General features: G+C 50.3%; 3 protein-coding genes, 1 long non-coding RNA gene and 1 pseudogene across 12 annotated transcripts; 2 read left to right on the top strand and 3 right to left on the bottom strand.

Moving 5' to 3' along the window:
- Positions 1 to 11465: 11465 nt before the first annotated feature.
- On the bottom strand, positions 11466 to 25203 carry FAM229A (family with sequence similarity 229 member A). Of its 5 annotated transcripts, none has more exons than XM_019014604.4 (6): positions 24842 to 25063; positions 21692 to 21764; positions 15111 to 15205; positions 14618 to 14872; positions 14213 to 14328; positions 11466 to 11673 (listed from the first exon to the last, which is right to left on the bottom strand). In XM_019014604.4, the coding sequence occupies exons 3-5, from the start codon at positions 15158 to 15160 to the stop codon at positions 14250 to 14252; spliced, it is 384 nt and encodes a 127-aa protein (XP_018870149.1). In that variant the 5' UTR covers positions 15161 to 15205; positions 21692 to 21764; positions 24842 to 25063; the 3' UTR covers positions 11466 to 11673; positions 14213 to 14249. The 5 variants fall into 5 exon arrangements, with proteins under 5 accessions (XP_018870149.1, XP_018870156.1, XP_055247050.1 ...); XM_019014611.4 differs by having other exon boundaries at positions 14244 to 14328; XM_055391075.2 differs by lacking the exon at positions 11466 to 11673 and adding an exon at positions 11784 to 11831.
- Positions 14594 to 24440, top strand: LOC129534359 (uncharacterized). Of its 2 annotated transcripts, none has more exons than XR_010131754.1 (3): positions 14594 to 14663; positions 15718 to 15808; positions 16468 to 24440. It is a non-coding gene; the product is annotated as an uncharacterized lncRNA (long non-coding RNA). The 2 variants fall into 2 exon arrangements; XR_008680924.2 differs by lacking the exon at positions 14594 to 14663 and adding an exon at positions 14870 to 15136.
- A 610-nt stretch (positions 25204 to 25813) lies between the features above and the next one.
- On the top strand, positions 25814 to 27419 carry TSSK3 (testis specific serine kinase 3). Its single transcript, XM_004025376.4, has 2 exons — positions 25814 to 25958; positions 26702 to 27419. Exons 1-2 carry the CDS (start codon positions 25814 to 25816, stop codon positions 27361 to 27363), a joined length of 807 nt encoding a protein of 268 aa, XP_004025425.2. The 3' UTR covers positions 27364 to 27419.
- A 794-nt stretch (positions 27420 to 28213) lies between these two features.
- Positions 28214 to 57598, bottom strand: BSDC1 (BSD domain containing 1). Of its 4 annotated transcripts, none has more exons than XM_019014634.4 (11): positions 57527 to 57598; positions 57203 to 57263; positions 49907 to 50023; positions 46963 to 47181; positions 44362 to 44416; positions 41874 to 41989; positions 41365 to 41433; positions 41120 to 41198; positions 39373 to 39852; positions 31581 to 31684; positions 28214 to 29753 (listed from the first exon to the last, which is right to left on the bottom strand). In XM_019014634.4, the coding sequence occupies exons 1-11, from the start codon at positions 57535 to 57537 to the stop codon at positions 29721 to 29723; spliced, it is 1344 nt and encodes a 447-aa protein (XP_018870179.1). In that variant the 5' UTR covers positions 57538 to 57598; the 3' UTR covers positions 28214 to 29720. The 4 variants fall into 4 exon arrangements, with proteins under 4 accessions (XP_018870179.1, XP_018870185.1, XP_018870170.1 ...); XM_019014640.3 differs by having other exon boundaries at positions 46963 to 47130; positions 57527 to 57584; XM_019014625.3 differs by lacking the exon at positions 28214 to 29753 and having other exon boundaries at positions 31154 to 31684; positions 57527 to 57572.
- Positions 57599 to 65222: 7624 nt separating this feature from the next.
- LOC134758511 (glyceraldehyde-3-phosphate dehydrogenase-like) lies at positions 65223 to 66178 on the bottom strand (annotated as a pseudogene).
- Between the last annotated feature and the right edge of the window lie 744 nt (positions 66179 to 66922).

Genomic DNA, 66922 nt, shown 5'->3' with positions numbered 1-66922 from the left:
TTTACCTCCACACACAACTCTGCTCCCCTACATCAGGGTGCCCCAGGCCGGCAGAGGAACCCCAGCTGGGGACTCAACAAACCTCAAAACACCCCAGTTTCTGAAGGGGACGGATAGGATGCTACCAAGGGTCCCTCCAAGGGACAGCCCCTTGAGGACAGCCCTCAAAGCTGCCCAGCCCAGCTTCCCACCCTGCCTGAGAGCAAGGGAGCCCGGAGGTGCTCCGGGCTGGAGACTCCCTAGCTCTGGTCCTCTGCCACCTCTCCTTCTGCTGGCCTGGATAGGCTGCTGGGAACCCCAGAGTCCTGGCCGGCCCCAGATGTCTGTGTCCGGCTGCCAGCCCTCAGCCCCCAGGAGGAAAGGGATGGGGGCTGGAAGGAAGCAAAGTGTTGCAAATGCAAGGCTGTGTCCCAGCCAGCTCAGCAAGTCCCTCCCCTCCCTCCTACGGTGAAGCCTCCTGGGAGGCCTGAGGCTGTGAAGTGTGGAGACACCCCAGGGCCTGAGAAATTGGGAACTCCCCAGAGATCTGACCACAGAGGGGCGGGGAGGGCTGAGGTGGCTTCTACATTCTGCACTCACTCCTGTATCCTCCATCCCCACCCCCACCCTGAGACTACAGAATACCCTCAGCTATCTCAGCTTCACTTGCCCCCCACCCCTGCCGCATTTCACAGACTGGGACCCTGAGGTTCAGGAAGAGAAAGTGACATGCCCAAGGGCACACAGCAGCTACCAGTAGCTGAGGGTGAGAAAAGGCTTGGAGAGGTTTGATAACATGGGCCAAGGGCTGTAAGGAATCCCCTGGCAGAATTTTCTGTTGAGATCTGGGGCTGCCTGGTCAGAGTGGGAGGCAAGGGCTAGCTTTGGGACGGGGAGAGGCACTGTGCCCCCACTGCAGCTCACTGAAAGTACCGTGACTTCTCCACAGCTTGCCACTAAGGGAATTATGTCATGACCTGCTCTCTGTCTCAGCCACAATAGGGAACCCACAATGCTGCCAGGCGCTGCTCGCACCAGTTGGCTGGGCTCAGAGGGACGGAGGGTGTGTGAGTCTTGCACGGGTTGGGGTCAGAAGTTAAGAGCAGAACCTAAGGCTTCTGATCCCCAGGCACTGCCTGGCGGGGATGAGAGGCAAATCTTCCCAAGGATCCCAGGAGGAGCATCGAAGAGCATCAGGGTGAAAGACCCCGAGTCCCCAGAGCCCCAGAGGGAGCCTGGTCCCCAGGGGATGCCCTGCATCCCCACCAGACATCCCAGGAGGCTGGGGAGGGGGCGCCTGGGAGCCTGATCCCTCAGCAAATCCAGGTCCCAGCAGCATCTGACTTCTGGAAGAGGCAAGAGGTTTAGGATGCTTCAGGGTGGGGGTGGGAGGTTACAGCAGCCCCACGGCCTCCTGGGTCCACACTGCAGCTCCTTCCTCCCCAGCTGCTGCCAACCCAGACAATGCGCCCATTGTTCTGCGTCTCCGGGAGCCTGTGTGCAACTGCGTGTATCTGTTTCTCTCTGTGTGTGACTGTGTGTATTGCTCTGTGTCTGTGTGTGTGAGACTTTCTGGCTGTGTGTGTGTGTGTGTGCGTGCATGTGCCCAGGTGTGCACGTTTGTGGTTGCGTGCGTCTGGATCTTTGTTTGGCCCTGTATATTCAAGGGTGAAGGAGAGAGCCTAGTGATCCTGGTAACTGAGACTTGCTGGGTTTGTGCCTGCCCTTCCTTGAGACTGTTGGTGACTGTGTCTGACTGGGTGTGAAACTGAGTGTGTGGCTGTATGAGAGAATATCGATGGGCCGGGCGTGGTGGCTGTCGCCTGTCATCCCGGTGCTTTGGGAGGCTGGGGCGGGAAGATTGCTTAAGCCCAGAGATCGGGAATATCTGAATGTGTGGAGCAAAGAGCGGCTCCTTTATGTCTGGGTGAGTGTTCCTGTGGCGGGGGGGAGCTGTGTGTGCCTCAGTGTGTCACTGAGGCTGTGGCTGTGGTGGTCAGAACCTTTGAGATGTGGGCGTTTGCCAGGATGGAGTGACAGGGAAAGGAGGAATGAGAAGGACAGGATGATGCTGGGATGGATGGGGGAATGGAAGGTGCAGAGACCAGAGACCCCACGTTCATACAACTCCTCATCTGTCCCAGTTCTCCTAGTAAGGGCTCTGGCCCTGGCCCTGGCCTGAGATGCTCCCGGCCCCACCATGAATCAGGCACGGACAGCAGGGGATGAATTTCCCTGGAGAGATGAAGGGCAGGGGTGAAGATGGGAGGGGGCAGCAGAAACCAATGCCCCATGAAGGAGGTTGGGGGACATTTTAAGGCCTGTCAGGCCCCGGAGCCTTGTGTTGAGGACTGGATTAGATGCCAGGGGAGGTGTGAATGGGCAATATGTAGTCAGAGATGGAGGCGTGGGCCTTCCTAGCGGAGGGACTGGCATATGTAAAGGCCTTGAGATGGGAAGACACATCATCAGAGGTCCCAACGGAGGCCCTAGGGAACGGTGACTTGGCACAGCCCCAGTCCCCATCTTCTTCTGGGGAGCATCAGCTGGACCTGGAGACCTCGGTTCTTGCCCCAGGTTGGGCACTTCTTGCTGTCACCATCAGCCAGTCCTCTCTCCTCTTTGGCCTCAGTTGGCTCATCTGTACAGTGAGAGGTTGGGCTCTGTGATTCATAGTTGCAGATACTGACTGGAGTTCCTCTTTCTGCTCACACTTGGACGTCTAAGAGTAAGTAGTGAGTCAGGCAGGGTCCCAGCCCTCAGGGGTTTCCCATGAGGGGAGGGAGAAAAGAGACAGGCCATATCTTAGGGAGAAGAAAGCCAGACCTAGCATTAGATGAAGGACCTGTGGGCTGCCTGGAGGAAGAAGAACATGGAGAAGAGCTCAGAGCAGGACAAAGTGGGAACAGGAATGGTAGGTGTGAGGGTGCAGAGGGAGGCAGAGGCCTTTTCTGGAGCAAGGTTTGGGAGGTGGGATCTCTAGGATTTGGTAACTGGCTGCGTGCAGGGACCAGATACTGATGCTGCCCACCTTTCTGTTTGGGGTGACAGTGGGTGAAGTGGACCTGTCAACTGAGATAGGCCATCAAAGGGAAAAAGAACATGGGAGGGAGTTGCTGAATCTAGCCCTGTTGCGTTTGCGATGTCCAAGGAAGATTCAGGGGGATGCGCAGAAGGCAGCCTGAAGTCTGTATACTTCACATAGACATGCGATCACATTTCCTGAGCCAAAGGCTGTTCCTAAAGGCTGGCTAGTGACTTTACAGGGAAAACGGACAGAAGGTTTTAAGTCAGGACTGACGCCTGGAAATCTAGGCCTCTGTTGCCAATAAGAGGGTAACGGCAGCCGAGTCGTGCATCGGACGCCCAGGAGGTGCCTGGGTGGCAGGAGCACTGCATTGGTGGGCAGCAGCAGGAGAGGGCTCTGGGAAGAAGCCAGCAGCTGACTAGGGGCAGGAGAAAGCGCAGAGTGCAGACCAATGGGAAGAATCTTTAAAAGGCAGAAAGGGGGCAGGGCGCATCCCAGCACTTTGGGAGGCCGAGGTGGGCAGGTTGCTTGAGGCCAGGAGTTCGAGACCAGCCTGCCCAAAACGGTGAAATCCCACCTCTATCAAAAAGTACAAAAATTAGCTGAGTGTGGTGGCGCATGCCTGTAGTCCTAGCTACTCGGGAGGCTGAGGCTGGAGAATCGCTTGAAACCGGGAGGCAGAGGTTGCAGTGAGCAGAGATTGCGCCATTGCACTCTAGCCTGGGTGACAGAATGAGAATCTGTCTTAAAAAAGAAAAATAGGCAAAAGGCAGGAATAGGGGCAGGGTGCGGTGGCTCACACCTGTAATTCCAGCACTTTGGGAGGCTGAGGCAGAAGGATTGCTTGAGCCCAGAAGTCTTAAGACTAGCCTGGGTTGTAACATAGCAAGGCCCCATCTCTACAAAAAATAAGATAGGCCGGGTACAGTGGCTCATGTCTGTAATCCCAGCACTTTGGGAGGCCGAGGCAGGCGGATCACTTGAGGCCAGGAGTTCAAGACCAGCCATGGCCAACATGGTAAATCCCCATCTCTACTAAAAATACAAAAATTAGCCGGGTGTGGTGGTGTGTGCTTGTAGTCCCAGCTACTTGGGAGGCTGGGGGATGGCGGGGTGGTGGGGGTTGCAGTGAGCCGAGGTTGCACCACTGCACTCCAGTGTGGGCAACAGAGTGAGACTGTCTCAAAAATAAGTAAGTAAATAAATAAATAAATGTTTTTAAAGGCAGGAAGAACAGAGAGTAATCACCGTCATTGCTGCCGGCGTTGGTTGCGTGCCTGTTGTATGGCAAGCCTTGTGCCGCCTGCTTTCCATATGTTCCCTCTGGCCCTGTGAGATGTGTACCACCATTGTCCCCATTTCCAGAGGAGGAAACAAGGCCAGGACTGGGGGAAGGTGGTTTTCAAGAGCTCTGAGGCGTGTGTGGTGCTAGGGTCAGCTGGAGGCATCCAGAGAGGGTTCTGAGCTCCAGGCTGAGAGGAGCTGCCAGAGGTGCTGGCAAGGAGAGCTGAGGCAGCTGCAGGGCCTGCCCCAGGGTCTGGACGCTGCAGAACCAGCGCTGCTTCTCATGCGCCTGGGCTCCCTGGCTCCCGGCTTGGTTGTCAGCAAGACCCAGGTATGCTGCGTCCCTGCCAGTGACAGGCCTTGAACCCTGCTCTGGATACGGGGGCACCTCAGGGGCCCTTCACTGGGACCTGCCATCCAGACAGTGACCAAATCATAAGGACAGGGGTTCGAAAGTTCCCTTTCAGAATGTTAGGCCACCCAGACCTTTCATTTCTCCCTTCCCCTCCCCCTTCCCCTGGTTGTGTGTGTGTGCACTTGTGCACAGGTGCACACGCATGTGTATGTGTGGTGGTTGCATAGACTGGATGAGGCCCAGCCACTATCTGATAGAGCTGTCTCTCGGGGGCTCAGTTTCCCCAATAGCAAAGAAGCCTGTAATTCCAGCTCGCCTGCTGACCTCCCCCAGGCTTGATGAGGTCACCAGAAATTCAACCCAGTTTATCTGGGCTGCCCGGAGCCTACCCTCTCCCACTTCTCACCTCTTCCTGACTTTCAGTTTCTTTACAGATCCTGGGTACCTTTGGGAAAGGAGTGGCCAAACCAGTGGAATGCGGGTTGCTTACAACTTTCCAACCAAAATCCCCACTTAGGGGAAGTCCCTTCAAAAGAGAAACTGGGCCGGGCATGGTGGCTCATGCTTGCAATCCCAGCATTTTGGGAGGCTGAGGCAGGCGGATCACCTGAGGTCAGGAGCTTGAGACCGGCCTGGCCAACATGGTGAAACCTCGTCTCTGCTAAAAATACAAAATTAGCTGGGCATGGTGGCATGTTCCTGTAATCCCAGCTACTCGGGAGGCTAAGGCAGGAGAATTGCTTGAACCCGGGAGGCGGAGGCTGCAGTGAGCCAAGATCACTCCATTGCACTCCAGCCTGGGTGACAAGAGCAAAACTCTGTCTCAAAACAACAACAACAAAAAGAGAAACTGAAACTCCCTCCTAGCTAGTCCCCAATCCCACCCCTTTCTACATCACTCCAACCCCACCCCACCACCTCTCCTATTCCGCCTCTTCCCCCAGATGATCCGAGCCCACGCTACTGCTGCCTTCCAGCTTTGCAGCCCTAGACAGGTCCCTTCCCCTTGCTAGCCCCACTCGCCCACTCTAAAATGAAGACACTGGGAACCCCTTCAGGTGGTTGTGAGGATTGGGTGAGGTGTCGTTGTGTTGAGGTGGTGTTCGTGGTGAAGAGGTGGCTCCATCACCACTGTGTGACTTTAGGGCCTCTCTGAGTGAGCCTCAGTATCCTCATCTATAAAATGGGAATGATAATAGTACTCATTCCGTGGGGTTATTGTGAAATAAATGAGTTGGAAGCATCAAGGAAAGCCCTTAAAACAGAGCATCCTGGCTGAGCGCGGTCACTCAACGCCTGTAATCCCAGCACTTTGGGAGGCCGAGACAGACGGATCACCTGAAGTCAAGAGACCAAGACCATCCTGTCCAACATGGTGAAACCCCATCTCTACTAAAAATACAAAAACTAGCTGGGCGTGGTGGCGTATACCTGTAATCCCAGCTACTTCGGAGGCTGAGGCAGGAGAATCGCTTGAACCCGGAAGGCAGAGGTTGCAGTCAGCTGAGATCACGCCACTGTACTCCAGCCTGGTGACAGAGGGAGAGTCTGTCTCAAAAAACAAAACAAAACATACACACACACAGACACACACACACACACACACACACCCCAAAAAACCCGTGCATTTGAGGTGCAGACCACACTGGAGGATTTCAATAATGTTCCTCAGGGCTGTTACATAAAATTCTGGGGCAGGCGCCAGACACAAACTTGGTGCTCAACAGTTTCCCATTCTTATCCTCTCTCTCTCTCCTCTCTTTCTGCCCTGGGGAGGGGAGCTGGGAGCCTAGGATTGCCCTGGGTCAGCCCTGTGGCCCCTTCATCATCTTTCGTCTGGGGCAGGTAGTGAAGGCACTGACTGGGCTGTTCCAAGGATGGGAATTGTTCAGGGGGGAGTTTATTTGGCTTCAATAAATTTCCTTATTTCCTTCCTTCTCTTCTTCTCTTTTTCTTTCTTTTTCTTTTCTTTCTTTCTTTTTTTTTTTTTTTTTTTTTTTTAACAGGGTCTTGCTCTGTCACCCAGGCTGGAGTGCAATGGTGCAATCATAGCTCATTGCAGCCTCGACCTCCCTGGGCTCAGGTGATCCTCTCACCTCAGCCTCCCAAGTAGCTGGGACTACAGGTGCACACCATCATGGCCAGCTTTTTTTTTTTTTTTTTTTTTTTCCACAGAGACAATGTCTCGCCATGTTGCCCAAGCTGGCCTTAGAACTCCTGGACTTAAGTGATCCTCCCACTTTGGCCTCCCAAAGTGTTGGGATTACAGGCGTGAGCCACTGGCCTCAATTAATTTCTTATATGAGAAAGGAATGTGCCTCTTCCTCAGAATCCTGAAGATTCTCTCCCTTTCCTCTTGCAACCCATAAGTGTCCTCCTGGGACCTTTTAGTGCCTTTTTCCAGAAAAATATACTCTGGAGTGGCCCCCCCCACCCGCACCCAAACACATACTTCATCTTTCTGTCCCCTCCCAGCCCCTCCTTAAATTCCCCTTCTCTTCTTTTTTTTTTTTTTTTGAGACAGAGTCTCGCTCTGTCGCCCAGGCTGGAGTGCAATGGCGTGATCTCAGCTCACTGCAACCTCCGCCTCCCGGGTTCAAGTGATTCTCCAGCCTCAGCTTCCCAAGTAGCTGGGATTACAGGTGCCTGCCACCACGCTCAGCTAATTTTTGTATTTTTAGTAGAGACAGGGTTTCACCATGCTGGCCTGGCTGGTCTCGAACTCCTGACCTCAGGCTATCTGCCTGCCTCAGCCTCCCAAAGTGCTGGGATTACAGGCATGAGCCACTGCACCAGGCCTAAATTCCCCTTCTCTTCTGCTTGTTCAGGGAGGTCTCATATCCCTAGTGACCCTTCCCTAGTGCCTCACCTCTCACCACTGTTGCATTGGGGAATACACATACTTTTGGGGGGACACATTCAAGCCATAGCACTCCAGTTGGCCTGCTGAGCTTCAACTCGACTGGCTTCTCAGTTCCTCTGAGTGCTGAGCTCCGTCCTGCCTCAGGGCCTTTGAACATGCTGTTTCCTCTGCCCAGCATTCCTCTCTACTTGCTAAATTTCTACTCTTCTCTTTTTTTTTTTTTTTTTTTTTTTTGAGACGGAGTCTCACTCTGTCGCCCAGGCTAGAGTGCAGTGGCACAATCTCGGCTCACTGCAACCTCCACCTCCCGAGTTCAAGCAATTCTCCTGCCTCAACCTCCCGAGTAGCTGGGATTACAGGTGCCCACCACTATGCCCAGCCAATTTTTGTATTTTTAGTAGAGATGGGGTTTCACCATGTTGGCCAGGCTGGTCTCAAACTGCTGACCTCAAATGATCTGCCCGCCTCGGCCTCCCAAAGTGCTGGGATTACAGGGGTGAACCACTGCACCCGGCCTACTCTTCTTTTAAAACCCAGATCAAGCCACTCCTGAGGAGCTTTCCAGAGTCCCCAGGAGGAAGGACTGGCTCTTCCCACCATAGACTCCATCGCTCTGAGCTTTGGGCTCGGCACCTCTCACACCTTACTTACCTCCTCCACTGCCCAAGCCAGGAACCTGGACTGATCTCAGCTCATTGCTCCTCTCCATGCCCATCACCCTGTGGAAGACCCTTCATTCACCTGGGCTGGGCTACGTCATCAGCTTCTCACTGACCTCTCTGCCAACCAGTTCTGCCCCTCCAGACATTCTCCACTGTCTCAGGGTCACTTTCTAATAGAGGGTGCTCAGCAGCTATTTGTTGACAGACAAAGTAAATGAGGGGAGGAATGAACGAAGGCGTGACAGAAGTGTAAAAACAAATGTGCTCCCCTTGGATTTTAACCTTTCAGTGGCTCCCTATTGCTCTCAGGACCAAGCCCGAGCCTTACATTTAAGGTATTTGCTATCGGAGCCCCACAACACACTCTGGGCTTCTGGTCAAGCCATAACCTTGCTCTCCTTCCTGCCTTTGCACAGGCAGTCCCCTCTGCCTGGCTGTCTTTCCCTGCTATTGCAGTAATCGAGGTCAGAGATGATGGGGCCTGAACTCAAGTGGAAGGGAGAGTTGGCCAGCACCCACGTGTCTTGAGCTCATGGTTCTCCCTGCTCTCAGTGCCGGGGCTTAAGAGGGTAGCCTTGGAGTTGAAGTTCCAGGTGCCTGTTAGAATCCCCATGGAGCCATCAGGCTGGCAGTTAATGGATATATGAGTCTGGACTACAGAGGAGAAGCTCCATCTCCAGGTAATAGTTCAGGGGTGATCCCAAATTTGAAGCCAAAGGGCTCAATGGGATCCACTAGAGAGAAAGAGTGGCTCAAGAAGGGAAGGCAGAGCCAGGCTTGGTGCGGTGGCTCATGCCTGTAATCCCAGCACTTTGGGAGGCTGAGGCGGGAGGATTGCTTGAGCCCAGGAGTTCGAGACCAGCCTGGGCAACGTAGTGAGACCCCCATCTCTAAAAGAAAAAAAAAAAAGAAGGCAGAAGACATTTAGACTCCCATCAGGGGATCAGCTGATGGCCAGTGAGCCAGGAGCAGGGGTGTCCTCAAGGCTGGGGGAAGAAACAGCTTCCGGAAGGAGTGAGTGATCCACCATGTTAAATGCCACTGAAAGGCAGAGGAAAGGAGAGGGAAGGAGCACGGGGGACGTTCAGGAGCAGCAGCCACAGGACTCAGGGAAGGACTCAACGTGGGAGTGGGGAGATCGGAGGGCTGAGAGGGACCGAAGGTCTGGCTTGGGAAAATGGGCAGAAGGGCGTGTCAAGCACCACGGAGGAAGCTGGGGAAGAGCAGCGGTGTGTACATAGAAAAAGAGGGGTCGGTTTGGGCCAGGCTAAACCAAGGTGGCTTTGGGATGTCATTAGATCTATGGCCTGGAGAGAAATCTGTGTTGGAGAGAGAGAAAAAATGAGACCATCGACCACCCCTCTCTCTCTCTTTTCTCTCTCCTATATCTATGAGCTCATCTATATGCTACTCTGAAGTCTCTATCTCCAGCCTAGATCTTTGTCCAGAACTCCCGGTGACCTTGGAGGTCACCCTGGATGTCCCATAGGGACCTGTAAAACAGACAAACAGGCCCCAGTGGACACAGATCAGAGAGGACAGAGTTGGAGGCAGGAAACCCGGGGATAAGTCAATTGGACTCGTCCAGACAAAGGCAATGGTGGCCTGAACTAGGCGAGGGAACAGGGTAGAGGAGGAGAGGATGAAGTCTAGAGACATTCCGGGAGCAGAGAGCCCCAGAGATGGGGACTAGGTTCTGCGCGAACGGAGAGGGGCTGGAGGAGGGAGGGACGTGGCTGCTGCTCTGGAGAGCTGGGTATGGGGCTGCCCTGAGCTGGCCTTATTTGAGGTGGAGCCCACCTGGCTGCCAGTCTCACCTGTTTCTTTGACTGAGAGCCCCGTAAAGGGCAGGGGATGGATCATAGGGTTTTTTTGTTTCTTTTGTTTTGTTTTGACAGAGTTTTGCTCTTGTTGCCCAGGCTGGATTGCAGTAGTGTGATCTCGGCTCACTGCAACCTCCGCCTCCTGGGTTCAAGTGATTCTGCCTCAGCCTCCCAAGTAGCTGGGATTACAGGTGCCCAACACCACTAATTTTTGTATTTTTAGTAAAGACAGGGTTTTGCCATATTGGCCAGACTGGTCTCAAACTCCTGACCTCAGGCGATCTGCCTGCCTCAGCCTCGCAAAGTGCTGGGATTATAGGCGTCAGCCACCGTGCCTGGCCCATAGGGGGGTCTTATGTGCGTGAGGGAGGGGGGCTCCTGTTGAGCAGTGAGTGGATGAGTCAGGGCAGCTCTTTCCTCTAGCCATCAGCAACCTCTGCCAGACCTTTGCACGGAGGCTTGGGGGAAACCCCTCGAGGCCACAGTCCTGGACAGGACCTGGGAGAGTGGGTAAGAGAGGGTACAAGGACAGGTGCCTGAGGCCTCAGACCTAGCTGACGACCAGGGACCAATCGCCAGACCGCACCCCTCCCCTGCTTTATTTATTTATTTATTTATTTATTTATTTATTTATTTATTATTATTTTTTGAGACAGAGTCTCACTCTGTTGCCCAGGCTGGAATGCAGTGGCGTGATCTTGGCTCACTATAAGCTCCACCTCCTGGGTTCAAGTGATTCTCCTGCCTCAGCCTCCCGAGTAGCTGGAATTACAGGTGCACGCCACCACTCCCAGCTATTTTGTATTTTTAGTAGAGATGGGGTTTCACTGTGTTGGCCAGGCTGGTCTCGAACTCCTTACCTCAAGAGATCCACCCACCTCAGCCTCTCAAAGTGCTGGGATTACAGGCATGAGCCACCGCACCCAGCCCCTCCCCTGCTTTAAACCTGTTCATGACTCCCTGTTTCTGCCTGGATAACCCCTTGTACTGGCTTTCAAGGTCTTTGAAGCTATGCCCTGGCTGGCCTCATTTTAGGGAGAGCCCGCTTGGCTGGCAGTCTCACAAATCCCCAAACCTTTCTCCACGCTGTGCCCTCTGCCTGGAATATAGCTCCCCGGGCATGTGCACCCCAGTGCCCGCCCACCTGTCAAGATCCAGCTCCAGGGACCCCTCCAGAAGACTTTCCTGACCCACCAGATGACCCACTGTGCTCCAAACTAATGTCACCCTCCTGTGACACTGTACTCAGCTGGTGCATGTCTCCTCTTTCTGTGGCACTTTGAGAGTCAGGAGAGGAGGAACCAGGCCTTTTTCATCCAGTATCCCCCCAAGGAGCTCATGGGTGGGGTGGGCATGGTGGGAAGGTCAAGGGGTGATGGCAGAAGCTCTTCCAGCCCTGTAGGTTTGCTCAACTCAGTGTGTGTCAATGGGAAAAACCGAGATCATCCCCTCAAAGTAGAGATAGCCAGAGTGAGGCCACAGAGATTTTATTTGGAGAATGAAGGGCAGAACCACAAAGATCGCAGGAGGGACGGCAAAGGTAACTCATCGTCATCCACAGAGAGGGGACTCAGGATTACGCTGTGCGTCCAGCCCATCTTCCCTCTCAGCCCAGCCTTGGCACAAGTCGGCCCCAGGATCCTCATGTGATAGAGCCTGAAGCCTGTCTCCCCAAGTCCCTGGAAAGTAGACATCTGTGACAATCCTCCCGAATCCCAGGGCACAGGGAGCATGGCTCAGCACGCCAGACTGCCTGGGCTCAAATTCTGTCCTGCCGTGAACTGCCTGGGTGTCTTTGGACAAGTCATTTGACAGCTTTGAGCCTCCGCCTTCTCATCTGAGGACAACAGGAATAATGAGGGTACCCACCTCATGGGGATGTGATGAGGCTTAAAGAAGACAATGCATGCAAAGTTTTAGCACAGTACCTGGCAGTGAGTAAATGTGCAATAATATTAATTATTACTATTTTATCAAGAGGCCTGGATTCTGGTCCCAGTTCTGCCACTGTTTTCCCTCCCTGGGCCTGCTTGAGTTTCCGTCTATAAAGTAGGTGTTAATTGATTAAATGAGATAATGGATGCCAAAGAAGCTTCTGAGATGAGTGATTATTTCTGCCCTTTGAAGTTCACTTCCCCGAGGCTGCAGGGTGTTGTCACCCCCACTCTGTCAGGTCTTTACTGGGCTCTCCGTCTAGGCCAGGACCCGTTGCTGAAGGGTCAGCCCATCTCCTCCCTTCTGCCCACAAGGCAGAATGAGAGGAAAAGGCTGGGGTTGCCTCAGCGGGGTCTGTGGTTAGACAGGACGAAGAACTTCCTTCCGGACTGCAGGATGCTGCCCTGGGAAGGAGCCAGAGGTCGTGGGACTGATGCTGTTGTGGGGAGGAGTTGCTTCCAGGGGAATGGCCAGGCCCAGCCAGTTAAGCCAGAGTTAGCCAGTGGGGTGAATCTGCTGGGCAGTGACCTCACTTCCAGAGACCCTGATGGGGCCCTGTTTAAACTGGCCCCAGGGCTCCCAGGATCACAGAGACTACAGACAAAAAAGACACAGAAACACTATTCTCCAGGCACAGAGAGCCAGAGGCAAGTGGTTACCAACAAGACTACACTGTTCCGTCCACCAAGAACACTCTTCCCAAGCTCTGGAAGTGGCTGACCATCCTTGCTAGCCTCGTTTAAGACTTGCCTCCTCAGAAGTGACCTCCTGACAACGCATGCATTCTCTCAGCATTTACTGTGCCCCAGCTATGTGTTAGGCACTGTTCTAGACCTGTGAACAAGACCAAGTCCCAGCCTGGCGCGGTGGCTCACGCCTGTAATCCCAGCACTTTGGGAGGCCAAGGCGGGCGGATCACGAGGTCAGGAGATTGAGACCATCCTGGCTAACATGGTGAAACCCCGTCTCTACTAAAAATACAAAAAATCAGCCGGGCGTGGTGGCAGACTGAGGCAGGAGAATGGCGTGAACCCGGGAGGCGGAGCTTGCAGTGAGCCGAGATTGCGCCACTGCACTCCAGCCTGGGCGACAGAGCAAGACTCCGTCCCCCTGCCCCCTCAAAAAAAGACCAAGTCCCTGCCCATCCCATATCAAGTAGCACCTGACCCAGCCCTGTTGTTCTCACACATAACACACTGTTTCTCTCTCCAGTTTATGGCCTGTCTCCCCACCAGAATGTATGTCCCATGAGGGCAGGGACCTCAACTGTTTGCTTCACCAGTGTAAACCCAGTGATTAACTCAGTGTATAAACCTGTCACAAATCACTAAAATATGCCCTTGATAAATAATTGTTTTGTTTTTGTTTTTTTTGAGACAAGGTCTGCTGTATTGCCCAGGCTGGAGTGCAGTGGTGCGATCTTGGCTCACTGCAACCTCTGCCTCCTGGGCTCAAGTGATTCTCCCACCTAAGCCTCCTGAGTAGCTGGGACTACAGGTGCACGCCACCACGCCTAGCTCATTTTTCGTATTTTTAGTAGAGACGGGGTTTCGCCATGTTGCCCAGGCTGGTCTAGAACTCCTGGCCTCAAGCAATCTGCCCCCCTAAGCCTCCCAAAGTGCTGGGATTACAGGTGTGAGCCACCACACCTGGCCAAGCCCTTGATAAATATTCGTTGACTAAATAGACACATAGATCAGAGATAGAACACACAGAAACAGAACCACACTCAGAGGTGGTACAGACTTTCAGAGATGCACCGAAATGTGAACACAGACACACAGGATGATCACCACGACAGGGCCCTTCAAACTGACCCCGAGCTTCCCTTCCCTTGGTCATTCAGCTTCGCCTCTAGGCCCAGGGCTGGAGTCACCTTTGCTCTGGGGCTGACCCAGTTGGTGCCCACCCAAGTGCACCACTTTCCTGGTCCCCGACTCCCTGCACCGGGCACAGAGCTGGTATTATTGTTGAGGAGTCCTATTTGGGGCTCCTCTACTTTTTTGGGGATGTCTTCTGACAAACAGAAATTTCAACATAGTCAAATTTGTCAATCTTTTTAAAAGTATGTTTGTGTCAGCCCAAGAAGAGCGGGGAAAAATAACCCTGCAAAGACCACGCCCTGCACTCGGGGCCCCTCTGACTGCGGCTCATCTGCACAGGGTCCTGGAGCCTCGCAGGCCGCGACTGCAGCAGGGCAACCTCGTGCTCGGGCCTCGCCCCTCCCCCACGCCTCTAGCTAGGCCCCGCCCAAGACCCGCCCCTCCGCGAGCCCCCGCCCACCTAAAGCGCCCTCTGTGGCCACGCCCCTCACCGGCTCTCACGAGCGCAAGGGAACTAGATGTCGCTTCCTTTTGCCCAGAAAATAGTAGTTAATATTCTGCCACCGGTGCTTCCACCTGGAGGGAAGGGAAATCGGGAAGACGGGATTGGGGCAAGTCTCCCTTCCCTCCGGGTCTGCGCCCACTCCGCCTAGCCCCGCCCCTTCCTTCCGCTCCCGGTCGCCCTCAGACCCCGCCCTTCCCACCCAGTTCCGCCCCCTCCCCTCGCCCCCAGGCCCGGATCCTCGGCTCTGGATCCGCCCCTTCCTTAGACCCCGCCCCTTCCTTAGACCTCGCCCCTTCGCATAGGCCCCCGTCACCCCGTCTACTCCCCGGGCCCTCGCGCCGCCCCTCCCGGCGCACTCACGTGAGTCTCGGGCGCGCGCCGTAGCAGCTGGGCCAGCGCGCCGAGGGTACGTCGGCCAGGCCGGTGGCCGGGGGTAGCAGTAACAGGTTGCGTGCGGGCCAGCGCCAGGCGGCACCCGGAAGGTGGCGGCGCTGCGGGCTCAGCCAGTAGTCGCCCAGGCTGCGGCGGGCGGCGGGCGCCGGCAAGACCGGGCCCCGGCTGCCCCAGAAACACAACTCCTGGTCCAGGCGGTGCGGGGCCGTGGCCTGGGGCCGCCTGCGGGGGAGATGGGACAGCGGTCACCCCAGGAGAACACGACAGGCGGGGAGGAGGAAGTTGCCTCCGATCGGACGAGGCAGGGCACGGGCCGGGGTCACTCCTGGTCGATTTAGAGGGACGTGGAAAGGGACTGGAGGCCCCCACTGGCGCCTTCCCAAGGACCTGAGTGCCTCCTCCCCCAGCTGCCAGACCAGGGCGCTTTATCCAGCTGGCGCCCTCCCTCGGGCCCCCTCACCGGGACAGAAGAAAATTCACGACGAAGTGAGCAGTCTCGGTGAATAGCATGGTGTCCAGCCGGTCTGGCCCGACTTCGGCCTCTTTAATACCTGCCTGGGCGAGGAGGGGGAGGCCTGAAAACCCATATTCCCCCCGGGCCCGGCTGTTTTTAGCAGAAGGCCAGGAGGCGTCAGCTGGCAGAGGGGTTGGGGGCAGAGCTGGTCTCTCTCGTGAGGTCTAGTGTAGTCTGCCCCCACTAGCCGCTTCAGTGGGAGGGGGCTGGTCACCAGATCTCCAAGTTCCCCAGAGACACTCCTCCCCAGGGTCAAGGACAGAAGTGCAAGGACAGACAGAGGCAGCAGGAGGGGGCCAGGGACAGGAAGGTCAGCTGCCCATTGGAGAAACCCTTCCTCATCCCACCTAGGGCTTCCAGCCCCTGCTCACACACTTTTTTTTTGAGACAGGATCTCACTTTGTCATCCAGGCTGGAGTGCAGTGGGGCGATCATAGCTCACTGCAGCCTCGACCTCCTAGGCTCTAACGATCCTCCTGCCTCAGCCCCCCAAGTAACTGGTACTATAGGCACTCACCACCACACCTGGCTAATTTTTTGTATTTTTTTGTAGATACAGGGTTTCACTATGTAGCCAAGGCTAGTCTTGAATTCGTGAGCTCAAGTGAATCACCGGCCTTGGCCTCTCAAGTCTAGGATTACAGGTGAGCCACCATGCCCAACCTTTTTTTATTTTCTTTTTTCTTTTTTTTTTGAGACAGGGTCTCAACTCTGGCACCCAGGCTGGAGTGCAGTGGCACAATCACTGCTCACTGCATCCTCGACCTCCTAGGGCCCTAGCAGTCCTCCTGCATTAGCTGGAGGATTGCTGGGGTTGCAGCAGCTGGAACCACAGGCCTGCACCACCAAGTACAGCTAATTTGTGTGTGTGTGTGTGTGTGTGTGTGTGTGTTTGTTTTGTTTTGTAGAGACAGTTTTGCCATGTTGTCTAGGCTGGTCTCAAACTCCTGGGATCAAGCAATCTGCCCCCCTCCCAGTCAGCTTCCCAAAAGTGCTGGGATTACAGGCATGAGCCACCACTCCTGGCTGGCCTCCCACACTCCTGATGGTGTGCTCAGGCACAAATCACGCCTCAAAGGGCCTCCTCTTCTCCCAGGCTTAGGCGCACCCTGACCTGCTCCCCATGGCTTTCATGGGAGCCTTTTCCCTAATTCTATGCATGCTTAAATGGCAGCTCCTCAGCCAACTCTAGTTCAGGAGGCTGCTGGGGCTCCAGGACTCCCTAAACTGTCAGCAAAGTCCTGACACTTTCCTTCCCCAAAACTGAAAAGCCCTTGATCTGTTTAACCCTCTCTTTTTGCAGAAGAGGAAACTGAGGTTCACAATCGGGCAGTGAAAAGCCAAAAGTAAAACCTAGGCTTTCTACAACCCTGCCTGCTCCTACAAAAGGTGAGACAGCCCTTCTGTGTGTCCTTGTCCAGCTCGGCTTGGGGTTCAGGGCTCAGAGCCCAGGCTGGGCCCTGCTCCTCCCTGACCCCTGGGGATCCTAAGGAACATGCTGGCCCAGCTCCCCTTCCCACACTGCCAGTTTGGGCTATTTCCCCCCCAGTGACTCACGCTGGCTGCCGGGGAGAGTGGGCAGCTGTTCTGAGCCCCCAGAGCCCAGTACAGGCCCTGACTTGCCCCCCAAGTTCTGCAGCCATATTTGGGAATTTAATCTGTTTTTCCTCCTTGAGGACTCTCCTTCCCTTAATCCCTTCCTTTTTTCCCTGTCTTCAACCATTTTTCCTTATCTTCAGCCTCACCCTCCCTGATGGCTTCTTCCCATAGGCAGACAAACAGGCTCTAGTCTTTCATATCTTTGAAAAAAAGAAAGCCCTCCCTCAACTCCACATCCTTCGCCAGCTCCCCTCTGCAGCCAACATTCTTGAAGGAGTTGTATACACACGTTGTTTCTACTTCCTCACTCAGCCCCTGCAATCTGGCTTCCTCCCCCACCATTCCACAGGAACAGCCTGCCAAGGTCACTGCTGACCTCCTTGTTGCTAAATCCAAGGGATGCTTAAAAGTCTTTATCTGCCTTGACCCCTTAGCAGTGGCCAGCTTTGACACAAATACTCCTTCCTCTTTCAGATACTTTTAGGCCCTTGTATTTCTGGACACTGTGCACTTTTGATTTTCTTGCTATCTTATGGGTTGCTGCCACATGGCAAATTTCTTATCCTTTGCTCACTGCCTAATCATGGTTGTTCCCAGGCCTGCTACAGTCTGTCCCCAGGGAGTCTCATCAGCTCCCATGCCTTCAGTGTCCAGCCCATGTCAGAAACTCATGTCTCTTTCTCAGTCCAGCCCTCTCCCCAACCCCACACCTGCCTCCTGGACCCCTCCTGCTGGATGTCCCACCTCTCAGGAAACAGGCTGCATACCTGCCCTCCCTCCATGTTCCCCAGCTTAGCCATCTCCCAGTTGTCTGAACCTGAAATCTGGACTTGGTTCTAGATTCTGCCCTCTCTCGCCCTTTTTTTTTTTTTTTTTTTTTTTTTGAGACAGAGTCTTGCTGTGTCGCCCAGGCTGGAGTGCAGTGGTGCAATCTCGGCTCTCTGCAACCTCTGCCTCCCGGGTTCAAGCAATTCTCCTGCCTCAGCTTCCTGAGTAGCTGGGACTATAGGCGTGCACCACCATGCCCGGCTAATTTTTATATTTTTAGTAGAGATGGGGTTTCACCATGTTGGCCATGCTGGTCTTGAACTCCTGACCTCATGATCCACCCTCCTCGGCCTCCCAGTGCTGGGATTACAGGTGTGAGCCACCGTGCCCAGCTTCTCTCACCCTTTTCATCCTCAAGCAGCTATGAAAACCTGTCCTTTCAGGACGTACCTAAAATCCCATAGCTTCTCTCCATTTCCGCCACCAACACTTGAGCCAAGGGCCCATCACCTTTCACCTCCTGCAGCAGCCTCCTGACCTGTCTCCCTGCTGCCACTCTCAATCCCCTATGTGGTCTGTTCCTATAGGGCAGCTGGGTGTGTCTTTCCAAAATAGGAATATGTCTCCCTGCACCATGTCTTTAGCATCAAGTTCACCCAACCCATGCCCCTGCCAACCCCAGTGTTGGGGCATTCCTCCGTCTTTGCCTGGGTAACAGCTTCTCATCCTTCAGTTCAAGCGTCCATTCCTCATGAGAGCCATTTCCAAACTCCCAGCCAGGCAGGTGGCTCTGCTATTTCTTCTCCTCACAGCACCAAGGCCTCTCCTCTGTGGACATTGCAAGCAGTCATTCACAAACTAGTCTAATCTGCAGATTCCTGAGCCCTCCTGTTCTAGATCCTGGGGATGTCAGGAGGAGGACAGTCCAGCCCCTGGCCCCTGTCATGTAATGGGGAAGACAGGCATTAAGCTGAGATCAGGAATAGATACGGACACTGAAGGCAACACAGTGGTCATGCAGGCCCTAAGGATGGTGGTCAGGGGAACCGTCTTTGAGGGTGATCTGTGGGGTCAGGGGAAGCTATTCCAGGCAGAAGGGATGGTGTACTTAAGGTGGGAGGAATGTTTTGTGATGATTTGAAAGGTGTCCAGTGTGGCTGCACAAGTGATGTGAAGAAGCCATTGATGAGGTTTAAATAGGAAACTGACCCAGCTGCATTTGTGGTCTTTATAAAATAATTCTGGATTGGAGGAATCAAGCGAGGAAGGAAGGAGGGTAACCTGGCAGGGAGCTGCTGGAATAATTGGGTGAGTAGTAAGGGGGGCCTGACTCAGGGCAGTGGCAGTGGATTTGGGGCAGACTGAACTGTGGTTGCCTGTACTGGAGTCAGGGAAGAGGGAGGGAATGAGAATGATTCTGGTCTTCCTACCCTAACGGTGGGTGGGGAGGGCAGTGGGAGCTGGACCACCCATATGCCCGTGGTGACTGTACCTGCAGTCGCTCATCCATCCTTTGTCTTTTTTCTTTTTTCTTTTTTTTTGAGACAGAGTCTCACTTTGTCACCCAGGCTGGAGTGCAGTGGCACGATCTCAGCTCACTGCAACGTCCACCTCCCGGGTACAAGCGATTCTCCTGCCTCAGCCTCCTGAGTAGCTGGGATTACAAGCACACGCCACCATGTCTGGCTCATTTTTGTATTTTTAGTAGAGACGGGGTTTCACCATTTTGGTCAGGCTGGTCTTGAACTCCTGACCTTGTGATCTGCCTGCCTCGGCCTCCCAAAGTGCTGGGATTACAGGTGTGAACCACTGCGCCTGGCCATCTTTTTTTCTTTTATTCATGCAGTGACATGATCTCAGCTCACTGTAGCCTTGACCTTCCAGGCTCAAGCGAGCCTCCTAGCTCAGCCTCCTGAGTAGCTGGGACTACAAGCACACGCTACCACACCCGGCTAATATTTTTTAATTTGTAGAGACGCCATGTTGTCCAGGCTGGTCTTGAACTCCTGTGTTCAAAAGATACACCTGCCTCAGCCTCCCAGAGTGCTGGGATTACAGGTGTGAGCCACTGCACTGGCCTCATCCTTTTTCTTTTCTTTCTGTCCTTCGTTTCCCTTTCCTTTTTCCTTCCCTCCTTTCCTCCCTTCCTCCCTTCCTTACTGTCCTTTTTCTTTCTCTCTCTTTCCTTGCTTCCTTCCTTTTCTTCTTTCTTTCTTTCTTTTTTTTCTTCTTTCCTTCCTTTCATCCTTTCTTCCTTTCTCTATCTCTCTTTTCTTTCTTTCTTTCTCTCTTTCCCTTTCTTTTTTATTTTTGAGACAGAGTCTCACTCTGTTGCCCAGCCAGGAGTGCAGTGGTATGATCTTGGCTCATGGCAACCTCAACCTCCTGAACTCAGGTGATCCTCCCGCCTCACCTTCCCAAATAGTTGGGACTACAGGCATGTGCCACCACGCCTGGCTATTTTTTTTTTTTTTTTTTTTTTTTTTTTGTAGAGACACGGTTTTGCCATGTTGCCCAGGCTGGTCTCAAACTCCTGGCCTCAAGAGGTCTGCCCACCTTAGCCTCCCAAAGTGCTGGGATTACAGGCATAAGCCACCATGCCTGGGCACCCATCCTTTTTCTTAGAGGAGCAGATGGAGGCCCCTAAGAGGTAGAAGGCTGCTAATAAGGCCTAGGACAAGGCAGAGGGGAGGAGAAGGGAAAGTTGGGTCCAAGTCCGGATGTGATGAGGTTTCAGGGAAAGTGGCATCTGGGGTTTCCTCAGAGCCTGGAAATTCCACTGTTTCCAGGACCACTCTGAGACCCCCAAATCCTGAGATGCTCAAACCCTGAGGCCCAGTCCTTGTAAGTCCTGGGGGCCCTCTAGGGGGTGTGAGTCTGTATCTGGAGGTCCACAATCCCCTGACAAGTTTCAAGGTGGTGAGTAGGATTCTTGACCGTCCCTAATGCCAATGTACAGTTCGGGTGAGGCACACCCCACGCCTGTTACCTGCATGATCCCATGTCATCCTCATGTAATCCTTGGAGGCACATAGCTTATTTATTCCCATGGCACCTATGAGACTTCAAAGGGTTAAAGAACTTGCTCAAATTCACACGGCTAGGATGAGGCAGAATGAGGATTTGAACCAAGCTTTGACTGACATCAAGAGTCTGTGCTTTTAACTCCTGTGCTATATTAAGTCTGGCGACCCCCCTGGTTGATTGGCTCAGTAAGAGGAGGAGGATTTGTGGGGGATTTGCTTGTGGTTGGGGTGGCTGTCCCCCTCTCATATCAAGCGATGGGAAAGGGTAGCGCTGACGTCAATTATTGCCATGGTGATACAGCAACCCTTTCCCTGCTGTCTCCATGGTAACCTGGGGGGTCCATCTGTACTTCGCCCCCTCCTTCTAAAAGGGGGTCCCTTAGGGAGGGGCTGGCTAATAAGGTGTCTGGGAAATAAGTCAGGGAAGGCAGTGATTTGAGCATCCCCCTTTGCCTGGCCCCTCCCCATTCCTCAGGCCCAGAGAGTAAGGCTGGGATCTGCATTGGGTCCTGCACTGGGGTCCAGGGACAGATGTACCCTTTAGGGTGAGGGAGGCAGCTCTGTCTTTTCCACCTGGGGATTCCCCTGGAAATTCCCCTGCCCCCAATCCCCCCACCAAGTTCTTAGGCTCCTGAACAGAACTGCTAGGAAGCTGGCAGAGAGAGGCAAGAGGGTTTCCTCAGCCCTCTTCAGGACTGGACATCACCCAACCCCTGGGGACAGTGTCTTTGGCTGTCTGGCTCTCTGCTGTCCCTTGAAGCCAAAGGTAGGAGCAGCAGCCGTAGCAGTCTCTCTTGCTTATCAAGTGGTAGCTGTGGCAGTGATTCCTGTATGGTGCTATACATACAGGTCCTTACTGAAACTTTCTACCAGGTGTCAATTAGCCCTATTTTACAGATTTGAAGATGGAGGCTCAGAGGGGCTAAGTAACTAGCTCAAGACTGCACAGTTAGAAAAACAGCAGAGTCAGGACTTGAACTCAGCACTAGTTTCGGCCAGTGGCTCTTCCAGTGGAAAGGAGTAAGAAGAAACAGAGAACAGGATGGAAGAGAAGAGAAATAGGAGAATGAAGTGACCCAGGTAGGAGCCTGTGGTACTCTGCCTGCCTGCAGAACAAAGTTCATACTCCTTCACCTGGTACGCAAAGGTCTCCTTGATCCAGCTTCTCTTCTGTTAACCCATTCCTGGATCCCCTGCATTCTATGCTCTGAAAGGGAAAATGATGTCAGATTCAGGCCTGGGTTCTCAGTACCAGGCATGGCCCAGGAAGGTGTTGATGAAAATTGATGAACTGAGTTTCTTGAAATTGTCCTTCACTTTCCTGCCTCCAGGCCTTTACCCACAATGCTTCCTCCCCAAAGGGAATGCCCTTTCTCTTGCTCATGGACATTCTAGAGCTAACTAGCCCCATTGGCAAGGACTGCATCTAGAATCTTTGTATCCCTCACAAATCAGGTACGTGGGACGTGGCAGTAACTGGTTTCTAAATTTTTTTTTTTTTTTGAGATGGAGTCTCACTCTGTCACCCAGGCTGGAGTGCAGTGGTGCGATCTCAGTTCACTGCGAGCTCCACCTCCCGGGTTCACACCATTCTCCTGCCTCAGCCTCCCGAGTAGCTGGGACTACAAGTGCCCGCCACCACGCCTGGCTAATTTTTTTGTATTTTTAGTAGAGATGGGGTTTCACCGTGTTAGCCAGGATGTTCTTCATCTCCTGACCTCATGATCCAACTGCCTTGGCCTCCCAAAGTGCTGGGATTATAGGCGTGATCCATCGTGCCCAGCCTAATTTTTTTTAGAGACAGGATCTCACTCTGTTGCTCAGGCTGGAGTGCAGTGGTGTGACCTTGGCTCATTGCAGCCTCAAACTCCTGGGCTCAAGCAATCCTCCTGCCTCAGGCTCCCCAGTAGCTAGGACCACAGGCACACGCCACATACCTGGTTTTTTTGTTTTGTTTTGTTTTTAGAGATGGGATCTTGCTGTTTTCCATGCTGGTCTTGAACTCCTGGGCTCAAGTGATCCTCCTGCCTCAGCCTCCCAAAGTGCTTGGATTACAGGCCTGAGCCACCATGCCTGGCCTATTTTTTTTTTTTTTTTTTTTTTTTTTTTTAAGGAAAGGAGGGTTGAGAAGAGAGGAGAAGGAAGTGGGAGAGATGGAAAAAAAGGAAGAATGAGAAGGATTCACTATTTGGGGGCTGGCAGAGTCCAAAGAGACCAGCTGATGCCTTTTTTTTTTTTTTTTAAACCAGTGAGGAAATAGGCCCTTTTAGTAAGCCTCCTACATGGGGACTGCCTGGGAGAGCATTTTATGTGGAAACTGAGAAGGGTATCCCTTTTGGGTGACGTGGAATTTTAAGGTGCTCTAGGGAAAGCTTGGACTTCTCTACCCTATGAGGATTAGAGGAGGGTGTTGAATCAATTGTCCTTAGATCTCAGGGGACAGGAGACTGAACCTGACCTTTAGGTTACACTCCCCCCGTAACAAAATTGGAAAGTAGAATATACGGGCTCATTAAAGCCAAATTGGAAAGTAGGAAATAGTTGTTTAGCTTAAATACTAGCACTTCCAGGCAGGCTTCCTGTCATGGGCCCCTCCGAGGGCAGATCTTAGGGCATGTGGTCTCAGGATGCTGAGGAGTGTGCTAGACTCTCATTGGGGGACCTTGGGTAAGTCTCAAAGGCTCAGTTCACTCATCTGTAAAATAGGAAGTTAAACCAACGTCTTTCTTTTTCTTTTTTTTTTTTTGGATAGAGTCTTGCTCTGTTGCCCAGGCTGGAGTGCAGTGGCATGATCTCAGCTCACTGTAACCTCTGCCTCCTGGGTTCAAGGAATTCTCCTGCCTCAGCCTCCCGAGTGGCTGGGATTACAGGTGCGTACCACCACACCCAGCTAATTTTTGTATTTTTAGTAGAGACGGGGTTTTGCCATGTTGGCCAGGCTGGTCTCCAACTCCTGACCTTGTGATCCACCTGCCTCGGTCTCCCAAAGTGCTGGGATTACAGGCGTGAGCCACCGCGCCTGGCAAGCCACCATTTTTCAAATGGCCTCTTCCCCAATCTTTTTATGATCACTTCAGTCCTGGGAGAAACCAAGGCTCAGGATGGACTGGGGCAGCTCCAAAGCCTTCCAATAAGGAAGGTCCCAGGCACCTAGGGCCACAAAGAGCAAGTCGCAGAACTTTGTCGCAGAACTTCTCGCTCGAGAGGATTAAAATGGGTCTGGTCGGGTACCTGTAGTCCCAGCTACTTGGGAGGCTGAGGCAGGAGAATTGTTTGAACCTGGGAGGCAGAGGTTGCAGTGAACAGAGATCATGCCACTGCAGTCCAGCCTGGGAAACAGAGCGAGACTCCATCTCATTCATAGATAGATGATAGATAGATAGATAGATAGATAGATAGATAGATAGATAGATAGATAGATAGATTAGATAGATAGATAGATATAGATAGATAGATAGATAGATATAGATAGATAGCCTGGTGTGGGTGACCAATGGCTGTATTCTATGTTACTTGTCGGTCCACCTCTTCCTCCTGTTCCCCGCTTCTGTGGGTTGCCAGGGTCCAGCAAAGTGATGTGAATTTCACCGGAGAATCACGAGAGGGTTAGAGAGATGGACCAGGGCAGGGCCCAAGGGAAAGGCTGCCCAGGAGGGGTCAGGACCAGCAAGATATGAGAGGAGTGAAGTGGCGTAGGTTGAAAGGCGGAAGGGCGGGCCCCTAAGGCTGGGTCCAAACGAGGAGGCCGCGGAAGGGAAAGTGTTATTGGACTGGGCAGAGCAGCTGGTGGGCCCGACGGATAGACATACACTGCCAGCCCGGAGTGGAAAGAACAGTTTATGCTGTGCTTTATTAAAATGTGCATCATTCTTTTATTTTAAAATGTGCATCATTGTCTCGTGCTCGGCGCATGCGACCTCAGCGTGGTGGCCCGCGGGGGGCCTCGTTCCCGCCCAGCTCCCGCGGAGCCGCAGGGAGCAGGCGCACTCACGTGGCGCGGGCCCGGGGGCTCCCACCCATGGCGAGGTAGACGTCGATGGGCACGTGCAGCAGCGTCAGGCAGTGGCATCCAGGGCAGCGACGAAGCGGCCTGGGGAAAGCGGCGCGCGACAGGGGCCGCTGAGGCAGGGGCTTGGCCCATCCTGTGGGGCGCAACCAGGGAGTGCACCTGGGGTCCCCGGGGGTCCGGACGTGGATGCGGGGTCCTGACTGCTGGGGGCGCCAAGTGGGACGGAGGGCGGGGTCGCGGGACGGGCGGAGGCGGGGGTGGGGCGCGGGCCTTACCTGACCGGGTTGTGCTCCGTCGCTACCGCCTCCGGGCTGTCCTGGGACTCGGGGGCAGCGGCAAGGCCACGGGAGTCTCCGGCCTCAATGGGGAATCTCCGACCCTGCGGGGGCTCCTGGGTGCTCATGTCCAAGCCCCGGGGCGCTCTGCGCGGGGAGTGGCGGTCAGGCCTCTCCCGGGTCGCCGGGCGCCGCCGCCTCGCGCCCGACCCCTGGGCCGTCGCTCACCTCCCGGCGGCTGAGACCGGTCCCAGGCTAGAAGCAGCTGCCCGAGCTCTGGCCGCGGGAGAACGCTCCGGTCCAGGCGGAGCCGGGCAGGTCTCTGTGGCGTGCCAGGGCCCGGGCGTCGAGGAGGGCAGCATTGTGACCCAGGCCGCGGCGCGCTGACCTCACAGAGCACGTTCCTCCCACTGGAGAACCCCCAACGGTGCCCCTTGCCGCCCCTGGCACTCAGCGCGGGCCAGAATCGGGGACTGGAGGGCTCTGGCCATGGCGCCTGGAGACGGGGTCGCGCAGACCCCGGACACCCGAGGGGGGCGCAGCAGGCCAGGGCAACCCGCCGCGAGGCGGCGTCCACGCCGAGGAGCCGCGCATTCCCGGCCCACACAGACGCGGCGGAGCGCCCTCCCAAGCGGGACTACGACTCAGTGCCTGGCGCGGGGGCGGGCTCGGCGGTGACTTAATCCGGGCTGGGTTTGGTGGTGGTAGTGAGGGCAGGTAGGGGCACTGCCCATTTTGGCCAAGGGTCACACAGCATCTACATCACAATTGCACCGGAGCTTAAAAATGTCTGGCCCTGTCCCTCCCCACTACCCGCCGCTGTGTCCAGACAGAGAATGTTCTAACGCTGGGGGCGGCTGCGGATGAAGTCCTTGGGGAGAAAAGGAGCAGGCCAAGGGCGATGGTGGAGTAGAGCTGCCTCTCAGAGGCAGCATGAGCTGAGAGGGTGATAGGAAGGCGGCGCTAGACAGCATGGAGGACTTTCTGCTCTCCAATGGGTACCAGCTGGGCAAGACCATTGGGGAAGGGACCTACTCAAAAGTCAAAGAAGCATTTTCCAAAAAACACCAAAGAAAAGTGGCAATTAAAGTTATAGACAAGATGGGAGGGCCAGAAGGTGAGCCAGGGCCCCTTCGGAGGGAAGGAGGGAGGGCTGGCTGAGGTGGGTGGGTGCTTCCTCCTGTTCGTTAGATCATTCGATCATTCCCTGCTCCCGCTGGCCTGGAACCAAGCAAGCCCGATGGCAGCTCTGGAGTGGGTCAGTGGGGAACAGAGGGGTTCTGGGAGTCCAGGAACATTACACCCCCCCAGAATGCAAGATGAATGTGGCATGAGGTGAAGGATCCTCAGAGGCAAAACCTGAGCCAGGCTTTCCTTTCCGGCAGGGGAACAGAGACTGGCAGAGGCCACAACCAGGGCTAGTAGAGAACAGGGGCTGGTGCCAAGGCCTGTGGAGATGGGAAAAAGGAAGACAGGGCTCATGGAAAGAATGGTGGGGTCAGGGGACAGCGGTGGGAGGAGCTGGCTCACCACCCTGTGGACAAATCAGGCCTTATAATTTGTGATTCTGTGGCTTTGTCTAAAGTCCCTAAAGCACCTTGATATCCAGTCTCACAGACTGCTCACAACAGTCCACAAGGCTGGTGGGGAGTGCTTCTTTTGAATGATATACTAATGACAAAAATAATAGAAGTGAACATTCTTTGCAATGTCCAAGCAGCTAGACACATTTAAGACCATTAAGAAAGCCAAGAAATAAGACCCAGACAAGGTGGGCAGAAGTTGGAAGGCAGGAGACAGGTGTGAGGAGGTGGGCCTTTCTGATCTGCCAGCCCATCTCTCCTCCCCTTACTTCCTCAGAGTTTATCCAAAGATTCCTCCCTCGGGAGCTCCAAATCATCCGTACCCTGGACCACAAGAACATCATCCAGGTGTATGAGATGCTGGAGTCTGCCGATGGGAAAATCTGCCTGGTGATGGAGCTGGCTGAGGGAGGGGATGTCTTTGACTGCGTGCTGAATGGGGGGCCACTGCCTGAAAGCCGGGCCAAGGCCCTCTTCCGTCAGATGGTTGAGGCCATCCGCTACTGCCATGGCTGTGGTGTGGCCCACCGGGACCTCAAATGTGAGAACGCCTTGTTGCAGGGCTTCAACCTGAAGCTGACTGACTTTGGCTTTGCCAAGGTGTTGCCCAAGTCACGCTGGGAGCTGAGCCAGACCTTCTGCGGCAGTACAGCCTATGCTGCCCCCGAGGTGCTGCAGGGTATTCCCCACGATAGCAAAAAAGGTGATGTCTGGAGCATGGGTGTGGTCCTGTATGTCATGCTCTGTGCCAGCCTACCTTTTGACGACACAGACATCCCCAAGATGCTGTGGCAGCAGCAGAAGGGGGTGTCCTTCCCCACTCATCTGAGCATCTCGGCCGATTGCCAGGACCTGCTCAAGAGGCTCCTGGAACCCGATATGATCCTCCGGCCTTCAATTGAAGAAGTTAGTTGGCATGCATGGCTAGCAAGCACTTGATAAAAGCAATGGCAAGTGCTCTCCAATAAAGTAGGGGGAGAAAGCAAACCCAAAAACCCGCTTCTAAAATGGTGATATATATTTTACGCTTTAAGTTTACTTATCCTAAAACTTACCTACATCTACCCCAGCCTTACTACTACTCTTTCCTTTTAGAGATCTTCATGGAATCAAAGGGCCTCATTCAGACTTCCTTTTTTTTTTAAGAGTCTTGCTCTGTCGCCCAGGTTGGAATGCAGTGGCACGATTCCAGCTCACTGCAACTCTGCTTCTCAGGTTCAAGCGATTCTCCTGCCTCAGCCTCCCCAGTAGCTGGGACTACAGGCACCTCCCACCACGCCTGACTATTTCTGTATTTTTAGTAGAGATGGGGTTTCACCATGTTGGCCAGGCTGGTCTGGAACTCCTGACCTTAAGTGATCCACCCACCTTGGCCTCCCACAATGTTGGGATTACAGGAGTGAGCCACCGCGCCTGGCCTGACAAGTGATTTTCATACTAAAGTTAATTAAAATAGACCCAAGAATCATATACAAACGGGGAAGAGAGGAGAAAAATGACCAAGAGCAACTGAAGCCATTCTTGTTGCAACTTCCTTTCCAAAGGAAAGCAGAGGCATTGGGAGTGCAGAGATGGCCTCCCGACTCCTTGTCCCAGTGAGAGGCCTGTTGGGAGCCCTGACCCTTTCTCATCCCAAAGGCAAAGCTGAATCTGGGATGAGGACAAGGTACGTCCTCTGGACCTAGGCTATCCCCCTACCCTGTCTCTGGCTCCAAGTGGGAAGCCAGTCCTGCCCTGGCCCAGTGCGGCTGCCAAGGGGACGAAAACAGACCCCCAGACACCTTTCAGCTTCGGGTGAATCACTTTAATGCTGTTAACGGCAAGTCTGTAAAAGGTTCAGGACAAAGTTCTTTTTTCTTTTTTAATTATAAAACTAACAGCTGTTAGAATCTTTTTTTCTTTTTTTCCTTTTTTCTTTTCCCAGCTACAAAATACTCTGGGGAGATGCATTATAATTTAAAATATATAATATTGCACAACCAACCAAAAGGTTAATTAAACTAAAGAAATAATTACAAAGAGAAAAACCCCATCCCGTCAAAAAAAAAGATTCAGCATTCTCTCCATCCCACCCCCTCACTGAAGGTTTGAAGTGGAAGTGACCTCACTCACTCGGTGTCCCTGACCCACGATCCCTTTCACTCACTGGTGAGCACACCAGATTAGGTACCAGAATCACCAGAGCAGCATCGTGAAGCACCAGGCTCTCCGGAGATTCCTGCAGCCCCTCATTCCCCCAGAGGTGCAGCTTTACCAGAGTGGAGGGTGAGAGCACAAAGGCTGGGTCTGTCTTCAGGAAGAAGAGCTTTTGCAGAAGCCTGATGAGAGTTTCAAGTTCACCCCCAGGATAGCCCTTCCAGAAGCAGAAGGGCTGAGGCGGAGAAGCTAGGCTTACCAGAGTTGTAAGTACTCGGCTTTGATCACCGCTCTGTACCGCTGGTAGCTGTTTTGTGTCCTAAGCTACAGGGGAGTTGAGGTGGGTAGCTGGTTGGACAAGGTATCCTGCCAGGCAACACACAGAAGGGCCTGAAGTGGCCCCCTCCCTTCTTGGGGAGGGGAAGAAACGCAAGAGCGAACTCCTGCAGGTGGCACAGCTGGGCTAAGGACTTGGGTGCATCTGACATGAAGAAGCCCTGGGAAGGCATGGGGACAGACCAGCGTGGGCTGGAGGAAAGGAAGGAGGTCAGTCAGGGTTTGGTCTCTGGATTCTGAACCCCAAAGGAGCCTTTCCAGGAATGGAAAATGCCTGGGAGGGGGAGATTCCCAAGAGAGGCAAATTTCCCAGAGATAAGTGCCTCTTACCCACTGGGATAGGAACCAAAATGTGTTCGCTGTCCCTGTTTAGCCAAGGGTAGGTGGCATGGCCCTCCCTGCCTGCTTATGTATGGACAGAGTATGTTGTCTCAGCTTCCTCCGAGAGACTGGTGGTTTAGCTTCCGTCTATACAGGCAGAAGGGCTAGAACTATCCCTTGGGACTTCCCAGCAGGAGTCCTCAGGAACAGTGGGTGTTCAGCAGAAAAACACAGGCTCTTCTGGTGAGGAGGATAGGTTTCCTCTCCCTTGGGTCATCCTATTGTTGGCACAAGTCAGAGTTTCTGGCCGGGATTTAGAGAGCCCCTTCCCAGGCGTGAGCAGAGGCCCAAGAGGGCCAGCAGGGAGCCACCAGAATCTGTGCCCAGAGCTCTGGTTGGCAGAGGAGATTTGGGGGAACATTCTCAGTCTTCCAGGGCTGGGCTGAGACGAGCGAGGGAGGCGAGAGATGCCATGGGTGGGGGAGCTGCTCCCTCTGGCTCCCTCACTCCCAGTCCTCCCACTCTACATCTTCCAGCTGCAAATGGGAGGGGGTAATAGAAATCACAAACACATAGTTACTCCTGAGTCAGGCCCAGACCTAACCTCCCGTTGCTGAGCAGAGCCACCTCCCATCCCCTACCCTAGGCCATACTCTGAGGTCCCACTGAGAGTGAACCCCTAGTCTTAAGGAATGTGTCTGAGGGGCAGAGCTGCCCTCTGCCTAAGGGGTGGGCCTGCTGCTCTGATTACCTCAGACCTAAAGGAAACACTTCCCCCAACCAACACCAGACACCACAAGGTGATGGCTGCCTACAGGAACCAAGTCAGCCTCAGTCCTTTAAGGAGAACTTGCCTTCTGCTGAGCAGATAATGCCATGGCTCTGAGAAGCAGAGAACTCAGGAGGCCTGAGCAGATACTTGGCCCTGGACACAAAAGACCAGTGTAATCAAGGGCAAGTTACTTAGTCTTTGGGTGAATGGAGGCCACTGCCTGAGTGGCACTGTGGCCAAAAGCAGAGGTGGCAGTGGCCTACAGATGCCCACGAGGTCTTCACTAGGGGCACCAACACCCTAATTCCCAGCTCAAGTCTCCCCACGGAACCTTTTCTTGCTTCGTTCCTACTCTTGGCCTGCTGTCAGCTAAGCCCTGGTATAGCAGGTTCTAGAATGCTCAGGTGTACTGCACGTCAGGTTTTAAAGGGGGCTGCAAAGACACAAAAAGCCAGCAAGCCCCTGTGGCCTGACAGGGCACTATGGGCTTTCTCTGTTCTGGGTATAGTGAGGTAGTCACAAGTGCAAAATACTCCTGAGTAGGTAAAATACTCCCCCAAGGCCTTCAGTTTCCCATCATGAAAAAGGAGGCCCTTCACATGTCTCTCTAATCTGTCCACCTCTTTCTAACAGGCTCATGAGTTACATGATGGAAGGACTCATGTGGTTCTTATGTGACAATGGAACTAATGCTGACATGAATCAGATGTCTGGATTGCAGCCTCAGTCCTGTCACTTATTAGCTGGGAGAGCTTTGGACTGTTCCAGCCTCTCAATCTAAATGAGCCACTTTTGATTCTGAGAGGTAGTGAAGAATAACAGTACTAAGGCCTCTTTGAGCTTAATAACTGGAATGGGTTTTGTGGGGTTTATCACTAATGTCTCCTGAGTGCTGGTCACCATGTGACCTTAGGTGTGACCTAAGGTGCTGGTCACACCTTAGGGCTATTGCCCTAAGGTGTCTACATGGATCACCTCATTACAGCTTATAAGCCAGGTCTTATAATGATCAATTCCATGTTTTAGATGAGGAACCAGGGGCTCAGGTTAAGTAACTTGCCCTTGATCACACTGGTCTTTTGTCTCCAAAGCCAAGTATATACTCAGGCCTCATACCTGAGGACCACAACTCAGAAGGTCAGGCAGGGTTTGATGTCTGTTTCCTTTTTCTTTTCTTTTTTTTTTTTTTTTTCAAAAATAGAAATGGGGTCTCACTATATTGGCCAGGCTGGTCTTGAACTCCTCGCCTCAAGCAATCCTCCCACCTTGGCCTCCCAAAGTGTTGGGATTACAGGTGTGAGCCACCACGCTCAGCATGACATCTGTTTTCTTAAGCAGTTTCTCAGGCAATTTTGATACAGAGCTAAGGTCAAGAACTCTCCCCTCTATCCACCCTGGAACTGAGGGAAAGTGCAGCCTGCTGATGACCACTGCTGTGGGTCTGAGCAGGAAGCTCCAGCTCCTTTCCCACCACCTGTCACCTCAGACAGGAGCAGGGACCCTCCTGAGGGGACAGCTGGGCTGGCTGGGGAGAGCTCTCACACCCAGGACCATTAGGCTCGCTTCCCTCTGACCCACCAGGCCCACTCACCTCCCCAGAGGCATCCACTTTGGAAAGTGCCATCTGCACCTCCTCTTCAGTCATGTCCAAGTCAAAGTCTTTCTCCCAGTCCTCACTGATGTCCGTGCTTGAGCCTGGAACCATGAGCCACAGTGTGAAAAGCAGGAGGAGGCAGGGAAGGGGCACCTGAAGAGGGTGTAGCTGGGGAGATAGCATGCTTCAAAAGGGTCTCACAAATACACAAGTCTTTACATTTTGTGTTCACTCTGGCGCAGCAATCCTACTTTGTTTTTTTTTTTTTGTTTTCTTAGATGGAGTCTTGCTGTCACCCAGGCTGGAGTGCAGTGGTGTGATCCTGGCCCACTGCAACCTCTGCTTCCCAGGTTCAAGCGATTCTCCTGCCTCAGCCTCCCAAGTAGCTGGGACTACAGGTGCACGCCCCCCACACCTGGCTAATTTTTGTATTTTTAGTAGAGACGGGGTTTCACCACGTTGGCCAGGCTGGTTTCAAACTCCTGACCTCAATGATCTGGCCACCTCGGCCTCCCAAGGTGCTGGGATTACAGGTGTGAGCCATCGCACCTGGCCCCCACTTTTAAGAATCTATTCTAAGGAAAAATCTTGGATTCAGTCAGAATTTAGCAAAGAGTGTTCACTGCAGTGCTGTCACAGTGATGGAAACCTAGAAACAATCTGAAAGCCCACTGACAGGGAATTAGACAAGTAAACAGTGAGTTACATGGTGGAACACTGTAGGCTGTTAGAGGTTAGGCTGGAGAAGAACTTCACATCCATGCCAAACAGCCTTAAACTATTACCTCGGAAAAGGCAGGTTACTAAAGAGTGGAGAAGCACTTTGGCCCAGAGGCTCCAAGAGAGTCACAGAAATCTTCCAGAGGAAATCAACAGTGAACTGAGACCTTGTCTCTAGAAAAAAATTTAAAAATTAGCCAGGCATGGTAGTACACACCTAAGGAGTCCCAGCTACTCAGGAGGCTGAGGTGTGGTGATCACTTGAGCCCAGGAGTTCAAGGCTGCAGTGAGCTATGATCATGCCACTGCAGTCCAGCCTGTTGACAGTGCAAAACCCTGTCTCTAAAGAAAACAAAAATCTCCCCTCGAACCCCCAAACAGTAGACCTCTTCCTCCTCACTCCATTCTGCCCACACTAATCTTGTTCCTCCAGAAACATACCAGGCGCATTCCCAACTTAGGGCTTTTGCATGGGCTGTTCCCTGCACCTGGAACTTGTCTCCTCAGATATCTACAAGACCAACTTTTCACCTCCTTCATGCCATTGCTCAAATCGTACCTTCTAGATGTGGCCTACACTGACCATCCTAGTTTAAAGAGCAACCCATCATCACCCTCACTCTGCTCTAGTTGTTTTTTTTCTGAGACAGAGTCTCGCTCTGTCACCCAGGCTGGAGTGCAGTGGCACAATCTCAGCTCCCTGCAACCTCCGCCTCCTGGGTTCAAGAGATTCTCTTGCCTCAGCCTCCTGAGTAGCTGGGATTACAGGCACCTGCCACCACATTCAGCTGATTTTTGTATTTTTACTTATTTATTTATTTTTTTGAGACGGAGTCTCGCTCTGTTGCCCAGGCTGGAGTGCAGTGGCGCAATCCTGGCTCACTGCAACCTCTGCCTCGCAGGTTCAAGTGATTCTCCTGCCTCAGCCTCCTGAGTAGCTGAGATTACAGGGGCATGCCACCATGCCCGGCTAATTTTTGTATTTTTAGTAGAAACGGGGTTTCACCATGTTGGCCAGGTTAGTCTCAAACTCCTGACCTTAGGTGATCCGCCTGCTTTGACCTCCCAAAGTACTGGGATTATAGGCGTGAGCCACCGCGCCTGGCTCTGGATTGTTCTTTTTCCCATTGTAGTGATCACTTTCTAACATATTACATAATCAGACTTAATATGTTTATTGTATATTAATAGAGGAGTTAGAATATAAGCCCTGTGAGTGCCGGGATCTTTTGTTTTGTTCTCTTATGTATTTCAAGTTTTTAGAACACATAGTTGGCACTCAATAGTCACAGACCCTTTCTGTAAACCAGGGGTTGGCAAACTATGGCCCAGGGATCAAATCTAGCCATGTCGCCGGGCGTGGTGGCTCACGCTTGTAATCCCAGCACTTTGGGAGGCCGAGACAGGCGGATCACGAGGTCAGAAGATCGAGACCATCCTGGCTAATGTGGTGAAACCCCATCTCTACTAAAAATACAAAAAATTAGCTGGGGGTGGTGGCGAGCGCCTGTTAGTCCCAGCTACTCGGGAGGCTGAGGCAGAAGAATCGCTTGAACCCGGGAGGCAGAGCTTGCAGTGAGCCAAGATCCCGCCATTGCACTCCAGCCTGGGTGATAGAGCGAGACTCCGTCTCAAAAAAAAAAAAAAAAAAAAAAAAAATTGTAGCCATGTCACATCATTTGTTTACATACTGTCTATGGCTGCTTTCATGCTGCAAGAGCGGAGATGAGTAATTTCGACTGCATGGCCCAAAAAGCCTAAAATATTTATGGTCTGGTCCTATACAGAAAAAGCTTACCACCCTCTGCTCTAGATGATTCTGATGCCTGTCTGTACTATTTGATGATCATTGCTCTAAACATTCATATTTGGCTATGACTTCTTACAGATAATATTAAAAAGATATATATAAAAGTTATTACTAAGTAAACTACACAAATAGTTCCTTTCAATAAAGCATGTAGAGTATGATTCCAGCTTTAAAATGTGCCCATAGATGCATGCACACATGCAGAAGAGATGAGCAAGATATCCAAATACACTAGCAAAGTTATCTCTAGGTGATGTGTTCATGAGGTGATTTTCCTTAATTTTTTTCCTAAAATGAACACATACTACTTTGTAATTTTTTTTTTTTTTTTATTTGAGATGGAGTCTCACTCTCGCCCAGGTTGGAGTGCAGTGGCACAATCTCGGCTCACTGCAAGCTCTGCCTCCTGGGTTCACACCATTCTCCTGCCTCAGCCACCCGAGTAGCTGGCACTACAGGCGCCCGCCACCACGCCCGGCTAATTTTTTATATTTTTAGTAGAGATGGGGTTTCACCATGTTAGCCAGGATGGTCTCGATCTCCTGACCTCGTGATCTGCCCGCCTCGGCTTCCCAAAGTGCTGAGATTACAAGCGTGAGCCACCGCACCCAGCCTGTAGTCTTTTTTTTTAAGTACCTTTAAAAAGAGTGGGTCCCTGATCCTCCAACGGCATGACCAGTAAACATCTCCGTTTCTTCTTCTCCGACCTACTCCTCACCAGATGCCTCCGCGCTGAGACCTACCCCTCAGCCCTGCTCCCACATTCCTTCTATGGTATCCTGCATCATCCTCTCTTCTAGCCAGAGCATGGTCTCTGCGGCCAGGCAGACCTGGGTTGAATACCTACTCCTTTACTGTGTAGTCTTGGGCAAATTATTGTTGGCTTCAGTCTATTTATAAAATATGGATAAAAGCAACCTCTGCAAAGAACCACTGGAGAAGCATATTAAAATACAGACTCCTACCCTGCCCACCCCCAGTCCCAACTAAGACTCAGCAGGTCTAGCTGGTGGCTGGGAAGGCTGCATTATAAGCAGGTACCTGTGTGATTCTGTGTAGACCTGGCCCTGCCGTTTGAGAAACAATGGTGTTAGAATTAGAGGTATGAATGTAAAGTGCCTATTACATATATACACATGGCTATGTAATGAATGGTGCTGCCTTTCTTCTAAGGGCCTTGTCTCAGAGTTATGTCATTCTGTACACGGTACCTCAGGAAGTCAGGGCAGCCAAGACCCAGTTCTTCTGACTCTGCACCTACATCCCTCTGTGCCTTCAGGACACTTAGGTGACATTCATCTGGCTGTCACCACAGGCTTCCTGTGGGTTAGCCAGACTCTTCGCTGCTTCCTCACTTCAGGGCTTTGGTTGTGGCCATGACAGCTTTCCCTAACCTCAGGTTGCCCTCTAGGGACTTGAAACTGTCTCTTCAGGCTTAAATGCTATGGCAGACCCTTTCAGGGGTAGAGAACAGAGTATCCACTAACATTTCTGGAATATTCCACATCTAGCTCTTGGGTGGGTATTAACAGTCCCAGTATACGGATGAGGAAATGAAGGCTTCAGGTGGCGCAGGGAGCTGTGAAGCTGGGCTCTCTCTGCCATCTGCCTCCTTCCACCGTCCTACCCTGTCACACAAGGAGAGCACTAAGATCTCCATTACAATGTGCATGTGGCAGAGAGGTGGCCTATGCTACAATTTAAGACTTCAGGATGGAGTTCTACTGGTTTGGTTTTGAAAATGGAAGTTTTCAGGTGATTGCTAACTTTGTAGTGCTGTCACTCACAGCTCATTTTATTCTGTTTAATCGGCTCTCTGCTTCCCCAGTTAAGAAATAGAGGCAAAACTGCTCTTAGGTCACACAGTCATGAAGTGAGGTCTTAACCTCCAGGCTCCTTCCAGGCCACAGGCCTGCCCCAATTTCTCCTCCCCTCCTCTGCAGAAAGAAGTCCAGTCTCTCAGAACAGACGAATGCTGTGACAAAACGTAGGTGGAAAGCAGCTCTGCGATGACAGGGATCACCCTGGGAACCAGTAAAACCCTTTGGCTGGGGGTACCCCAAGAGACTCTGCTATACCCAGAGACCAAGCCTTATGTCACCCTAGGACGTGGGCCCAACAGGAAAAAGGAGTCACTTTGTCTCCAAGCCCCCATTCTTCCTTTTATTTCTTCTACTCTGTTCCCACTGTTCCAGCCTAGTCCAAGACTCTGGCTTCCTCCCACCTGACTACAGTTGTTTCTTGTGAGTCTTCTATAGCACATCCTCAGCCTCTCCTTTCACAGGCCCTGAGGGCAGCAGAGGCAGCATAGCAGAGTGGTTAAGAGTTTATGTTTACCTCTCCTGTAATTTCAATTCCATCCAGTCTCCAACCACTACTGATTTTTTCTGATCACCCTTTGTAGCCCAATTCCAAATGAAACCTATAATTTGTAACCCTCCAACTGTTTCACTATCCCTCATTCTCTCCCGTACTCAGCTCAGATTCCATGAGGCATCATTCTTATCACTTCTTGCATATACTTTCTTTTCTGAGACAGGGTCTCAGCTCTGTCACCCAGGCTGGAGGGCAGTGCAGCAATCTCAACTCACTGCAGCCTCAACCTCCCCACTCAGGTGATCCTCCCACCTCAGCCTCCCGAGTAGCTGGGACTACAGGCACGTGCCACCACATCTGGCTAATTTTTTGTATTTTCTGTAGAGATGGGGTTTCATCACAATGCCAGGGCTGGTCTTAAACTCCTGGGCTCAAGCGATCCACCTGCCTCAGCCTCCCTTAAGTACTGCAATTATAGGTGTGAGTCACTGTGCCCAGCAGACTTTCTTCTTTTCATCAACTGATTTTACCTGGCTAAACTTGAACCTAATTAGATCCAACTCCCCATCTTCTCTGTTCCTACACCTGAGCAACTGAATGTGGCTGAACAAAAATACAACATGTTGATGGTCTCACTTAAAACCTACAATCACAACCTCAGTGGGCCCTGGGACCATCCACCCAGCAACCCTATTACACCTGTCAGGCCCACCACCTACTCCTCCCTCTTCTACAGGACTATTTCACACTGAAATATTTACTGGGTGGGTCACTGATCTCAGGTTCCTACCACTAGAAATATGAGAAAAAGTACACAGATCTCACAGGGCTTTTGTAAGGATTGAGTAATATGCATATTACTGTGCATATGCATCTGTGCTTAGCACAGATCTAGACACACAGAAAGTGCTCAGAGAATGTTACCTCTATTATCATTTCCCCAAAGCAGGGCTCTACTTAATTCTGCTCTGACTGAGGATCTATCATGAAACAATTATCCCGTTTATGGAGGAGCAAACAAAGGCTTAGAGAAGATTAGTAATCTTTCTGAAGTCACATGACTTATGGACAAAGTTGGGATTTGAACCCAGAACTGTCTGAACTCCAGAACCCACAGCCTTAGCATCCATGCTCTGCTGCTTTATGGCCCCAAGGCCAACCTTCTGAATCCAGCTTAAGGTTTTAAATTCTGAAGTTCTATTTCTGAGTCAACCCACTCACCCTTCTTGTACCTCCTTCTCCTGGGAGAGAATACAGAAGAGTGGGTTTAGGTCACTGCCCCTTAAACATGCCCCATGCCCTTTGCTAGCTGGTCTTTGTAGGCCTCCTCAGCTTAGACTACCACTCCCCTGCACCTGCCCCAAACTCACCAACTCTCCTATACGAGGCTTGTCTCCTCAGTGAAGCACCGCAGATGTCCAGAGATTCCTTCTTTCTCTGAACTCCTCCAGTACCAGACGGGCCCACCCTGCTTTATGCTTCCTCACAAAGGCTGCGGCTTCTGCCCCTCTCCCACTCAGTGTCTCATGAAGAACAGGTAGGAGCTCAGGCCGGGCACGGTGGCTCACGCCTGTAATCACAGCACTTTGGGAGGCCGAGGCAGGCAGATCACAAGGTCAGGAGATCGAGACCATCCTGGCTAACACAGTGAAACCCCATCTCTACTAAAAATACAAAAAATTAGCCGGGCGTGATAGCATGCGCCTGTAGTCCCAGCTACTCAGGAGGCTGAGGCAGGAGAATGGCGCGAACCTGGGAGGCGGAGGTTGCAGTGAGCCGAGATTGTGCCACTGCACTCCAGCCTAGGCGACAGTGAGACTCCACCTCAAAAAAAAACAATAAAAACCAGGTAGGAGCCCAATGGATGACCTCATTGATCAGAGTCAGAAGGGAGACACTGGGTTGGAGACTGGAAACTCTATGGTTTCCATCAGGGGAACAGGTTAGGGGTGGAGTGGGGTCCATTTCCCATCCACTGTGGCAAACCAGTCCCTTACTACACCAGCAGGCCAGGCCTTACCTGCTGGGCAAGCTTTGTGGCTGTGGCTGGTGCTGAGTGTTAGCAAAGACAGGAGGATGTGTGTGTGAAGTGTACAGGTGGTGGGGGGACTGGAGGGGGGGTTCTTAGTGATAATCAGCCATCCCTGAAGTGGTATTTTGGATGTGGCAAAAAGGCTGACTGACATCAAGGCTATCCTTGTCCTTTAATTCCTGCAGTTACAGAGGTTGCTCTTTGACATAAACTCAGAGTCTCCAGTCTAAAATTCCATTATACAGATAAGAAACTGAAGCTCCATTACTCAAGCTGGGTCGCTGTAAATTCATGGGTGTTCATTATTTCTTCTTTAAACTGTAGGTATGAGTTTTGTTTATATATTTCATAATAACGAAGGCTTGGGGAAGCTGAATGACTTTCCTAAGGTTACACAGGAAGAAGACCCTTAACATCAATGTCACTGGGATTCCCAAGCCAGGGTAAGGTTAAATTGTCCAAAAAGATAGAAATTGGCACAGTGTGCTAGTTAAGGGCATGGGCTTGGAGTCAGACAGCCCTGGGTCTGAATCTGGGCCTCCTGGCCATGTGAACTTGGGCAAGTTACCTAATATTTTTCGGCCTCACTTTTTTTCATTTGTAAAATGAGGACAATAATACTGAGAAATTAGGTGCCATATAACATATTTAGCATGGGATCTGGCATCAAACTTGTTTTGTTGACTCTTAAGATGCCAACAATTGAAGATGCATTCTTATTTCAGAGATGATGTGCAACTTAGAATTAATGAAATATGTTAGCAAATAGTCAATATATAGCAGCTGTCATCATTATCAGAAACGAAAAAAAATCTGCTCATAGTATCCTAACAAGGGACAAGGAGACAAATCTGCCTCAGGAGGCGGCCCTGACCCCACACAACCCTCTGGGCTTGGACCTCCAGACCTACCTTTCTTTCCATTGTTGGAGGGTGTAGACTTCCCACTGTCCGAGTTCAGCTCAAACACCCGTAAGTCTGTGGGCGCCTCCTCCCTCAGAGTCTCTACTCTGGCTGGAGGCCTGGGCTCTGGGCCGCCGGTGTGGCCAGCAGGCGTTAGGGGCTTGGAGTGAATAGGGGGTGGGGGTCCAGTCTCACCCACATCCACAGCCAGGCCCTGTTCCTCCAAAGATGCCTCTAGCAGCTTTTGGGACAGGTCCTTGGGTAGCACTCGTGCCTCAGGTGCAGTGGCCGGGTTGGCGATCTGTGTCACGAGGGAGACGCTCTCACTGCTCTCTGATGGAGTCACCTCTGCTGGGGGCTCAACTGAAGTCACCAGATTCTCTTCACAGGGGCTCTGGTGGCCAGGTTCTCCTTCAGGGAATGTAGAAATTTTGGCCACAGGAACCTTTGCCTCTTTTGGAGATATGGGTGAAATGCCCATGAGCTCCTCTGTAGAGAGAGAAAGGGAGGGGCAAGAGGGAAATGTAACCTGGCCAGCCATAAGACAACCTTGGAGCTCTCAAGTTCCTGCCAAAGTGTACTCTGATCAAGACTCAAGCCGGGCATGGTGGCTCACACCTGTAATCCCAGCACTTTGGGAGGATGAGGCCAGTGGATCACCTGAGGTCAGGAGTTTTTGAGACCAGCCTGGCCAACACGGAGAAACCCCATCTCTACTAAAAATACAAAAAATATTAGCTGGGTGTGGTGGCACGTGCCTGTAATCCCAGCTACTTGGGAGGCTGAGGCAGGAGAATGGTGTGAATCCGGGAGGCGGTGGTTGCAGTGGGCGGAGATTGCGCCACTGCACTCCAGCCTGGGCGACAGAGCCAGACTCCGTCTCAAAAAAAAAAAAAAAAAAAAAAAAAAGAGACTCTGCCTCAAAACGAAAAAAAAAAGACTCAATAGTGTCATTCAGCTCACCCCTTCGCCATCACAACGCTTCTACAGACACTCCCTGCTAGTCAAAGTCCTGTTTAGCCCTGGGGCCTAATGCCTGGTGGGCTTCCAGCAATGCAGTCCAAGGGGCTGTTATGGATTAGAAAGCCAAGGCTCAGAAGTGAGTCAGTTTTGGGTTCAGGTTGGGCTCTGCTACATCCTAGGTGTATGATTGGGCAAGCCACCTAACTTTTAACTTACTCTTAACTTACTTTTATCCTTAAGAGGGGTAATGGGGTTGTGGTAAGGACTCTGTGTAGAGCTCTTAGGGCAGCCTGGACATATGGTGTAAACAAGAAATGCATTAATATTATATCATCCAGAAGGCTTCAACATGCTGTTCTAAGCTGAACTACAGGTAGAAGATGCTCAGCTCCCTCCCTAACTCAGTGGTTCCCAAACCAGCCTGGGCATTAATATTACCAGGGAGCTTGTTTAAAATACATGTCTGGCCGCATCTTTACAGTCTTCTTTAGAAGGTGGGGAAAGGAATCTGGATTTTCAAGAAGCTCCCCAGTGACTAAGCGGCAGCTGGTTCATGGGCTGGCGGGGGAATCTACACCAACTGACACATGTGATTTCTGTAGCTAAATTGGAATTCCACTAGCCTTGTTCAATATCCCCTTGTTAGCTCCGCCTATCCTCACACATACAATGTGCTTGTTCCCTACTCTTCCCTGATGGGCACCAAGTCTCTCCAGGCTTCACAGAGCATGGCCCAGCCCAGAATGTCCGGCACAGATGTGTCACTTGCCCCTCACCTCTCAACGCCTCTTACCTTCCTCCTCCTCCCAGCCAGGCTCTTCAGAGATGCTCTGTTCCGCCCGCTGCTTCAGGGCGTCCCTCCGGGCCTGCTCCTGAATGTGGGGGAGCAGATGGCCACAGGCAGTCAGGGCACCCTCTTCCTAGACCCTGGTCCTGATCCCACAACTCTTGGCACCCTGTATCCCTTTCTTCTCTCAATAAATCCAGCCTGCTTCCCCCAGGGTTGAGTGGGGACCTCCCCACGCTAGACCAGCATACCTGCTCTAACTGATGGACTTTATAGAAATACCGATGCCAGAATTCTGAATGGGAAACAGCTGCTGGAACCTGGAGGGAGGGGAAAATGGAGGTTAGACTTTGGGAGTGTTTGTGTGGGGTCTGTGTCCCCAGCCTTATCAGTCTATTCCCAGCCAGTCTGGATTTCAGACCCAGTAAGTGGCTTAGCAGTGATAGTCAGAGCACTTCCACCCCCACCAAAGTTTCAGCCAGACCCACCTTCCTAGTGCGGGTTGGCCAAGGAGGGAGAAAAGAACTCCCATCAGGCTTTGCTGACCCTTCCATTTCTCACCATTCTCTGATTGCCAGAAGCCTGGCAAACCAGCTTCTCCCATGTGGGGTCTTGGCTCAGGACACGGCTGGTCTGGCTCTATGGAGCCTCCCAGTGCTCTCTGGGCCAGATGACTCTGCAGTGACTCTGAACATGTCCCTCCCACCTCCCAACACCTCAAGCCTGGAGCTGGCTGAGGCCCTGCAGGCTGGGCCCTCACCATCTTGGTGTAGAGGGCCCGGATGGAGGGGCTGCCTACAAGGAGCTCTGAGATCTCCCCCTTCTTCTCCTCCAAGCAGAACTGGGAAAGCCAGGCATCAAACAATTCCAGGGGCCCTGCAGAGGGACAGATGCTGATGGTCAGTTGCCTTGGTCTGGGAAAAGAACACTGGGCTTACAGAACATATCTAAGGCTGGACATGGAAAATGAAGAAAGCTTGTGTATTCAAAGCCACTTAGCCAAGGGTAGGGGGTCAGGCAGGGTGAAGGGGCGGGTGCCGCACCTGATTGATCTCCAGAAGGGGCTGCAGTCTCCATTTCCTCATATCCCTGCTGGCTTTTTAGCCCATGGCACCTGGCTGCTGAATCTCCTCATCTCTGAAACAGCTGTTCTCAGGTCACATGACCCCAGCTGCCAAAGCCAACATCTATTTCTCTGTCTTCCCTCGTGTGACCATCTCTGACTCTGGGGGCCATTGCCTTTCTCCTGAGGCCCTCGTCTCTCCTGGTTTCTCACTCCTTTGTTATTTTCCTCCACTTCTCTGGTTGGTCCATCTGAGTCTCTGTGGGCTTCTCGTTTTCCTTTCCTTTCCATATCTCTCTGGCTTTTTATTTTTTTTCCCAAAATAATTGCCACTAAACCACAAGTTTCAACCTCATCCTCCCACTGATAATTCCTGTGTCTCTTTGCAGCCCAGGCTACTCTCTTGGCCCCAGATCCAGAGGTCCAGGTACCCCCCATACTTCCACCTTCAAACACACCGTGTGCTCATTTTCCTTCCCATCTGGTTATCTGACAGGGTTATCCAACCTGGGGGCCATCCTATCTCCTCCCTTATCCAATCACTCTGGATCACACTTCCTCAGTGTCTCCTTTTTATTTTTGAGAGATAGAGGCTTGCTCTGTCACCAGGCTGGAGTGCAGTGGCACAACCGTGGCTCACTGCAACCTTGAACATCTGGGCCCAAGTGATCCTCCTGCCTCAACCTTCCGAATAGCTGAGGCTACGGGCACGCCATCATGCCTGGCTAACTTGTGTCTTTTATATGTACACTGTCCTCTTCATGCCAACTGACTCTTCCTAGGTTCTGGCCTTACCTGACATGGGATTCCTACCTAGCCTCCTAACTGGTCTTCCTGTCTTCTGTCTTTCTCTCTATTTCATTCTTCACAATGCTGCCCCAAGGGCTGCTTTACAAAATGCAAACTCTGATCACCCCAGGCCTCAAAACCTTTCATTGGCTCTCTATGGGAGGGCTTTTTAAGCTGGAGTCCAAGATGGGCTTCAAAGGGTCAAAGAATTCTCATATTGCACAAAAAGTTTGGTGGAGAGAGGGCTTGTCATTTTCAATAGATTTTTAAAGGCCTTCGTGACTAAAGAGAGGTCTAGAGCTACTACTGTGAGCCTTTTAGGCCAAAATTCCAACTGCCTGGTCTGGCACACAAAGCTCTTCACAATCTGGCTCCCACGAGCTGCTCTCACTGCCTTCACTTCCTCATACGCACCCTTTAACCCGGCGTTACTAAAAGGCGGGTGCTCCCTGCTCTCTCTGCCCACTCTCTTTGCCTGAATGCTCTTCCCGACTTCTCATAGTGAAACTAGCTGACTTCTAATTTAACCTTAAAACCCCAACTCCGTCCAGGCGCGGTGGGTCATGCCTGTAATCCCTGCATTTTTGGGAGGCTGAGACGGGTGGATCACCTGAGGTCAGGAGTTTGAGACCAGCCTGACCAACATGGTGAAACCCTGTCTCTACTAAAAATACAAAAATTAGCCAGATGTGGTGGCGGGCGCCTGTAAGCCCAGCTACTCGGGAGGCTGAGGCAAGAGAATTGCTAGAACCCGGGAGGCGGAGGTTGCAGTGAGCCGAGATCGCGCCATTGCACTCCATCCTGGGAGACAGGGTGAGACTCCATCTCAAAAACAAACAAACAAACAAACAAACAAACAAAACCCAACTCCAGCATCACTTGCTTGGTTCCCAGGCCAGGAAGGGTGCCATTCCTCTGGCTCCTGCTGCCCTGCTGCTCTGCAGAAGCAGTCATGCTGCTCTCTAGTATTTCTACTTTATTGACTGTTTCTGCTTTCCCCCTCTTAACTGCCAGTTCCTGGAGGGTTGGACTAGGTGGAGGGTTTGGCTCATTTCTGATCTCCAGTTCCCATAATGGGGTTTGCTGCGTGGCAGGGGCTTAGCTAACAGGAGCTGAAGAGAAGGCAAGGGGGGAAGCAGGGCTGGGAGGGAGGCTGAGCTGAGGATGAGGGATGAGAGGGGCCAAGTCCCTGCAGGGTGGGCAGGACAGCTCAAGTTCAGGAAAGAAAAGAGAACATCCACCCACCCCACAAAGTATAAGGTACACACTAGTCTCACTCTGGTCCCCCTACATAGGGGGTGCCCGGCCTCTGCTACCTGAGACAAACAGGGTCTACAACCCAGCCCCCTTAGTCTACTTGCCCTACAAGCCCACCCGCTCAATGCTACCCTCTCACCATCTGGTTCATTGCAGTAGGTTGCTGGGTCCGACTGCAGGGTATAGAGGCGAGCCTGTAAGAAACGGAGAAGAGGAAAACAGAAATTCTGAGATACTGGGCATAGAAAGCACCCTTTCTCTGCCAGGATACTCAGTCAACCACAATCCAGCTTCTCCCTTGTTGGCTGGGATACCCCCAGGGCATTTGTTAATTAGCACTGTGGCACAGAGAGTGGGGCACTAGGCTAGGCATCCAAAACTGGGGTTCCCAGAAAAATGGCCTTTCACCCAGTATTCTACCCCAGGAACTAAGAAAATACAGCGTAAGTAGGCTACAAAATTATTTGTATAAAATGCTTTGTAGTAAGTAAAATTTGAAAAATGTTAGTGCCAATATATTAATAAAGTCAAAATTTAGGGACAAATTTTAAAATAACACAATTTCCCTCAAATTAAAGCCATTCAAGAATTTATTAATTGTATAGCCAGTCTCTACCAAGTTACGTTCCCACTAGGATCACAGGGTGGCAAACTTAGCTGGCAAAGACAAAGTCCACCTTTCTTCCTCAGTATTGCAGGAAGCATGGGCTGTCTGTAAGCGGTCTGGTGATAATTCACTGTCGTTATAGCTCAAAATCTTATCAAACTTTTTCACAATTCCACTCACATGTTCACTAAGTGGTGGCGCTAATGCTAGTGCTAAAACACATACTTGAAAAATCAGTACTTTTGGAACAGAAGTTCAATGTGGGCCAGGTGCGGTGGCTCACGCCTGTAATCCCAGCACTCTGGGAGGCCGAGGTAGGTGGATCTCTGGAAGTCTGGAGTTCAAAACCAGCCTGGCCAACATGGTGAAACCCCATCTCTACTAAAAATACAAAAATTAGCCGGGCATGGTGATGCGCGCCTGTAATCCCAGCTACTCAGGATGCTGAGGCAGGAGAATCGCTTGAACCCAGGAGGTGGAGGTTGCAGTGAGCCGAGATTGCTCCACTGTACTCCAGTCTGGGCGACAGAGAGACTCCATCTCAAAAAAAAAAAAAACAGAAGTCAATGTGATAAAATGCTACAAAGCCAGCCTAGGCAACATGGGGAAACCCTATTTCTACAAGCATAAAAATTAGCTGGGCGTGGTGATGTGTGCCTATAGTCCCAGCTGCTCAGGAGGCTGAGGTGGGAGGAGCACCTTAGGAGATAGAGGCTGCCGTGAGCTGTGATCGCACCACTGCACTCCAGCCTGGGGGACAGAGGGAGACCCTATTTCAAAACAAAAAACAAAACCAAACTATGAAGAGGGCCCAACTGCCATGACATTATATTGTGAATTTAGAAGAAAACACTCCATGAAATAGAAAATACAACGTGGCCAGGCGCGGTGGCTTACGCCTGTAATCTCAGTACTTTAGGGGGCTGAGGTAGGAGGATCACTTGAGCCCAGGGGTTTGAGACCAGCCTAGGCAGAACAGGGAGACCTCATCGCTACAAAAAAAAAAAAAAAAAAAGGCCAGGTGTGGTGGTGCACGCCTGTGGTCCCCGCTACTAGGGATACTAGGGAGGTTGAGGTGGGAGGAACACTTGAGCCCAGGAAGTTGAAGCTGCAGTGAGCTGGGATCATGCCACCACACTCCAGCCTGGGTGACAGAGTGAGACCCTGTCTCAAAAAAAAAAAAAAAAAGAAGAAGAAGAAAAGAAAATGCAGCAAAAATATGCTACTGTGGCTGTTGCTTTAAGTGCTCTGAAGACACCTCTCTCCCCTTACCTATACGTGTATTACTAGAAATTAGTCTAAATAACCCAAATATGGAGATTATGCCTCTAAAAATGCTCTCCACAGCGTTCCTTATTATGCTTGAAAGCTGACAGGAATCCAAATATGCAACATGAAGGAAATAATGGAATAAATAATGCTATATTCACTTGTAAGAATTTAAAGACATTAAAAATTATGGCTGGCTGGGCACAGTGGCTCACCCCTGTAATCCTAGCACTTTGGGAGACCAAGCTGGGAGTCACTTGAGCCTAGGCGTTTGAGACCAGCCTGGGCAACACAGTGACACCCCGTTTCTACCAAAATAATTTTTTTAAATTAGTTGGGTGTGGTGGTTCACGCCGGTGGTCCCAGCTACTCAGGAGACTGAGGTGGAAGGACCCTTGAGCCTGGAAAGTCGGGGCTGCAATGAGCCGTGATTGTGCCAATGAGCCCCAGAGAGAGCTTGGGTGACAGAGTGAGATCCTGTCTCATTAAAAAAAAAAAAAAAAAGATGATTAGGAAAGATGCTATGTTTGTTGATTTTTTAAAAGTAGGTTATAAAACTGCATGTATAAAATGTCTTTTTTGTTCAGAAGAAAAAACCAAACTATCTTTACCTATGTTTATAAACAAAAACAAATGTAAGGTTATATACCAATAAGAAATCAGGGGTTCTCTTTGGGTGATGCATTTGTGAGTTTAAAAATAATTATCCTGTCCTTGCTTACTGGTATTTTCTGATTTACTATTAATAATATACCCATATTTATTTTTTAGCCTGAACATGGGCTGCTTTTGTGAGTACAGGATGGAAGTTAAAGCCCAGGTTACAGATGTTAGGCATCTGCAGGGGAGACTGTCAGTGAATACCTTGGTGCCATCATAGGGCTCAGCTGTGCCAGACGGTGTGCCCATCAGGGTGATGACATCGCAGTCGATGGTTTTGTCTGGCGAAGGGGCAAAGGTGTCTGAGATCACCCCTAGGAAGTCAGATAACCCTTTCTTCATCTTCTCTGTTGCTCCTGAGGAGCCTTCCGTCTGTATAGAGAATGGGCAGAGGAAGCAAGCGCCCCGGGAACAGGCTGCAATCTGGGGTATGGGGGTAAAACATTGGGGCAAAGGTGTACCGTGTGTTGGGGGACCAGGGAAGCGCTCACGACCCTTCACCCATCTCTGGGGCTGCAGGAGAGGGAGGAGGCAAGGGTCCTCCATCCCCCAAGTGGGGCTGCAGAACAGGGCCATGGTAGGCCTGTGTAGATCAGAGATCTTTGATTGGCTGTTTCATCAAAATTTCAAGGTCAGTCAGGCTGGTCAAAACTTGGCCAGAGAAGGTCCATGCCATAGACATATCAACAGGGAAGAGGGCCTATGGGTAGAGTGGTGGAAAGGGTACTAGCTTCGGAGTTAGACAAAGCTAGTTTGAATCCTTGCTCTACCACTTGTTGGTCATGAGACCGAAACCCTTTCTGAACCTCAGTTTCCTTATTATAAAATGGGGTTAAGTATACATCCTTCATAGGGTTACCATGAAGATTAAAAGATAGGGTATGGACAATGCCTGGCACACAGCATATGCTTAATAAACTGCAGTACTGTAATACTGCAATTTCATCATCATCATTGCTCAGGAAGTAGAATACTTTGTACAAAAGGTTGGAAACATATGGGCAGGATTAGAACAGATAGCCTTGCCTTGTCTGGGACCAACTGAGGGTCACTATACAGACCACACTGGTCAGAATGCCTTCCAGCAGACAGGGATAGGGTGCTGAGAACAGGGTCTAAAAACCTCATGGAAAATTTTATTTACTCTTGATTAAGCTGCTGAAGCATTTTAAACCTAGAACCTATCATAGTGCCTGGCACATATTGTTACAGGTAACAATATTTGTTGAATGAAAAAAAAAAGAATAAATGAATGAAATAAACAAGTGATATCTCTGCTATTGACTAGACTTATAGCAGTTCAGCAGGGTTACAACTTGTCATTCATGCTTATCAGTAGCTGTGGTTAGCAGGTGGACGGTATTTTACAAGAGGATTCAGCAAAATAAGCTTGACTAAAAAAATTCCAAAACTCATTTTTTGTAACATGAGTAATTAATTACAAGATAATTGATTCAGCTGGTGATCAAATTAAGAAGCTACAATCTGTTCCAATGCTAAAGGAAAAATTGTAATATAAAAAACAGTATGCTTTACCTCACTGGAAACTTCAGAACTTTGCGGGGATATCTTTGACCACAATTTTTCCTTCTCACACTGACTTTAGAATCTAACTTCCATCTTATAAGAGGTTTCCACTGTACATTTCTGATTAATAAAAACAGTATTGGGGGAGGGGGACAAGGATTGAAAAACTACCTATGGGGTACTAGTCGGTGATGGGCTCATTAAAAGCCCAAACCTCAGCATATACACAATATACCCATGTAACAAACCTGTGCATGTTATCCCCTGAATCTAAAATTAGAAAACAACAAACAAGCCAGGCACAGTGGCTCATGCCTGTAATCCCAGCGCTTCAGGAGGCCGAAGCAGGTGGATCCCTTAAGCTCAGGAGCTTGAGACCAGCCTGGGCAACAGAGTGAAACCCTATCTCTACAAAAAATACAAAAATTAGCTGGGTGTGGTGACATGCACCTGTGGTCCCAGCTATTTGGGAGGCTGAGGTGGGGGAATCACTTGAGCCCAGGAGGCAAAGGTTGCAATGAGCTGAGATCATGCCACTGCACTCCAGCCTGGGTGACAGAGAGAGACCCCGTCTCAAAACAATAACCACCACCACCAAAGAACAGGACCAGTAAGAAAATAAGTTGGTACAACATTTCTGGAAGGCAGTTTTGAGTAGATAGTAAAAGGCTTAACCTAACCATTCTGTGATACCTCCACAATTTTATTATAAAGCAAATATTATGGCACTGGGTAAAGGTTTAGTAGAATGTTTACTGTAGCTCAGTGTACAATACTGGAAAAAACTGAAATAGGAAAGCAGCAACTGGTTAAATCCACATAGTGGAATACCATGCCACTTACTACACTCTAGAACAAGGTTTGCAGTTTAAGTAAAAAAATAAGGGCTGGGTGCGGTGGCTCACGCCTGTAATCCCAGCACTTTGGGAGATTGAGGTGGGCAGATCACAAGGTCAGGAGATCAAGACCATCCTGGCTAACACGGTGAAACCCCGTCTCTACTAAAAAATACAAAAAACTAGCCAGGCGTGGTGGCGGGCGCCTGTAGTCCCAGCTACTTGGGAGGCTGAGGCAGGAGAATAGCATGAACCCAGGAGGCGGAGCTTAGCAGTGAGCCGAGATGGCGCCACTGCACTCCAGCCTGGGCGACAGATGGAGACTCCAACTCAAAAAAAAAAAGGTTACAAAACATGGTGTTCAATTGACCCCAGTTTTGAAAAAGAAGTGTACATAAGCGATACACCCCCAAAATATTAACAGTAGCCATCTTTGGAAGATGGAATTATGGATGTCTCTAAGTCTTTCTCTCTCTCTCTCTCTCTTCCTTTTCTCATTCTTTCTCTTTTCTTTCACTTGTCTGTGTTTTCTAAATTGTCAACATGAATGACTTTGCTAATGGAAAACATTTGCTAAAACAATACAGAAGTGGGAAAACTAATTATTACTTAAAATATGCAGCTTGTTTGGTTGCCAGACACAATTCTTTCAAAATGGGAGGAAAAGTAATCCACATATTTTTCCCCATATGGAAAAATAATCACTTAATGGTAGAAAGGTTGGGAGCCCAGGACAGGACAGGCTGCGAGGGGCAGTTACTTGGGAGGGTTTGGGTGGTACTCACAGCCAGCTTCTCCTTGACCACGCTGGCCGTGGCCGCGATGGTACAGGCCGTGTCATGCTGCACCACCTGGGTAAACTCCGTCAGGTCCCGTTTCATAAACTCCAAGGCTTCAGAGGACTGTGGGAAGACAGAGAGGGATGCCAGGGCCAGCTGGCCCCCACCACCCCTTCTTCCTGTTCCCTGTGTTTCTTCAGTACCAGACAGACAAATAGAAATCTCCAGTGGCAGGGGAGCTTGGGCTCAGAAACAATGCTCATTTGTCCCAATTCCATGATCTGGGATTACCTGACAGCAGAGAGTGCAGGGGAATTTCCTGCTACTCTGAGCATGAGGACTGAGGCTCAGCCTAGGCACTCGCAAGCTATGTGGCCATGAGTAAGTCTCATCTAGTTCTCAGTTTTCTCCTGTAAAATGAGGTGATCTAGATCAGAGATTCTCAAGAGCAAACAGGAAAAGAGGGGGCATAGTCTGAAAACAATACTGACTTTGATGAATTGCTTTGATATGCTTTAAATCACGATATTCATACCAAGTTTCAAATAACATGAAAAAAAGGTATGTGATTTTTTTTTTTTTTCTTGAGACAGAGTCTCGCTCTTGTTGCCCAGGCTGGAGTGCAATGGCACGATCTCGGCTCACCGCAACCTCCGCCTCCCGGGTTCAATCGATTTTCGTGCCTCAGCCTCCCGAGTAGCTGGGATTACAGGCATGCGCCACCACGCCCAGCTAATTTTGTATTTTTAGTAGAGATGGGGTTTCTCCATGTTGGTCAGGCTGGTCTCGAACTCCCAACCTCAGGTGATCCGCCCACCTTGGCCTCCCAAAGTGTTGGGATTATAGGCGTGAGCCACCCAGCCTAAGGCATGTGATTTTTTTATCAAAGGAAAGTGTTTCTATTTTTACTTTTTTTGTTACAGAGAAATTGAGTTGAAATATGAGGCAGTATGTGAAGTTATTTGCCTTCGGGTTTAAGAATTAGTAATTACTAATTGTATTAGTAACAGCAATAGCTTGGAAAGCTATTTTATGAGTAATTCTTAACAATTTAATATCAGTAAAAAGGCATGTGATTTTTACATTCAACAAAGGAGGAAGCGGTCAAGAGAAAGACTAGATCAGATTCTCTTGGAGGCCTTCTTGGTTCTACCATCCCGAGGTTCTATTCATATACAAAGCTCCTTTGGGCAGAATGCATATTTGCTCCTGCTAAACCAATCTGTTTCTCAGCCTGCACCCAGACCTCACTTGAGAAAGCAGACCCTCAGCTCACTTCTAGGTCTTGCCCTGTCTTGCTTCAGACTCACCAACTCTAGGATGCTTCCTGGAGTATCTCAGTGGCCACTCCCCCTGCAAGCCCTTTCATCTTACACGGGGATAATCACCTGCATTTTTTACAGCATGTTTTTGAGCGCTCCTGTGGTTTGTTCTTCTGGGAAGGGCCTGCCCACTTTTCATTAGCTTGGGAAGTTTCTGAATGGCACAGTCTATCAACTACAGGCTTCTCCAGGGGTGGTAATCATGCCTCCATATCAACTCAGGACTCCTTAATTGGCGGTGGAGGAGGTCATTTACTTATTTACTTTTATTAAAATTTTAAAAAATATTTCACGGCACCATGAAATTGTGCCCCGGGTCATTTACTGATTCACTCTTTCTATCCACACTGCCACCACCTTAGTCCAGGCCAACTTATTCTTTCACCTGGATTCCTCCCAGGTTGTCGCAGCCACCTTTACTTCATCTCCTTATGACACCCAGTGGGTGCTTTGTCTGTCAGGGCAGACCGTGCTGCTTTACACTCTTTAAGTTTACACACTATCCTAAGAGCAAATTGAAAATCCACCTTTACTTACAAAGCCTATATAACTTGGCCTCTGGCAGACTGGTATCCCCTACCACTGTGCCGTTCACTGAGCTCCAGCTGGCCTTCCTCAAGTTTCTAAAATGCCCTAGCATCTGTCCTGCCTCAGGGTATCTGAACACATTGTTTCCTCTCCCTGATACAGAGTTCTAACTCTTCAAAAAAACCAAGTCTGTAAACATAATGAAGGAACCCTCTTATCTGGAAAACTCCTGTTCATCCTCAACGTCTATGCTTCATTTCCCTAGAGGGGCTTCCTGCTGCCTCTTCAGGCTCAGCTGGCTCTCCCTGCTTTATCTCTTCTTTTTTTTTTTTTTTTTTTGAGATGGAGTTTCGCTCTGTTACCCAGGCTGGAGTGCAGTGGCGCGATCTCTGCTCACTGCAACCTCTGCCTCCCGGGTTCATGCCATTCTCCTGCGTCAGCCTCCCAAGTAGCTGGGACTACAGGCGCCCACCACCATGCCCAGCTAATTTTTTGTATTTTTAGTAGAGACGGGGTTTCACTGTGTTAGCCAGGATGGTCTCGATCTCCTGACCTCATGATTCGCCCACCTCGGCCTCCCAATTTATCTCTTTTTTAACACTGAACATAGTTTAGACTTCAGATGACCTGTTCAATGTCTGTCTTCCTGGATAAACTGTGAGCTGCGTGAACACAGGTCCTATGTGTTTTGTTCCCTGATGGTTCCCCAGTATCTGACACAGAGCATACAGTAGGTACTCAAAAAATGTTTGCTTGTTAAATTTACATGGACCATTGAAATTTCAATTATGTAACCACTTGTGTGACTAAACAGTTGTCTTCCCGCTAGACTGTGAGCTCTGAGCAGACAAACATGAACATACGTTGCCCTCAAGCAGGTCACAGTCTACTGGGGAAAATGGTCCCATGATAGTGCTGATGTGCAAGGGCAGAGCAGTAGCTGCTGTGCTATGGGGAGGTTGGGAAGATGTGGTGACCGGAAGCCTGGAATGGGCCCTTAAAGAATGAACAGGAGTTGGTTAAGAAGTATTGATGTGGGCCAGGTGCGGTGGCTGATGCCTGTAATCCCAGCACTTTGGGAAGCCGAGGCAGGAGGATTGCTTGAGCTCAGGAATTTGAGACCAGTTTGGACACTATGGCAAAACCGTCCACACACACACACACACACACACACACACACACAAATACAAAAAATTAGCCAGAAGTGGTGGCACACGCCTATAGTCCCAGCTACCCAGGAGGCTGAGGTGGGAGAATCACCTGAGCCCGGGTGGTTGAGGCTGCAGTGGGCTGTGATCATGCCACTGCACTCCAGTCTGGGTAACAGAGTGAGACCCTGTCTCAAAAAAAAAAAAAAAAAAAAAAGAACAGGAGTCAGCTAAGAAGTGTTGACATGGGTTTAGTGACGTCTACAAGCGTTACAGTCCTGATGGACATAAAATGTGAAGCAAGAGTGGTGAGGGATAAAGCTGGAGAGGTTGCCAAGGGCAACCAGGGAGAGTCTGGTCAGCCCTATGGATGATGGGGAGCCACCAAAGGTTTGAAGTGGGTGGGACATGAGATTTGCCTTTTCACTAAATTACTCCAGTGACTGGAATGGAGGAAAGGTCCAGAGGCGAGAAGATTAGAAGAGGAAGAAGGAAGACCAGTCAGGAGGCTGCTGCAATAATCCAGGAAAGAAAATAGAAAAATGTGAGTAAGGACAATGCTAGTAAAGATGGAGAGGATGAGACTGGTTCAAGATATAGGAGATGGAAGAAGGTGGATTTGGTGACTGAACAGGTATGTTGACTGAGGGCTAGAAAAGAATCATGGAAGCACCACAGGCTGCTAAAATAGGTGACTGGGTAGATGCAGTACTGCCAGCTAAGTGAGAAAATCCTGGAGGAGGAGCAGTCCTAGAGACAAGGTGGTAACAATGACTTTGGGCACGCAGAACTTGAGATGACTGTGGGCTGTCTAGGATAGCTGTCCAGCAATAGCTATCCTCAAACACTAAAGCTGGCCGGGCATGGTGGCTCATGCCTGTAGTCCCAGCACTTTAGGAGACCAAGGTGGGCAGATTGCTTGAGCCCAGGGGTTTGAGACCAGCCTGGGCAACATGGCGAGATCTCATCTCTACAAAAAATACAAAAATTAGTTGGGCGTGATGGTACACGCCTATAGTCCCAGCTACTTGGGGGCCTGAGGTGGGAGGACTGCTTGAATCCAGGAAGTGGAGGTTGCAGAGAACCATGTTTGCATCACTGCACTTCAGCTTGGGTGACAAAGCGAGAGCCCATCTCAAAACAAAGCAAAACACAACACTAAAGTTCAGGCAAAAGTCTAAGAGTCGCCCTAACAGGAAAGTGGAGAAGGTGACCCAGGAAGAGTTTGGAAAGTGGACAGAGCAGTGGGCTGAGGACAAGTGTCCTCAGACACTACCCGTAGGGGGCAAGCAGAGGAAGAGGAACTCATGAGACAGTTACAAAAGCAACGTCTGGAGAAGTATGTGGAGACTTAAGAATCATGTCACAAAAGCCAAGAGAGTAGCGTTTCAAGAGAGGGAGTGATCACTAGTGTCAAATGCAGCAGAATGGTCCAGGAAGATAAGGGCTGAAAACCACCCACTGGATTTGGCAAGCGGTAGGTAAAGCTGACTGTGAGTAAAGATAAGTTTATAGGTGGTGGCTTTGAGGGTGGGGAGAGAGTTAAAGATCCTGTTTGTTCACCTGAAGTTTCAAAAAGTAGATGAGGTCTCCTGGAAGTGAAAGGGATAAAGTGGCTGAATAGGGGACCCGAGGGAAGAGTTAGGTTTTGGGAAAGTTTCTGAAGTTAAGGGGAGGAGAAGCAAATTGGAGACTGAAGAGTATGTGGGCCCAGATGAGGTTGGGGAATATGTGATGGAACCAAAAAGCATTTGGTGCCTTTCTCTTTTTAATTTCTTCTTTCTGGTAAGTATGTAGAGCAATGATATGCCTTTCTCTGTCAACGTGTATGCACACGTATTTGTGTCAGTCATATTGCCCTTGACAACACACAGGAAGACAGGACAGGAGGAGGTAAGGAGCAGAGGAAAGCAGATGATAGCACCATCTCATAGCTGTGGTCTTCAGGGCAATGTGTTCTAAGGAGTGCTGAGAAGTGAGTGGTCCAGATGGAGCCAGAATGGGACATAAAAATAGGAAAGCACCAGAAGACCAAGAAAAAAAATGGAAGGAAAAACGAACTGGGGGTGGTACCTAAGAGGTTTTCCCATCAGCCTCAGCACTTAATAACAGCTAATGCTTACATAGCACTTACTGTATGCTAGGTACTGTTCTTAGTGTTTTACATATATTAACATTTAACCATCACCGCAATCTCATCGAGTAGGTATTGTTAGTATTCCCATTTTATAGATGAGGAACTGAGGCCTAGAGAGGTTAAAAACTTGCCCAAGAGGCCAGGCGTGGTGGCTCACGCCTGTAATCCTAGCACTTTGGGAGGCCGAGGCAGGCGGATCACCTGAGGTCAGGAGTTTGAGACCAGCCTGGCCAACATGGTGAAACCCTGTCTCTATTAAAAATACAAAAATTAGCTGGGCGTGGTGGCACATGCCTGTAATCCCAGCTACTCAGGAGGCCGAGGCAGGAGAATCACTTGAACTCAGGAGGTGGAAGTTGCAGAGCCGAGATTGAGCCACTGCACTCCAGCCTGGTAACAGAGCCAGACTCAGTCTCAAAAACAAACAAACAAAAAACAAAAAACACTTGCCCAAGTACATATAAGAGTAAGAAAGTAAAAAAAGGGAAATTACGTCTTTTCTTTCCAAAAAGGCATAAACAACTCCCACCTCCACCCCCACCCCAGCTTTTAACTGGGAATTCCAAATATGAAGACGGAAGGTTGGCCAACTATCTATTTTTCATAAATTATGATAAGACCAACCTTGAGACAAACACAGGAGGCCCTCATGCAACATCTGCTGAATGAATGTCAGACTTTCCTGCCAGGAAATTACCCAACAGGAAACATGCTACTTTCGGGTCTCTTCTATCAAATGTTAGGGTGCAAGCCTCTCAGTCCTCATCAACAACATAAACAGCTCAGGGCATTCTCAGATTTGCTGGGCTATTGCTGAGAGGCTGTCCAGGAGTACCCAGGATAAGGGAGGAATAAAAACGCTCCCAGATGTCTGGGTGTGGTGGCTCACGCCTATAATCCCAGCACTTTGGGAAGCCGAGGCAGGTGGCTCACCTGAGGTGAGGAGTTCGAGACCAGTCTGGCCAACATGGTGAAACCCTGTCTCTACTAAAAATACAAAAATTAGCCAGGAGTAGTGGCACATGCCTGTAATCCCAGCTACTTGGGAGGCTGAGGCACAAGAATCACTTCAATCTGGGAGGCAGAGGTTGCAGTGAGCTGAGACCGCACCTGTGCACTCCAGCCTAGGTGACAGAGTGAGACTCTGTCTCAAAACAAAACAAAAATACTCCCAGAGTAGAGGACTTATTTAGGTGAGGTCAGAAGCTTCCTGGAGTCGCCCTGAAGCAGGACTCATCCCAATTGCTTGAGATAAATAGTAATCAACTTTTCCCACAATTCAGTTGGGCTGATTTTGACAAATAAGCATGAAATGAAACAGGAATACACATTGGCAAATTACCCACTGGCACAGCCAAATATCACTCATCCCACAAAGATTATTCAGCAAGAAGGCCTTCCACTCTCTGGTGATTAATCTCTCTCTCTCTACTGCCCATTGCATAGCCCCTACTTAGAACTCATCAGGCACCAGTGTGTATGGCTCATGCTCATCTCTGGCTTGGGTTCTTGCTTTTCATCCTGTCTAGGCAGGGTTGGCCTTGATGAGGTTCCTTCTCCACAGGGGCCTTCCCTGGTGAGTTACTGACTAACCAGAATAGACAAGGTGCCCCTGTACTTTCCTTTCACAGAACTTACCACAACGGTAACTAAACAACTATTTGTTTGGCTACTCGGTTAATAGCTGTCTCCCCACTAGACTGTGAGCTTTGTAAGGCCCAGGATTACATCTGTTTGGCTGAAGTCTGTATCCTCAAGACCTATCAGAGTGCTGGTTGTCGCATATACTCTAATATTTGAATAACTATACGAGCAAGTTTTTTTTATTGCTAGAATCTTTTCCTTCAAGATCTGTATCAAATGTTCTCTCTTTCACGAAGAAACTGAATTTCCTGAGCTGGAATAAATTGCTCCTTCCTATGGATTCCTACAAAACGTTCGTTAACTCCAGCCTTTAAAACCATCTTTATTTCACTGTGGTTAGTATCACACTGGTTTGCGTCGAGGTCTGTCTTCCCGTGGACCGGTAGAGGCTAAAAGAAAGGCCCAGATCAGCCTCATCCTTGAGACTTAGCGCCCGCAAAAGTTGGGCGGGGCTGGTTGGACCAGGTTGCATTGAGGCGGCGCAGGGCCCTGCTGAGGGAAGAAGGGCACGGGCCCGGCTTACCTTCTCTTTGACTGCTTGGTAGCTCTGCTGCAGCCAGCTCCGCCACCATCCCACGTCCTCCCTGTGGAAGACAGACACATCTGGCAGCACCGCGGTGCGATTCCTGCCCGCCCAAGGATCCGGTTTGTTCCCCCCTCAGATGTACCCTGCGGGCCGAGGCTTCGCAGACCGCTTGCCCACCCCCTCACAATGCGACTCCACTCTGCCCTTTCAGATAAGTCCACGCCCCCGCTGATCTCATGCTCCCCACCGTGACTCTCGCCCAGCACCCCAACCCTGGGAGAATTCAGGCCCCAACGCCTAGGAGCAAAACGACAGGCTCACCCTTCCGCCATCTTGCCTGCATGACATCACCACTATTTACTGACCTTTGACTTCCGACACGGCACCGCCCCCTCAAGGACCGCCCCCGAGGCGCTCGGCCCAATCCTCGCGCCGGCACCGCCCTCAGCCCAATCCCCTCCCTGCTCCATCATTAGGCCCCGCCTCCCTGAACTCTGTCCAGTCTCTGTCCCGAGTTCGCCCTCAAACTCCGCCCCTGAACTCTCAGTTCAATCGTCATTCAGTCCTGTCCTCAGGCTCCACCTTCACCAAGCTTGACTCTTTGTCACTGTCCGCAAACGTCGGGTACGGTGGCCTCTATGGACGATGATCAGCCGACAAGCTGGACTGCGGAGAGCTGGGAGCAGAGGCGAGGAGGAGAGATAGCTCGAACGTCAGGATCCCAGAGCGCAGGGTTAGGACCGCCCCGCTTTGTGAAACCAGCTGCGTAGAGGCTGCTTTGTGTCTCTTTGGGTTAATTCAATAAGCCCATATTGCGGGGCTGTGGCCCAGAGTTTGGAGGAATGTGAAGAATTCAGAGGCGACTTAGATGCAGCCTTTGGAGGGTTTACGGGTTAATGGGAGACACACACATTCAGTAATCTCAACTTTCGGTGGCCCAGCTCAGAACAAAGCCAGGTGGAGGTGGTCTGGAGAAATCCGGAGACCGCCTGGATTGAGTTCTACTGCGATTGGAAGGGAGATTCCACAGCCCACATACTTTGGACTTTAATTAAGGTCAGCCCCTCCACGTGTGCGGTAGATCCCATCGCCTCTTGTTTGCTTAAGGACATAGATCTAGTAATCCCCCCTTCATCTCTTTTCCCTCTGATGACTGCATTATCCTTGTCATCATCCGTACTGCTGTTTCTCCCATCTCAAAGGCAAACAAAAATCAGCCCTCTCTATATCCCTCACCGTTTCCCTACTCCCCTTTACAGCAAAAGCGTTGCCTACTCACAGTCTGCAACTCCCCTCTCCTCCCATTCTCTCTTGAACTCACTGCAGTTAGGTTTTTGCCTCTCAGACAATCCTTTGAAATAACTTTCTTTTATTTATTTTATTTTATTTTATTTTATTTATTTTATATTTATTTGTAGCTCTGCTGCAGCCAGCTCCGCCACCATCCCACCTCCTCCCTGTGGAAGACGGACACATCTATTTTATTTATTTATTTATTTTTGGTCCTCCCTGTGGAAGACGGAAACATCTATTTTATTTATTTATTTATTTTGAGTCAGAGTCTTGCTCTGTCGCCCGGGCTGGAGTGTAGTGGTGCAATCTCGGCTCGCTGCAACCTCTGCCTCCCGGGTTCAAGCGATTCTCCTGCCTCAGCCTCCCGAGTATCTGGGATTACAGTTGTGCACCACCATGCCCGACTAATTTTTGTATGTTTAGTAGAGATGGGGTTTCACTATGTTGGCCAGGCTTGTCTCGAACTCCTGACTTCAGGTGATCTGCCCGCCTCGGCCTCCCAAAGTGCTGGGATTACAGGCATGAACCACTGCACCCAGCCTGACATAACTTTCTTAAGGTCGCCAAGAGGAATGGCCACTTTTCAGTTCTTGTTTTACATCCGCATCTTATTTGACACAGTTGACCACTTTCTTCATTTGGCTTCCAGGACATCATGCCCTCTTGACTTTCTTCCCCGTTCATTGGCATCTCAGTATTCTTTGCTGTCTTCTCACCGCCTTCTTGTTGCTGGAATGGGATATTCCCTGGGAGAAGGCTCAGCCCTTGGTGTCCTCCTCCTTTTTGATGTTTATAGTCATTCCCCAGATATTCTCATAAAGTCTCATGATTTTATTTATTATTATTTTTTAAGATGGAGTCTCACTCTATTGCCCAGGCTGGAGTGCAGTGGCATGATCTTGGCTCACTGCAACCTCTGCCTCCTGGGTTCAAATGACTCTCCTGCCTCAGCCTCCAGAATAGCTGGGATTACAGGTGCCCACCACCACACCCAGCTAATTTTGTATTTTTAGTAAAGATGGGGTTTCACCATGTTGGCCAGGCTGGTCTTGAACTCCTGGCCTCAGGTGATCCACCCACCTCGGCCTCTGAAAGTGCTGGGAGTACAGGCGTGAGCCACTGCTCCTGGCCCATTTTATTTTATTTTTAAGACAGGATCTTACTCTGTCGCCATATTAGTCCATTTTCACACTGCTAATAAAGACATACCTGAGACTGGGCAATTTACAAAAGAAAGAGTTTTTTTACTGGACTCACGGTTCCACATGGCCAGGGAGACCTCACAATGATGGAGGAAGGTGAAAGGCACGTCTCACATGGTGGCAGACAAGAGAGCTTGTGCAGGGAAACTCCCGATTTTAAAACCATCAGATCTCATGAGAACCATTCACTATTATGAGAAAAGCACGGGAAAAACCCGCCCCCACCATGATTCAGTCATCTCTCACCAGGTCCCTTCTACAACACATGGGAATTATGGAGCTACAAGATGAGATTTGGGTGGGAACACAGAGCCAAACCATATCAGTTGCCCAGGCTGGAGTGCAGTGGCACGATCATGGCTCACTGCAGCCTTGACTTCCTGAACTCAAGCAATCCTCCTGCCTCAGTCTCCTGAGTAGCTGGGACTACAGGCATGCACCATCAAGCCCAGCTATTATTATTTTTTTAAATAGAGATGAGGTCTCCCTGTGTTGCCTTACTTTTAATTTTTCTTTAGCAATGCTTCACTATGTTGCCCAGGCTGGTCTCAAACTCCTGACCTCTAGTGATCCACCCACGTTGGCTTCCCAAAGTGCTGAGATTACAGGTGTGAACCATCTTACAAATCTCATACTTTTAAATGCCATGTATATGCTGATGGCTCTCAAATTTCCTCTCCAACCCATACATTTTCTCTGAACATCAGGTTCATTTTGTCTATTTGCATGTGTAATAGGTGTATTATTTTTAACATGTCCCAAAACAAACTCTTGATTTATCCACCTCATCTTCCTGCAAACTTTCCCACATTTGTAAATGGAACCTCATTATTCCAGTTGCTCAAGCCAAAAACCTAGGAGTCATCCTTGCTTTCTCACTTTCTTTCATACTCCCAAACTAATCCCATCAGCAAATCCAGTTGGCTCTGCCTTTCAAACAAAACCAGAATCTAGTGACTTCTCACCACCTCCACTGTTATTATGTAGATACAAGCTACCATAATCAATCTCATGGTTAATTACAAGAGCCTCTTAACAAATATTTCTGCATCCACTCTTGCCTTCCTTAAGTCTAGTCTTCATTTGCCTGAAAGTAATCTTTTAAAAGACATACGTCACTGGGAATGCAATTGGTATGGAATACAATATGCCATTTCCTCAAAAAAATTAAACAGAATTACCATATGATTGAGCACTCCACTTCTGAGTATATACCCAAAAGAATAGAAGGCAAGTACTCAAACAGATATTTGGTGTTTTTTTGTTTGTTTGCTTGTTTATTTTGAGATGGAGTTTTGCTCTTGTCACTCAGGCTGGAGTGCAATGGCACGATCCCAGCTCACTGCAACCTCCGCCTCCCGGGTTCAAGCAGTTCTCCTGCCTTAGCCTCCCTAGTAGCTGAAACTACAGGCGCATGCCACCACGCCCAGCTAATTTTTTTTTTTTTGAGATGGAGTTTCTTTCTTGTCACCCAAGCTGGAGTGACAAGCAATCTTGGCTCACTGCAACCTCCACCTCCCAGGTTCAAGCGATTCTCCTGCCTCAGCCTCCCAAGTAGCTGGGATTACAGGTGCCCACCACCACGCTCTGCTAATTTTTGTATTTTTAGTGGAGACAGGTTTTCACCATGTTAGTCAGGCTGGTCTTGAACTCCTGACCTTGAGCGATCCACCCACCTCGTCCTCCCAAAGTGCCAGGATTACAGGTATGAGCCACCATACCCAGCCCTGGCTAATTTTTTGAGGTTGAGGCTGCAGTGAGCTGTGACCATGCCACTACATTACTGCCTGTGCAATGGAGAGACCTTGTCTTTAAAACAAAGAAAAACGTGTGTGTGTATATATATATATATATGTATGTATATACATGCCAGATTACAGCCTTCCTCTGCCCAAAGTTCTGCAATGTCCTCTTATTTCACTCAGAGAAAAAGCCAATAAGTCCTCACAGTCTCCTTTAAGGCCCCATATAGTTGATCTGACCTCACATTACTGGCCCCCTTAGTCACTCTGTTCCAGACACATTGGCTACTTTGATATTCCCTGAAAATTCCCGGGACTCTCCTGACTTGGGGCCTTTCAACTTGCTGTTCCTTTTGTTTAGACTGCACTTACCTCCGGATATTTATGTGCTTCTAACTTTCACCTCATTCAGATCTTTACTTGAATATAATCTTCTTACTCACCCTGACCACATTATTTAAAATCACAAGTTGCATAACAAGCACCCCCATTTCTCTTCTCTGACATATTGTATATTATACTTTGTTTAAAAAATTGTTTGCCTCCTTCAGACTAGAAATGCAACCTCAATGAAGGCAGGATTTTTGTCTGTCTTGTTCACCTGTCTACGGCTAGCACCTGCAACAGTGTTTGGTACATAATAGACACTCAATATTTGTTCAGTGAATGAAAGAATAAATGCGAGGAGAGTGAGGACAAAGACAGGACTAATTTAGAGCAATCTGGAGTAGCTAAAAAGAAAAAGGAAAAGAGAGGATGGACGTGAGGCTGTAAAGGTCATTAACATCTCGATTCTTGAGAGCCTTGAATGCAGGACTTAAAATTCATGGACAGAGGAGAGTCACCAAAGGTTTGGAATAAGGAAATGATTTGTGTTGTGAAGATGATGTGATCAAATGATTGAATGCTACTGTTAACAGATCTAACAGTGCCATTGGGGTGAGCACTTTATACAGTGTACCTTCCCAATAGCTCAATGAGGTGGGAACTATTTTTAATCTACATTTTATAAATGAAGAAGGTGACCAGGCACGGTGACTCATGTAATCCCAGCATTTTGGGAGGCTGAGATGGAAGGATTGCTTGAGCCCAGAAGTTTGAGACCAGTATGGGCAACATAATGGCACCCTATCTCTATTATTATTATTATTATTTTGAGACAGTTTCACTGTGTCGCCCAGGCTGGAGTGCAGTGGTGCAATCTTGGCTTACTGTGACCTCAGCCTCCCAGGTTCAAGCGATTCTCCTGCCTCAACCTCCTGAGTAGCTGGGATTACAGGTGTGCACCACCACACCCAGCTAATTTTTGTATTTTTAGTAGAGACAGGGTTTCGCCATGTTGGCCTGGCTGGTCTTGAACTGCTGACCTCAGGTGATCCGCCTGCCTCAGCCTCCCAAAGTGCTGGGATTACAGGCATGAGCCACTGTGCCCAGCCTCTATTATTTTTTTTTAAATAAAAGTGAAAAAGCTAAGATTCTGAGATATGGGGTGACTTTCTCAAGGTAACACAGCTAGGAAATGGCAGAACTCGGATTTGAACCCAAGGCTGTCTAATAAAATCAAGCTTCTGTGCATTTCATGCTAGTCTTAACTTCTTCCAACCTTATGTCCTGCCTCTCCACCCAGATGATAGCTGCAGGCATCCTGTCCTTCATTATCTTCACCTTGTCTCATTCCTCACCCCCAGGCCCAGCAGAGTGCTCGCCCATGATGTCCCTAGTGACTGTGGATTCAGTGGGACCGTTTGCTTGGGTTTCTTTGGTCTTCCTTATCTGTTCAGCCCAGTACCTTGACCCTTGGCTCCTTTCACTGCCATAACCTCTGGCATCAAACATATTCATCCTTTTTTTTTTTTTTTTTTTTTTTGAGGCAGGTCTCACTCTGTCACCCCAGCTGGACTGCACTGGCATGATCATGGCTCACTGCAGCCTCAACCTTCTAGGCTCAAGTGATCCTCCTGCCTCAGCCTCCTGAGTAGCTGGGACCACAGGCATGTGCCACCATGCCTAATTTAATTTTTTTTTTTTTTTGTAGAGATGGAGTCTTGCTATGTTGCCTAGGCTGGTCTACGAACCCCTGGGATCTAGCGATCCACCTGCTTTGGCCTTCCAAAGTGTTGGGATTACAGGCATAAACCACTGTGCCTGGCCAATGTCTTCATCCTTAACATTGGGATACTAATTCTGGTTGTTGTAATGACTAAAGAAAATAAATAAACCACCTAGCACATTGCAAGGCATAAAGTCCTCATGTAGGGATTATGATTGTCTTACCTCCTTACCCCTGTCCTCAGAGCCTAATACAATGCTAGGCGCTGGTAGAGGGCTAATGGACATCCGTTGAGTTAAACAGTATGTTGAAAGAACACTGGTTTGGGAGTCAGCAGAGCTAGATTTTAATACTGGTTTATGGGCAGTTGTCACTTTTTCTCTCTGAAATTCAGTTTTTTCACTGTCCTTGGGGCCTCTACAGTCTCCTGCAGCTCTTAGGCAAAGTATGAATGCAGGTAAATCCCGCACGCTCAGACCCTCCTTTTACTCAAAACCCCCCTCTGACACTGCTGGACCCCTTTTGGCAGATGATTTTTTTCCTACTCCCCCTACCCACCCCATTAGAATTGGCAGGTGATTCTTATCCCAGGATCCTGGCTTTTGCTCCCAGGGAGCCCTGACACCCAGGTGCCACCAGATGGTGCTGTGGACTCATTCTTCACGGGAAGCTGGCTCCCGGGCTCCCCGGCTCCTAGGAGAGGCCTTCTGGTTCCTCTGGACAGGGTGGGGTTCCTCCGTGGAAGGCTGCTAGGCCTGGGATAATCCTGGGAGATGACTCAAGCCGTTCAGAAATTTCCAAGCCCCAAGCCCGCCCTCGGTTTGGCTGTGCAGATTCCAGCATAGAGTTGGCAGGAGGACTGGCTGCGTAATTTGTAGAACCCAGTGTAAGACCAAAATGCGTAAGTTGCTGATGCAGGCAGCACAGGGAATGCCTAAAAGCCCATGGAATGGTTCTAGTTCAGCCCTCTAGAGCTGATTGTTAACATTTCAGGAATTTTGGCCGGGTGTGGTGGCTCACGCCTGTAGTCTCAGCTACCCGGGAGGCTGAGGCAGCAGAATCACTTCAGCTTGAGAGGCAGAGGTTGCAGTGAGCAGGGATCGAGCCACTGCACTCCACCCTGGGTGACAGAGGGAGACCCTGTCTCAAAAAAAAAAAAAGAAAAAAGAAAAGAAAAAGAAAAAAGGAATTTTAAAAGCTGGTTGTTGAACACGGACATTATTTAATTAAATTTTATAAACTTACCATTAAATAAGTTATAGAGCTGGGTGTGGTGGCTCACACCTATAATCGCAACTTTTCAGGTGGCTGAAGCAGGATGATCGCTTGAGCCCAGGAGTTCAAGGTTACAGCGAGGTATGATTACTCTATTGTACTCCAGCCTGGGTGACAGAGCAAGAGCTCATTTCTAAAAAATAAATAAATAAAATAAAAACAAAGGTAATAAATAACCCAAACTCATCACTATGTAATTACTTTTATATATTTCACTATCATTTATGCTCACTTTTTTTTGGCTGGGTACAGGGGACTTTATTGATGGTACGTGACAAAATGCGGTCTCATAGTCCCCTCCCATTCTTCAGGGAGCCTGGCATGGAAACAGTGTTCAGGAGGGGGAGATTCTCAGTGTGGTGGGGGACTGAGTTTGGCAGGGACTCCCCAGCAGCTGAGGGCCTCTCTTCCTCTCGTGCTGTCACTGGGGCTGGTGGTTCAGAGGGCTCTTACTCCTAGGAGGCCATGTAGACCATAAGGTATATCGTTCTGTTGCTGTAGCCAAATTCATTGTCATATCAGGAAATGAGCTTGACAAAGTGGTCTTTGAGGGCAATGCCATTCCCAGCATTGAAGGTGGAAAAGGTGGGTGTCTCTGTTAAAGTTGGAGGAGGCAACCTGGTGCTCTGTGTAGCTCAGGAGGCCCTTGAGGGTGGCCTCCGATGCCAGTTTCACCACCTTCTTGATGTCATCATATTTGAGCAGCTCTCTCCAGATGGCAGATCAGGTCTACAACCCAAATGTTGGCAGTGGAGACATGGAAGGCCATGCCAGTGGGCTTTCTGTTAAGCTCAGGGATGGCCTTGCCCACAGCCTTGGTAGAGTGGGTAAATGCAGGGATGATGTCCTGGAGAGTCCTGTGGCCATCACGCCGCAGTTTCCCAGAGAGGCCATCCACAGTCTTCTGGGTGGCAATATTGGCACCAACTGTGGCCATGAGTCCCTCCATGATGCCAAAGTTGTCATGGATGACCTTGGGCAGGGCAGCTAAACAATTGGCAGTACAGGAAGCATTGCTGACAATCACAAGGTTGTTTTCATACTTCTCAAGGTTCACGGCCATCACAAACATGGGGGCATCAACAGAGAGAGCAGATATGACCCTTTTGGTTGCACCCTCTAAGTGAGCCCCAGCCTTCTCCAAGGCAGTGAAGATGCCAGTGGACTTCATAACATAATCAGCGTCAGGACCAGCCCATTTGATTTTGATGGGATTTTGTTCCTGGAAGATGGTGATGGGATTTCCATTGGTGACAAACTTCTTGTTCTTAGCCTTGATGGTGCCTTGGAACTTGTCATGGGTGGAGTCATACTGGAACATGTAGGCCATGGAGTTGACCTGAATGAAGTGGTCATAGATGGTGACACTATCCACTTTGCTAGAGTTAAAAGCAGCCCTGGTAAACAAGCTTCCAATATGGTCCCATCTATTTACTCTGGCCTTCACTCACACCATGATGTCTCAAGGCTGCTGCTGGTGCTACACGAGATGTGTCTGTATGTTGTATGGCAAGAGCAGAGAGCTCATCTGTGTTCTTGAAGTAACTTACATTTATTGTATCTATATGGTGAAAATACTATATAATAGTGTACTTTTTTTTTTTTTTTTGAGACAGAGTTTCACTTTTGTTGCCCAGGCTGGAGGGCAGTGGCACTATCTCGATTCACTGCAACCTCTGCCTCCCGGGTTCAAGCGATTCTTTTGCCTCCCCCTCCCGAGTAGCTGGGGTTACAGGTGCGCGCCACCATGCCTGGCTAATTTTTTTGTATTTTTAGTAGAGACAGAGTTTCACCATGTTGGTCAGGCTGGTCTTGAACTCCTGACCTCAGGTGATCCACCTGCCTCGGCCTCCCAAAGTGCTGGGATTACAGGCATGAGCCAGCATGCCGGGCCTAATAGGAGATATCTCTCCTCAACTCTGCATTCAGTGATTGATGTCACATTGGCACCTTAAAATTGATGAAGGTGGGAGTGTTTAATCATTAAAATCCACAAACAATACAAATCGTGCCCCTTCTTCCGCCAAGCCAATTGTTAAACTTTTACCAGAATACACGGGTCCTGATTGTACTCCTAATGTCCTATGTGATTTTGAGCAAAGCCCTGTTCTCCCCAGACTCCCATATATTTATGTATCACTTTATAATTGACAAA

The sequence above is a fragment of the Gorilla gorilla genome, chromosome 1 (assembly GCF_029281585.2).
Source record: "Gorilla gorilla gorilla isolate KB3781 chromosome 1, NHGRI_mGorGor1-v2.1_pri, whole genome shotgun sequence".
Taxonomy (NCBI): domain Eukaryota; kingdom Metazoa; phylum Chordata; class Mammalia; order Primates; family Hominidae; genus Gorilla; species Gorilla gorilla.
Note: the sequence above shows the minus strand (reverse complement) of the source record. Positions and strands in the feature narration are given on the sequence as shown.

What these genes read in the sequence shown, in the direction of transcription:
- FAM229A (XM_019014597.4), bottom strand. Translation starts at nt 25,203, where the DNA reads ATGCTGCCCTCCTCGACGCCCGGGCCCTGGCACGCCACAGAGACCTGC. An exon ending in CCGGTCTCAGCCGCCGGGAG is followed by an intron (nt 24,989 to 25,069) that starts GTGAGCGACGGC and finishes CTCCCCGCGCAG; the next exon opens with AGCGCCCCGGGGCTTGGACA. An exon ending in ACGGAGCACAACCCGGTCAG is followed by an intron (nt 24,700 to 24,841) that starts GTAAGGCCCGCG and finishes TGCGCCCCACAG; the next exon opens with GATGGGCCAAGCCCCTGCCT.
- TSSK3 (XM_004025376.4), top strand. Translation starts at nt 25,814, where the DNA reads ATGGAGGACTTTCTGCTCTCCAATGGGTACCAGCTGGGCAAGACCATT. An exon ending in CAAGATGGGAGGGCCAGAAG is followed by an intron (nt 25,959 to 26,701) that starts GTGAGCCAGGGC and finishes TTACTTCCTCAG; the next exon opens with AGTTTATCCAAAGATTCCTC.
- BSDC1 (XM_019014625.3), bottom strand. An exon ending in CTACTGCAATGAACCAGATG is followed by an intron (nt 41,990 to 44,361) that starts GTGAGAGGGTAG and finishes GTCCCTCTGCAG; the next exon opens with GGCCCCTGGAATTGTTTGAT. An exon ending in GGGCCCTCTACACCAAGATG is followed by an intron (nt 41,434 to 41,873) that starts GTGAGGGCCCAG and finishes CCCTCCCTCCAG; the next exon opens with GTTCCAGCAGCTGTTTCCCA.